General features: G+C 46.1%; 1 protein-coding gene across 1 annotated transcript; it reads left to right on the top strand.

Moving 5' to 3' along the window:
* The first annotated feature begins 16,722 nt into the window (after nt 1-16,722).
* On the top strand, nt 16,723-49,035 carry LOC149305317 (uncharacterized). Its single transcript, XM_089477641.1, has 2 exons — nt 16,723-18,495; nt 47,650-49,035. The coding sequence occupies exons 1-2, from the start codon at nt 16,785-16,787 to the stop codon at nt 48,675-48,677; spliced, it is 2,739 nt and encodes a 912-aa protein (XP_089333767.1). The 5' UTR covers nt 16,723-16,784; the 3' UTR covers nt 48,678-49,035.
* The last annotated feature ends 22,178 nt before the right edge of the window (nt 49,036-71,213 follow it).

The raw sequence follows: 71,213 nt of genomic DNA, 5'->3' as shown, positions 1-71,213 counted from the left end.
GAGAGTTCTTGGTATTTTTATATTATATTATGTTGCTACGGGTTTATGTTTATTATATTTTCATATGGTATCATATTATGTGGAGATTGATAAGGTTTTATATTATAGATAGCTATATATATAGCCATGCCATAACGTTAATTAAAATTGTTGTGTCGCTGAGCTCTGTGGTCCAAGGCCACAGGTGAAGTGGTTGAGATAAGGCACAAGAGAACTACATTGTTTTGGGGAAAACTGCCAGAATCCCGCATTGGAGGACATTGCGCAGAAAAGGGCAGGAAAGGGCTATCCAACTAATTAGCTTTATTGGTAAATGGAGTGGGGTGGATTCATATGGTTATAAAAGTGATATGTTTCTACTGTCATTCATTCCTGACAAAAAAAGTCACTTCTATTACATGTATCTTCTTCAATACAAGCTGTTCCTTTTTCAAAGTAATGCCTTTTGTGTTGCAAGAGGGGCTGCAATTAGGAGCCTGACAAATATCTATCTCCCCTTGCATCCATTCCATTCACCCTGCTATTCCAAAAGAGCTGGAGAGCATACCAAACCAACCACAGAACCTTTCCCTGCTCTTATGATTGGCTGGAATCCCAGTCCCTTCCACCATCCCTGGCCCTGATTGGCTGGAATCCCCATCCCTCCCACCATCCCTGGCCCTGATTGGCTGGAATCCCTGTCCCTCCCACCATCCCTGGCCCTGATTGGCTGGAATCCCCATCCCTCCCACCATCCCTGGCCCTGATTGGTTGGAATCCCAGTCCCTTCAACCATCCCTGGCCCTGATTGGCTGGAATCCCCACCCCTCCCACCATCCCTGGCCCTGATTGGCTGGAATCCCCATCCCTCCCACCATCCCTGGCCCTGATTGGCTGGAATCCCGATCCCTCCCACCATCCCTGGCCCTAACTGGCTGGAATCCCCATCCTTCCCACCATCCCTGGCCCTGATTGGCTGGTATCCCCATCCCTCCCACCATCCCTGGCCCTGATTAGCTGGAATCCCCATCCCTCCCACCATCTCTGGCCCTGATTGGCTGGAATCCCCACCCCTCCCACCATCCCTGGCCCTGATTGGCTGGAATCCCCATCCCTCCCACCATCCCTGGCCCTGATTGGCTGGAATCCCCATCCCTCCCACCATCCCTGGCCCTAACTGGCTGGAATCCCCATCCTTCCCACCATCCCTGGCCCTGATTGGCTGCAATCCCCACCCCTCCCACCATCCCTGGCCCTGATTGGCTGGAATCCCCATCCCTCCCACCATCCCTGGCCCTGATTGGCTGGAATCCCAGTCCCTTCCACCATCCCTGGCCCTAACTGGCTGGAATCCCCATCCTTCCCACCATCCCTGGCCCTGATTGGCTGGTATCCCCATTCCTCCCACCATCCCTGGCCCTGATTAGCTGGAATCCCCAGCCCTTCCACCATCCCTGGCCCTGATTGCCTGGAATCCCCATTCCTTCCACCATCCCTGGCCCTGATTGGCTGGAATCCCCGTCCCTCCTACCATCCCTGGCCCTGATTGGCTGGAATCCCCGCCCCTTCCACCATCCCTGGCCCTGATTGGCTGGAATCCCAGTCCCTTCCACCATCCCTGGCCCTGATTGGCTGGAATCCCAGTCCCTTCCACCATCCCTGGCCCTGACTGGCTGGAATCCTAGTCCCTCCCACCATCCCTGGCCCTGATTGGCTGGAATCCCAGTCCCTTCCACCATCCCTGGCCCTGACTGGCTGGAATCCCAGTCCCTTCCACCATCCCTGGCCCTGATTGGCTGGAATCCCCGTCCCTTCCACCATCCCTGGCCCTGATTGGCTGGAATCCCCAGCCGTTCCACCATCCCTGGCCCTGATTGGCTGGAATCCCAGTCCCTTCCACCATCCCTGGCCCTGATTGGCTGGAATCCCAGTCCCTTCCACCATCCCTGGCCCTGATTGGCTGGAATCCCAGTCCCTTCCACCATCCCTGGCCCTGATTGGCTGGAATCCCCATCCCTCCCACCATCCCTGGCCCTTATTGGCTGGAATCCCCATCCCTTCCACCATCCCTGGCCCTGATTGGCTGGAATTCCCTCCCTCTCACCATCCCTGGCCCTGATTGGCTGGAATCCCCATCCCTCCCACCATCCCTGGCCCTGATTGGCTGGAATCCCCATCCCTCCCACCATCCCTGGCCCTGATTGGCTGGAATCCCAGTCCCTTCCACCATCCCTGGCCCTGATTGGCTAGAATCCCACTCCCTCCCACCATCCCTGGCCCTGATTGGCTGGAATCCCCATCCCTCCCACCATCCCTGGCCCTGATTGGCTAGAATCCCACTCCCTCCCACCATCCCTGGCCCTGATTGGCTGGAATCCCCATCCCTCCCACCATCCCTGGCCCTGATTGGCTGGAATCCCCATCCCTCCCACCATCCCTGGCCCTGATTGGCTAGAATCCCACTCCCTCCCACCATCCCTGGCCCTGATTGGCTAGAATCCCACTCCCTCCCACCATCCCTGGCCCTGATTGGCTGGAATCCCCATCCCTCCCACCATCCCTGGCCATTTTGAATTCTGGCAGCCATTTTTTCTTTTGGTGGCCATTTTGTGTTCTGGCAGCCATTTTGTGTTCTGGAGGCCATTTTGTGTTCTGGCAGACATTTTCTTCTGCTTGGGACTGTGGGGAATAATGTTCCAGAACCTTCTCTGAGCCTCAGTTGAACAGAGGCATCTCTTTCTCTCCTGAGGCTCCAGAGTCAGAAGGAGGCCAGGCTCCTTGGGCCGAAAGGAAGGAAGTGTGTCCTTTGTGTGTCTTTTGTCTATGTTTTCTGAGAGGGTTTTCTTATTACACAGCTCTGCTCCTTCTGGGGAACATGGGTTTTAAAAGGGGTCAGAAACAGGGAGGATAGTTTTAATACAAGCCTTATTCTTCTTCTTCACAAACATGGGGCTTTGGCTTCTAAGAGGAGGCTAGTCCCCCAAACAAGGCCAAAAGTGGCTCCTTTGGGAGGTTTTAAACCTCTCCCCAGTTTTCTTATTAAGAGATTTTTATGCATGAAGGAAGTTGACAAACCAGACCATCTCATATTACCAAGAATGAAAGAAACAAATATAGAAACAAACACAAAAAATAAGGATTAGACAGAAAAGCAAAGTGCTTATTTTTTGAAAAGTAAAACCATTATTAAGAGGGTAAAACCAGACTTGGGTGCTTGTACCCTTTTACACTTAGAGGAAGGGCCTGAGGAAGAGGAGGAGGAGGAAGGCTCAGAGGAAGAGCCTAAGGAGGAGGAGGAGGAGGAAGAAGAAGACTTAGAGGAAGGGCCTGAGGAAGAGGAGGAGGAGGAAGGCTCAGAGGAAGAGCCTAAGGAGGAGGAGGAGGAGGAGGAGGAGGAGGAGGAGGAGGAGGAGGAAGGCTTAGAGGAAGGGCCTGAGGAGGAGGAGGAGGAAGGCTCAGAGGAAGAGCCTAAGGAGGAGGAGGAGGAGGAAGACTTAGAGGAAGGGGCCTGAGGAAGAGGAGGAGGAGGAAGGCTCAGAGGAAGAGCCTAAGGAGGAGGAGGAGGAGGAAGGCTTAGAGGAAGGGCCTGAGGAGGAGGAGGAGAGGAGGAAGGCTTAGAGGAAGGGTCTGAGGAGGAGGAGGAGGAGGAGGGATTAGAGGAAGGGCCCTAAGGAGGAGGAGGAGGAGGAAGGCTCAGAGGAAGAGCCTAAGGAGGAGAAGGAGGAGGAAGGCTTAGAGGAAGGGCCTGAGGAGGAGCAAGAGGAGGAAAAGGGAAGGCTTAGAGGAAGGGCCTAAGGAGGAGGAGGAGGAGGAGGGATTAGAGGAAGGGCCTAAGGAGGAGGAGGAGGAGGAAGGCTCAGAGGAAGAGCCTAAGGAGGAGGAGGAGGAGGAGGAGGAGGAGGAAGGCTTAGAGGAAGGGCAGAGGAAGGGCCTAAGGAGGAGGAGGAAGAACAGGAAAGCTTAAAGGAAGGGCCTGAGGAGGGGGAGGAGGAGGAGGAGGAAGACGAAGGCTTAGAGGAAAGGCCAAAGGAGGAGGAGGAGGAGGAGGAAGGCTTAGAGGAAGGGTCTGAGGAGGAGGAGGAAGGCTTAGAGGAAGGGCCTAAGGAGGAGGAGGAGGAGAAGGCTTAGAGGAAGGGCCTGAGGAGGAGGAGGAGGAGGAGGAAGGCTTAGAGGAAGGGCCTAAGGAGGAGGAGGAGGAGGAGGAAGGCTTAGAGGAAGGGCCTAAGGAGGAGGAGGAGGAGGAAGGCTTAGAGGAAGGGTCTGAGGAGGAGGAGGAAGGCTCAGAGGAAGAGCCTAAGGAGGAGGAGGAGGAGGAAGGCTTAGAGGAAGGGCCTGAGGAGGAGGAGGAGGAGGAGGAGGAAGGCTTAGAGGAAGGGCCTGAGGAGGAGGAGGGAAGGCTTAGAGGAAGGGCCTGAGGAAGAGGAGGAGAAGAAAGGCTCAGAGGAAGGGCCTGAGGAGGAGGAGGAGGAGGAAGGCTTAGAGGAAGGGCCTGAGGAGGAGGAGGAGGAGGAGGAAGGCTTAGAGGAAGGGCCTGAGGAGGAGGAGGAGGAGGAAGGCTTAGAGGAAGGGCCTGAGGAGGAGGAGGAGGAGGAAGGCTTAGAGGAAGGGCCTGAGGAGGAGGAGGAGGAGGAGGAGGAGGAGGGAGGAGGAGGAGGAGGAGGAAGGCTTAGAGGAAGGGCCTGAGGAGGAGGAGGAGGAGGAAGGCTTAGAGGAAGGGCCTAAGGAGGAGGAGGAGGAGGAGGAGGAGGGAAGGCTTAGAGGAAGGGCCTGAGGAGGAGGAGGAGGAGGAAGGCTTAGAGGAAGGGCCTAAGGAGGAGGAGGAGGAGGAGGAGGAGGAGGAAGGCTTAGAGGAAGGGCCCTGAGGAGGAGGAGGAGGAGGAAGGCTTAGAGGAAGGGCCTGAGGAAGAGGAGGAGGAGGAAGGCTCAGAGGAAGAACCTAAGGAGGAGGAGGAGGGAGGAGGAAGGCTTAGAGGAAGGGCCTGAGGAGGAGGAGGAAAGCTTAGAGGAAGGGCCTGAGGAGGAGGAGGAGGAGGAAGGCTTAGAGGAAGGGCCTGAGGAGGAGGAGGAGGAAGAGGAAGGCTTAGAGGAAGGGCCTAAGGAGGAGGAGGAAAGCTTAGAGGAAGGGCCCTGAGGAGGAGGAGGAGGAAGAGGAAGGCTTAGAGGAAGGGCCTGAGGAGAAGCAAGAGGAGGAAAAGGAAGGCTTAGAGGAAGGGCCTAAGGGAGGAGGAGGAGGAAAGCTTAGACGAAGGGCCTGAGGAGGAGGAGGAGCAGGAGGAAGGCTTAGATGAAAGGCCTGAGGAGGAGCAAGAGGAGGAAAAGAAAGGCTTAGAGGAAGGGCCTAAGGAGGAGGAGGAAAGCTTAGAGGAAGGGCCTGAGGAGGAGGAGGAGGAAGAGGAAGGCTTAGAGGAAGGGCCTGAGGGAGCAAGAGGAGGAAAAGGAAGGCTTAGAGGAAGGGCCTGAGGAGGAGGAGGAGGAAGAGGAAGGCTTAGAGGAAGGGCCTAAGGAGGAGGAGGAAAGCTTAGAGGAAGGGCCTGAGGATGGAGGAGGAGCAGGAGGAAGGCTGAGAGGAAGGGCCTGAGGAGGAGCAAGAGGAGGAAAAGAAAGGCTTAGAGGAAGGGCCTAAGGAGGAGGAGGAGGAGGAAGGCTTAGAGGAAGGGCAGAGGAAGGGCCTAAGGAGGAGGAGGAAGAACAGGAAAGCTTAAAGGAAGGGCCTGAGGAGGGGGAGGAGGAGGAGGAGGAAGACGAAGGCTTAGAGGAAAGGCCAAAGGAGGAGGAGGAGGAGGAGGAAGGCTTAGAGGAAGGGTCTGAGGAGGAGGAGGAAGGCTTAGAGGAAGGGCCTAAGGAGGAGGAGGAGGAGGGAAGGCTTAGAGGAAGGGCCTGAGGAGGAGGAGGAGGAGGAGGAAGGCTTAGAGGAAGGGCCTAAGGAGGAGGAGGAGGAGGAGGAAGGCTTAGAGGAAGGGCCTAAGGAGGAGGAGGAGGAGGAAGGCTTAGAGGAAGGGTCTGAGGAGGAGGAGGAAGGCTCAGAGGAAGAGCCTAAGGAGGAGGAGGAGGAGGAAGGCTTAGAGGAAGGGCCTGAGGAGGAGGAGGAGGAGGAGGAGGAAGGCTTAGAGGAAGGGCCTGAGGAGGAGGAGGAAGGCTTAGAGGAAGGGCCTGAGGAAGAGGAGGAGAAGAAAGGCTCAGAGGAAGGGCCTGAGGAGGAGGAGGAGGAGGAAGGCTTAGAGGAAGGGCCTGAGGAGGAGGAGGAGGAGGAGGAAGGCTTAGAGGAAGGGCCTGAGGAGGAGGAGGAGGAGGAAGGCTTAGAGGAAGGGCCTGAGGAGGAGGAGGAGGAGGAAGGCTTAGAGGAAGGGCCTGAGGAGGAGGAGGAGGAGGAGGAGGAGGAGGAGGAGGAGGAGGAAGGCTTAGAGGAAGGGCCTGAGGAGGAGGAGGAGGAGGAAGGCTTAGAGGAAGGGCCTAAGGAGGAGGAGGAGGAGGAGGAGGAGGAAGGCTTAGAGGAAGGGCCTGAGGAGGAGGAGGAGGAGGAAGGCTTAGAGGAAGGGCCTAAGGAGGAGGAGGAGGAGGAGGAGGAGGAGGAAGGCTTAGAGGAAGGGCCTGAGGAGGAGGAGGAGGAGGAAGGCTTAGAGGAAGGGCCTGAGGAAGAGGAGGAGGAGGAAGGCTCAGAGGAAGAACCTAAGGAGGAGGAGGAGGAGGAGGAAGGCTTAGAGGAAGGGCCTGAGGAGGAGGGAAGGAAAGCTTAGAGGAAGGGCCTGAGGAGGAGGAGGAGGAGGAAGGCTTAGAGGAAGGGCCTGAGGAGGAGGAGGAGGAAGAGGAAGGCTTAGAGGAAGGGCCTAAGGAGGAGGAGGAAAGCTTAGAGGAAGGGCCTGAGGAGGAGGGAGGAGGAAGAGGAAGGCTTAGAGGAAGGGCCTGAGGAGAAGCAAGAGGAGGAGAAAAGGAAGGCTTAGAGGAAGGGCCTAAGGAGGAGGAGGAGGAAAGCTTAGACGAAGGGCCTGAGGAGGAGGAGGAGCAGGAGGAAGGCTTAGATGAAAGGCCTGAGGAGGAGCAAGAGGAGGAAAAGAAAGGCTTAGAGGAAGGGCCTAAGGAGGAGGAGGAAAGCTTAGAGGAAGGGCCTGAGGAGGAGGAGGAGGAAGAGGAAGGCTTAGAGGAAGGGCCTGAGGAGCAAGAGGAGGAAAAGGAAGGCTTAGAGGAAGGGCCTGAGGAGGAGGAGGAGGAAGAGGAAGGCTTAGAGGAAGGGCCTAAGGAGGAGGAGGAAAGCTTAGAGGAAGGGCCTGAGGAGGAGGAGGAGCAGGAGGAAGGCTGAGAGGAAGGGCCTGAGGAGGAGCAAGAGGAGGAAAAGAAAGGCTTAGAGGAAGGGCCTAAGGAGGAGGAGGAGGAGGAAGAGGAAGGCTTAGAGGAAGGGCCTGAGGAGGAGCAAGAGGAAGAAAAGGAAGGCTTACAGGAAGGGCCTAAGGAGGAGGAGGAAAGCTTAGAGGAAGGGCCTGAGGGAGGAGGAGGAGCAGGAGGAAGGCTTAGAGGAAGGGCCTGAGGAGGAGCAAGAGGAGGAAAAGAAAGGCTTAGAGGAAGGGCCTAAGGAGGAGGAGGAGGAGGAAGAGGAAGGCTTAGAGGAAGGGCCTGAGGAGGAGCAAGAGGAAGAAAAGTAAGGTTTAGAGGAAGGGCCTAAGGAGGAGGAGGAAAGCTTAGAGGAAGGGCCTGAGGAAGAGGAGAAGGAAGAGGAAGGCAGAGGAAGGGCCTAAGGAGCAGGAGGAGGAAGAGGAAGGCTTAGAGGAAGGGCCTGAGGAGGAGGAGCAAGAGGAAGGCTTAGAGGAAGGGCCTGAGGAGGAGGAGGAAGAGGAAAGCTTAGAGGAAGGGCCTGAGGAAGAGGAAGGCTTAGAGGAAGGGCCTGAGGAAGAGGAGGAAGAGGAAGGCTTAGAGGAAGGGCCTGAGGAGGAGGAAAGCTTAGAGGAAGGGCCTGAGGAAGAGGAGGAGGATGAATAGGAAGGCTTAGAGGAAGGGCCTGAGGAGGAAGAGGAGGAAGAAGAAGAAGGCTTAGAAGAAGGGCCTGAGGAGGAGGAGGAGGAGGAGGAGGAGGAGGAGGAGGAGGAGGAGGTCTTAGAGGAAGGGCCCGAGGAGGAGAAGGAAGAGGAAAGCTTAGAGGAAGGGCCTGAGGAAGAGGAGGAAGAGGAAGGCTTAGAGGAAGGGCCTGAGGAGGAGTAGAAAGAGGAAAGCTTAGAGGAAGGGCCTGAGGAAGAGTAGGAGGAGGAAGAGGAAGGCTTAGAGGAAGGGCCTGAGGAGGAGGAGGAGGAGGAGGAGGAGGAGGAGAGGAGGAGGAGGGCGGCTTAGAGGAAGGGCCTGAGGAGGAGCAAGAGGAAGAAAAGGAAGGTTTAGAGGAAGGGCCTAAGGAGTTGGAGGAAAGCTTAGAGGAAGGGCCTGAGGAAGAGGAGAAGGAAGAGGAAGTCAGAGGAAGGGCCTAAGGAGGAGGAGGAAGAAGAGGAAAGCTTAAAGGAAGGGCCTGAGGAGGAGGAGGAGGAGGAGGAAGAAGAAGGCTTAGAGGAAAGGCCAAAGGAGGTGGAAGAGGAGGAGGAAGAGGAAGGCTTAGAGGAAAGGCCAAAGGAGGTGGAAGAGGAGGAGGAAGAGGAAGGCTTAGAGGAAGGGCCTGAGGAGGAGCAAGAGGAAGAAAAGGAAGGTTTAGAGGAAGGGCCTAAGGAGGAGGAGGAAAGCTTAGAGGAAGGGCCTGAGGAAGAGGAGAAGGAAGAGGAAGGCAGAGGAAGGGCCTAAGGAGGAGCAGGAGGAAGAGGAAGGCTTAGAGGAAAGGCCAAAGGAGGTGGAAGAGGAGGAGGAAGAGGAAGGCTTAGAGGATAGGCCAAAGGAGGTGGAAGAGGAGGAGGAAGAGGAAGGCTTAGAGGAAGGGCCTGAGGAGGAGCAAGAGGAAGAAAAGGAAGGGTTTAGAGGAAGGGCCTAAGGAGGAGGAGGAAAGCTTAGAGGAAGGGCCTGAGGAAGAGGAGAAGGAAGAGGAAGGCAGAGGAAGGGCCTAAGGAGGAGGAGGAGGAAGAGGAAGGCTTAGAGGAAGGGCCTGAGGAGGAGGAGCAAGAGGAAGGCTTAGAGGAAGGGCCTGAGGAGGAGGAGGTAGAGGAAAGCTTAGAGGAAGGGCCTGAGGAAGAGGAAGGCTTAGAGGAAGGGCCTGAGGAAGAGGAGGAAGAGGAAGGCTTAGAGGAAGGGCCTGAGGAGGAGGAGAAAGCTTAGAGGAAGGGGCCTGAGGAGGAGGATGAAGAGGAAGGCTTAGAGGAAGGGCCTGAGGAGGAAGAGGAGGAAGAAGAAGAAGGCTTAGAAGAAGGGCCTGAGGAGGAGGAGGAGGAGGAGGAGGAAGGCTTAGAGGAAGGGCCCGAGGAGGAGAAGGAAGAGGAAAGCTTAGAGGAAGGGCCTGAGGAAGAGGAGGAAGAGGAAGGCTTAGAGGAAGGGCCTGAGGAGGAGTAGAAAGAGGAAAGCTTAGAGGAAGGGCCTGAGGAAGAGGAGGAGGAGGAAGAGGAAGGCTTAGAGGAAGGGCCTGAGGAGGAGGAGTAGGAAGAAGAGGAAGGCTTAGAGGAGGAGGAGGAGGAGGAGGAGGAGGAAGGCTTAGAGGAAGGGCCTGAGGAGGAGGAGGAGGAAGAAGAGGAAGGCTTAGAGGAAGGGCCTGAGGAGGAGGAGGAGGAGGAAGAGGAAGGCTTAGAGGAAGGGCCTGAGGAGGAGGAGGAGGAAGGCTTAGAGGAAGGAGGAGAATTAGAAGAAGAAGCAACTTCTTGGCAGAATACTTTTTGGTTGTTGCTTATTATTATCATTAAATTTTATTTATTTATTTATTTATAAAGTTTTAAAAATACTTATTTATAAAGATAATCTCAGGGAGTCTCTATATCTTCAGATCAGGAAAACTTTTAGGTGTTGTTAAGGTTTGGAAATGCAGTTTGGGGTCCCTTCTGGCTTTGGGGCCCTTTCATCCCCCATTTTGGGTTCTCTGAAGGCCTCCAACTGCCAAGCGCAGAGGCAGAGGCAGCCATTTTGTGTTCCGGCTGCCATTTTGTGTTCTGGAGACCATTTTGTGTTCTGGCAGACATTTTGTTCTGCTTGTGACTGTGGGGAATAATGTTCCAGAACCTTCTCTGAGGCCTCAGTTGAACAGAGGCATCTCTTTCTCTCCTGAGGCTCCAGAGTCAGAAGGAGGCCAGGCTCCTTGGGCCAAAAGGAAGGAAGTGTGTCCTTTGTGTGTCTTTTGTGTCTCTTTTCTGAGAGGGTTTACTTATTACACAGCTCTGCTCCTTCTGGAGAACATGGGTTTTAAAAGGGATCAGAAACAGGGAGGATAGTTTTAATACAAGCCTCATTCTTCTTCTTCACAAACATGGGGCTTTGGCTTCTAAGAGGAGGCTAGTCCCCCAAACAAGGCCAAAAGTGGCTCCTTTGGGAGGTTTTAAACCTCTCCCCAGTTTTCTTATTAATAGATTTTCAGGCAAGAAGGAAGGAGACAGACTGACCATCTCATATTACCAAGAATGATGTATACAATCATACAAACAAACAACAACAAGAATAAGAATAAGGATTAGACAGAAAAACTGCTTATATTTTTGAAAAGCAAAACCATTTTTACAGGAGAAAAATTCGACTTAGGTGCTTCTAGCCTTTTACAACAGACCTAGGTTTTATCTGCATTATAGAAATGATTCGGATCGAAGCCGGTGTAAATCTGCTGGCTCCATCCTATGGAATCCTGGGATTTGTAGTTTGTTGTGGCATGAGAGCTCTCTGGCAGAGAAGGCTAAGTGTCCCAAAGGCAAAATCCCAGGATTCCATAGCACTGAGCGGTTAAAGTGGTGTCAAAGTGCCTTATTTCTACAGTGCGGATGCAGCCTTCTTGGGAAAGGGGCTGATGGTGGGGAAAAGCACTGGGGACTCTGGAGGTTTCAGCAGATTATTTGTTCATTTATTTATGATGCACTGATTTCACATCTAGCTACAGGGACATAACCAGGGCCCTCTCCAAATTCCCATCCCCTAATCCAGTGATGGTGAACCTCTTAGAGGCCGAGTGCCCAAACTGCAACACAAGACCCACTTATTTATTGCAAAGTGCCATGTCCCTCTGGCTTTCTAGTAACAAACTCTGGCAAACTCTGTGCTGGGGCGATGGAACATGTGCACACAGAGAGTGCCACCTCTGGCACGCGTGCCATAGGTTCGCCATCACTGCCCTAATCCCCCACCACTCTAAGAAGGCATGGAGTATCTCTTGTGTAGGGGAGCTAGGTCCAGGGGGTGCAGAGGGAGGAAGGGCATGCCCACCTCTGCATCGGCCCAAAGGAGGCATATGTCACCTGCGTATATAACCAGCAGGATGCCATTCTCTATGTCTTTGAGTGCTGCAGGGTTTCTCGCCAAGCAGATCCTAACCCTGGTCCCTTTTCTCAGGAACCTCATCTCGGCCTCCTTGGACACGGCTTTGGGAACTCTCTTCCTGGAAGTGACCCAAGTGCAGGACCACCAGGAACCCCTGTCCACCTGATGGCCGACACAGAGGCCAAGCGAAGGGAGTTGGGCTCCAACAGAAAGAGGCTGCCGAGGTACAATAGCTCTTTGGTGAGTCACTATCCTAATAGCTTCATCTGTGTCACTGCTGGGTCAATTTATGAAAGGAAGCAAATAAAATACTGTCCGAGTTTGGCAGAGACAGTCCTGGTTAATCCTCTGTCACCCCATTATTTCGGGGGCTTTTAAAATGTCCTGGTTTCTTTCTCCTCCTCCCACTTTCCCCTTTCTTCAGCTCATTTCAATTTCTGCATAAGGAGTGCCAAGGAGTTTGCAGCCCATCAACTCAAAAGTGGGGAGAGGAGAGGAAAGAAGGAAGATATGGCCCTTCCCAGGAGGCTGAAGCAAAAGCAAACTGCTGTGCCCTTTCTAGTTTGCGTGATCTTCCTCATGAACAACGTTGGCCATCTTCACTGCCTTCTGGGTTACTTGTCCACGTGTGTCTTGCTTTTCCATCTGTGAAATGTTGGGGGCTATGGGAGAACATCTCTGGATCTAAATATGGGGTGGGCCCAGTGTCCCTCAAGCCCAGAGTGCTCCCCAGAACTGTTATTAAAAACGACGTTTGCCTCTCAAATGTGGCAAGAAATATCTAAATGCACCATAATTCTTTGGTGACTAAATGTACTGTATGTGTTGGGATAGTCAGTCTCCTAATCCATCATCAGTATCCCAGCCATGGCCTAAATTATATTGTGTATTATATTGTATATTATATTGTAAAGATTCAAGATAAACTCAGTCTCAAAGGCAGTAGCTTTTTTCTTGCTGACAGAATTTAAAGTTTATTTCCTGGACTGAATTCTAAAGTGATCAAATAATATTTGGATGCACCATGTGCTTTCCTCCCCTTTTGCTGAGTCACTCTGTGGATGAGGGCTATTTTCTGTTGCAGGTGACCTTTGCGGATGTGGCGATATATTTCACCGAGGACGAATGGAAACTGTTGACGAAGAAGCAGAGAATTATGTACAGTTATATAATGATGGAGAATTATGAGAATGTGGCCTCTGTGGGTAAGGAACCGGAATCCACTAGCATTATAGAATCATAGACATGGAATAGACCACAAGGGCCATCCAGTTCAACCCACTTCTGCCATGCAGGAATACACATTCCAAGCACCATCCAACCTCCAGTTGTGGAGGCTCTTAACTGCCTGGTTTGTGAGCTTTGGGTGGCAGACATGCCCCCGGGGGGAGAGGCATATGTGAACAGTGGAGAATAAGGCAAGAGGTACCTTGGCAGCCAGACTGTTTAGGGGCTGAAGGGGGAGGAAAGGGTAGGAGTGTGGAGATAGTTAACGATGGAGGGGAAAGGTTTAGACACTTCAGAGACTGCTTAGACATGTTAATGGACGCTTCTACCTGAGTTTCTCAATAGACCTTTTGGTGCAAGCAAAGGACTTTTTTATTCTGAAACTTAGTTCCGCCCCCAGATATCACACCAATTCTAGGCTTTTGTGGGAAGACAGCATGGAGATTAATGCATTTCTCACTGAAATGGTACTCAGCACATCTCTGAGTATCTTTCCACCTTTTTTGGCCGTCTTCCAGCCTTTTGAGGCTCTGGAGAGGCTTCTTGGGGAAAAGACCTCCCTTGGCCCTGCAATGGCTCAGAGAAGGCCCAACAGTGTCAAAATGGCCTCCACTTCCCCAAAGGGATGCAATACTTAGGGTCAAAACATGATTTCTATTTTACGGCAATACACTGTGCAGTTGCCCCTGAGATACCCTGGGGGCCCATGTGATGCCCCCCCCCCAATGCCCAACAATAGCCCAGCCCTGTCTTAGAGATGTCTTAAGATTGTTTTAAGGCTGCTCCCTGGTGCTTGATCCTCACCAAAATTGGAGACCAGGTCCCAGCCCCCTTGCTCTGCCTTTCCCGTTGGGTTATTTCTATATTGATTATTCTACCTTTCTCAACAAATGAGCCTCAAAGTGTCTCTTTTATGCATCACATAAATGGGTGTGTATCTGTGATAGAGAGAAGGAGCAAATGTGAACAATAGAAAGGCAGGAAAGAGATGGTGAAGGTGAAATGCTGAAGCAGTGCAGATGAGCAAGAGGGAAGCTTGGAGAGTGGAGGGAGAAAGGGAAGGGGATTAGGCTGGGAGGGGGATGAAATGAACAGATATAGGATGGGGGACACCTGGCTGAATGAAACTACGTGCGAAAGGGATCTAGGAGTCCAAGTAAACCACAAGTTAAAGATGAGTCAACAGTGCGATGCGGCAGCTAACAAGGCAATGCGATTTTAGGCTGCATCAATAGAAGTATACTATCTAGATCAAGGGAAGTAATAGTGCCACTCTATTCTGCTTTGGTCAGGCCCCACCTGGAATACTGTGTCCAGTTCAGGGCACCACAATTCAAAAAGGATATGGAGAAACTGGAGTGTGTCCAAAGGAGGGCAACTAAAATGGGGAACGGTCTGGAAACCATGCCGTATGAGGAACGGGGCTTAGAGAGCTGGGAATGTTTAGACTGGAAAAGAGAAGGTTAAGAGGTGATATGATAGACCTGTTTAAATATTTGAAGGGATTTCATATTGAAGAGTGAGCAAGCTTGTTTTCTGCTGCTCCAGAGACTAGAACGCGGAGGAATGGCTGCAAACTGCAGGTAAAGAGATTCCACCTCAACATTAGGAGGAACTTCCTGACAGTAAGGGCTGTTCGACAATGGAACAAACTCCCTCGGAGATGTTGGTGGAGTCTCCTTCCTTAGAGGTCTTTAAACAGAGGCTGGATGGCCATCTGTCAGGGATGCTTTGATTCCTGGATGGTAGAATGGGGTTGGACTGGATGGCCCTTGTGGTCTCTTCCAACTCTATGACTCTAGCCCTCTGGGAGCCAGGAGGGAAAGGCAGGAGCAAAGCCAGGATCGCCTAGCTCTGTGCGGAAAGGAAGGGACCTCTGGAAAGGGCCAGGAGAGGGGCCTTGGGGATTGGAAGGAAGCCTCCAACCTGATAGATTTTAATAATAATAATAATAATAATAATAATAATAATAATAAGTTTTATTTGTATTCCCCCCCCCCCTCTTGCAACGGATCGAGGTGGTATTGCAACCATAAAATAGCCACAAAAAACGATAGCATCCAATTTACACACAGTAAAACAACCAGTTGCCAAAAACTCAATTCGGGACAAATAAAAACATCGTTTAAAATGCACAATGGTGATCAAAAGTGGGATTTTTCCTTAAGTTCTTTACAAGAGGTCGGGTGGGTAAGCTTGCTGGAAGCGAACTGTCTTAAGTGCTTTCTTGAAAGCATCCAAGATGGTGATAAGAGGGATCTCCTCCAGCATGTTGTTCCATAACTTGGGGGCCATGGCTGTGTACGCTGTGTGAGAAGTTGTCCTTAGACTGCTCTTTGTTCTGAGAGGGCGGGACGGATTGTGTAGGGAGAGGCGTTCCCTCACGTAGCTCAGGCCCAAGCCATGTAGGGCTTTAAAGGTAATAACCAACACTTTGTATTGCGCCCGGAAGCTAATTGGCAGCCAAAGTAGAGATGTTAGAACTGGTGTTATATGGCCTGACCTAGATGTTCCGGTGACCAATCTGGCTGCTGCGTTTTGAACTAAATGAAGCTTCCGAACTTGTTACAACGGTATCCCCATTTAGAGCACTGAACCTCAGAACTGAACTTGAAATCAGGCCCTTGTTTTCTTACATATTAAGGGTTCCATTTAGGAATTATGAGCAATGTCTATGAAGAGAGGAAAGGGTAACACAATAATCCCTTTTTCTCTCATGTTTCTTTTCCAACCTGAGCTTGCTTAGTTCCGTGGTTGATTCCAGAGGCCCTTTGTCACTCGAAATGCTGGAGTCTGGGTAGGACACCCACAAGTGCTATGCTTTTAGGGGAATTTCATACTTAGCTCAAAGGAGAGAGTGAGGCTACAGTGACCCCGGGATTCATCCCAACTATACCAGACCCAGAGGCACATAGAACTCCAGAGGCATTTCCAATAGGTTTTTGTGTTTTATTTAGGGGGAAAGCAAAATACACGCATACACACACATATACACATATAGGTGTTCACGCACACACACAAGAACTGGGTAACAAAGGTGGGAGTGGTGAATAGTGTAAGGCTTTGCTAATGGTAATATCTAGATTCCAATTGCTGAGGGTCCAGAAAGGAGAGAGAAGTCAGTAACTCCAATGGCAAGTGGGGCTGGCGAGTGTAGTGAGGTGTTTAGCAGTGTAAACCAACGGAGCGTCTGTCTGCAACTGGACTGACGCTGAAGAAGAGCCAGTTGGGGCTGATATTTATACTGAAATTGTTGCTTAGGGGCAGAAACCGAGCTTTCGAAAAGGTTTAAATTGCTTTAGGATGTTTCCTGGGTGGGGAAAGAATTGTATGAAACTGAAATAAATGCAATGGGTGCTTGGCAAAAATACCTCAGACAAACAGGATAGTCACACTGGCTCTTAGGTCCTTCTTGGCTTTGAATTCTGGTCCCATTCAGAAGACAATGTATAGCACAGTCTGAAGGCAACATTCCCAGAGCTCAACAATAACATAGCAGAGTACAGAAGCAAATCTCCAGATATAGGCATTGGCAATGCACTGACCACTTTCCACACTTAAAAATAACTGACACACAGTTGATTTCCTCCAAGTCCTTGGAGGTTCTTTAGCTTGCGTTGCAATATAAAACAAATATTTGCAAGCTCTCCTCTCTGACTTCCATCAACTTCACAATCTCTTCTACACCCAACACCAACCCACATCAATCCGCATGTGTGCTGTATACTGTATTGGTTGTGAGTCATCTGGTGCCACACAGCATGAAGCATCCTCTGCAGATAGCTTGCATCATGTCTTGGGCTCTGACTCAGGACTCTATGGCAGTCTCACAGGAAATGATGCCACTTTTCAATTAAAATAGTTTTACATATATTTAATGAAATATTTTTCAATGGCCTGACTATCTGCTTCTACTCATTTCCTCATGGCAGTTCCCCTTCAATCTCTTCTTTGGTAGCTCTTATGAGTAAGAATACAATCATTATATGGATTTGGGGGCATCCAGAACAGGTTCATGCTCAGGTCACTCACACCAACTTAATTAATTTAATCTCAAATAGGGAGGGGTGAACGTGGGGCTAAATCTTGGGGTAACACTTTCCTGTCTTTACACTGTGATTCACTCATTGTCCTCTTCTACAGAAGAATTTGTCGGTCACAAGAGAGTCCACACAAGAAAGAAGTCACATAAATGCCAGCATTGTGGGAAATATTTTGCTTACAAGTCAGTCCTAGTCATGCATCGAAGAGTCCACACAGGAGAGAAGCCATACAAATGCCAGCATTGTGGGAAATGTTTTGCTTACAAGTCAGTCCTAGTCATGCATCGGAGAGTCCACACAGGAGAGAAGCCATACAAATGCCAGCATTGTGGGAAATGTTTTTCTTCAAAGGCACACCTAGTGAAACATCAGAGAGTCCACACAGGAGAGAAGCCATTCAAATGCCAGCATTGTGGGAAATGTTTTTCTTGGAAGTCAAACCTAGTGACACATCAGAGAGCCCACACTGGAGAGAAGCCATACAAATGCCAGCATTGTGGGAAATGTTTTTCTTCAAAGGCACACCTAGTGATACATCAGAGAGTCCACACAGGAGAGAAGCCATCCAAATGCCAGCATTGTGGGAAATGTTTTTATTCGAAGTCACACCTAGTGATACATCAGAGACTCCACACAGGAGAGAAGCCATACAAATGCCAGCATTGTGGGAAATCTTTTACTTCTAAGTCAGACCTAGTGAGACACCAGAGAACCCACACAGGAGAGAAGCCATTCAAATGCCAGCAATGTGGGAAATGTTTTACTTCAAAGGCACACCTAGTGATACATCAGAGAATCCACACAGAAGAGAAGCCATACAAATGCCAGCATTGTGGGAAAAGTTTTACTTCAAAGGCACACCTAGTGATACATCAGAGAATCCACACAGGAGAGAAGCCATACAAATGCCAGCATTGTGGGAAATATTTTCCTCAGAAGTCACACCTAGTGAGACATCAGAGAGTCCACACAGGAGAGAAACCATACAAATGCCAGCATTGTGAGAAATGTTTTACTTCAAAGTCAGACCTAGTGAGACATCAGAGAACCCACACTGGAGAGAAGCCATACAAATGCCAGCATTGTGGGAAATCTTTTACTTCAAAGTCAGAGCTAGTGAGACATCAGAGAACCCACACTGGAGAGAAGCCATACAAATGCCAGCATTGTGGGAAATGTTTTTCTTCAAAGGCACACCTACTGATACATCAGAGAGTCCACACAGGAGAGAAGCCATACAAATGCCAGCATTGTGGGAAAGGTTTTTATTCGAAGTCACACCTAGTGATACATCAGAGACTCCACACAGGAGAGAAGCCATACAAATGCCAGCATTGTGGGAAATATTTTGCTTACAAGTCAGTCCTAGTCATGCATCAGAGAACCCACACAGGAGAGAAGCCATACAAATGCCAGCATTGTGGGAAATGTTTTTCTCGGAAGTCACACCTAGTGAGACATCAGAGGCTCGACACAGGAGAGAAGCCATACAAATGCCAGTATTGTGGGAAATGTTTTTCTTCAAAGGCACAACTACTGATACATCAGAGAGTCCACACAGGAGAGAAGCCATACAAATGCCAGCATTGTGGGAAATGTTTTTCTCGGAAGTCACACCTAGTGAGACATCAGAGGCTCGACACAGGAGAGAAGCCATACAAATGCCAGTATTGTGGGAAATGTTTTTCTTCAAAGGCACAACTACTGATACATCAGAGAGTCCACACAGGAGAGAAGCCATACAAATGCCAGTATTGTGGGAAATGTTTTTATTCGAAGTCAGACCTAGTGAGACATCAGAGACTCCACACAGGAGAGAAGCCATACAAATGCCAGCATTGTGGGAAATCTTTTACTTCAAAGTCAGACCTAGTGAGACATCAGAGAGTCCACACAGGAGAGAAGCCACACAAATCCCAGAAATGAACTAACCCTCTTTTTGTCAGTAAGGAATGGAAAAATATATTTTCAGTCCAGCAGTGCTAAGAAAAGACTGTTGTGATTTGTTTGTAATGTTTGTCTGTCCATATGTCTATGTTAAGGTTGTATTTTGTTAAGATTGGGTTTTAATTGCTAATTGTATAGATAATGACTGGGTTGTAAATTTGGCTGCGGATTGTGGGTCATGGTATAGGTTAGGCAGATGAAGGGCTGGGATTTATAACAGCTGGTTAAAATAGTTATGGGGATGATAGCTTTTGGAATTTGTGGGATGTTGGCTAAAGAAAGTTGGAGGCAGAAAGGGTGTAATTTCAGGAATGGCAAAGGGGGGCTTGGTACCTGTGGGGCATAGACTGGGGGGGGGGGGCTAGGTTTGGAAGAGGGTGGAGTTTTAGGTTTGGGGGTTTTAATGTCTTGTTTGGATTGGAGTGGGCAGTTCTGGCTTAGACACTGAATTTCTGTGTGTTCGCAATAAAGTTCTTTGCTATTTCAACACACTGGACTCTTTGATGCACAGAAGTTCTGAATTTGCCCAAAACTGACCCTTTCTTCTCTCCTCAGTCCTCAGCTCCATTCCCAGCCATAAGAACAGCAGAGGCAAACACACAAACATCCAGGATACACAGGGACAGCTACATTTCCAAACTAGAGCCTTCCTTTCATGCCTTTCCCTCCTGAGTCCAGCTCTGCACCTTGGGCTCTACTGTGGTCTCCTCAAAGGAAGAAAGGAAGGAGGGAAAGAAGGGGAGGCCGCTGAAGCCCAGGCACAAACCTTTCTTTCCCACAAAGACCGCCAGCAGAATAAGCAGTAGCATCTCGGCCCTGGCGATCCTGCGCATGCTGAGGAGGGGCCTTTGGGGACATCTATGTATGCACAGTCTCAGCCCCTGAAGCCATTGCTGCCCTCATAGTCTATTCTGAGGAGGGATGGAAGTGGGGAGAGCCCTTGTTCATTCAGATAAATGGCTGGAGGGTCTTCTGGGAAGCCTTTGGGGGTTATAAGAAGGAAGGTTTCTTTGGGGATTCTCCCCCCAAAGAAAGGCAGGAGGCCTGCCAGGCCTCCTCTCCCATTTTCCTTCCCTGCCCCCTCCTCGGGGGATTCCTTTGGGCCCAACTACTTGGGGGTTATTATGAGAAGAGGGCAGGGGGGACCCTTGGAGAGAGACATGGCCATGGAGGGGAGGGGGATCCAAAGGTAAAAAGGGCTTTGAGGAGCCCCCTCCCTCCTGGAAAGTGGGGCAGAGGAGAGACCCTCCCTTCTGATGCCTCATTTGGGGAAGAATTTTGTGCCAAATAGCATCACTCAGGATAGCATTAGATATAACATTTTGGGGGGGAGGATAAGTTTTCTCTGGAGTCCTGGGGGAGGGGGCTCTGGGGGGGAGAGAAGAGCCAAAATCTAGGCCAAAGCCAAGAGGAGGGAGACGGAGGGACCTCAAAGCTCTGGCAATCCCCTGGCAACCTGGGAACTAGGTTTAGAGGCCCATACGATCTGGATTGGGCACCCTCCCTCACATACTTACCTTTTCCTTCACAAAACCCCCGCAGAGGAGGACCAACAGAGAGACCCACCGCCCCAGAAACATCCCCCCCCCCCGGTTCTGGGAGCATACTGAAAGGGCCTTGGACCCCCTTGAAGGATGTAATAATAATAATAATAATAATTTATATTCCATCTTTTCTCAAAGGAATCAAAGCGGATTACAGTAATAAAATGACATACAATTTCAGAAATACAATTAAATCCCCCAAACCCCCAACCCTCCTCCCAATTATAAAAACATTAATTGACCCTTAAAAAGCTATTAAACAGCAAGAAAATTTAAAACATCCAAAACACAATACATTAAAAAAGTTTTTTTGAGCAAGAATTGGATTGTTTTCTGAAGGTGAAAGGGGAGGGCAAGAACGATATACATCAATAACAATTTCCATAACAGTAACTATGGCAAGGGTCAAGGTCAGGGGGAAGGAGAGGCAAGTCAATAGACCTAATCTAGTCTGGAAAGGCCTGCCGGAAGAGATCTGTCTTAATAACCTTCCTGAAGGCTTCCAAGGTGGAAATATGACGGATCTCATCCGGAGGTTGTTCCAGAGCCTGGGAGCAGCTGATGAGAAGGACCTCTGGGTCACCGCTGAAAGTTTGGTCTTCTTGAATTGTAGCTAGTTCTTCCTAGAGGACCTGAGTCTGAAGGTGGATGGTATGGGAGGAGGCGCTCCCACAAGAAGTCAGGACCCAAGCCATGGAGGGCTTTAAAGGTTAAAAGCAACACTTTGTATCTTGCCCAGAAACTAATGGGCAGCCATTTGAGGGATTTAAGAACCGGTGCAATGTGGGCAGTTCTAGAAGTGCCCGTAACCAATCTGGCTTCCATATTCTGTACCAACTGAAGTTTCCAGACTGGGCACACGGGTAACCCCATGTAGAGTGCATTACAGAAGTCGAGCCGAGAGGTGACCAGCGCATATATGTACTACTGTATCGAGGTCTCCCTGCTCCAGGAAGCAGCGCAGTTGGCGTATCAGCCGAACCTGATAACAAGTGCTCCTGACCGTCACATCCACCTGAGCCGTCAGATGAAGCGATGAATCCAGGAGCACTCTCAAACTGAGGACAGTGTCTTTCTGGGGAAGTTTGAACCCATCCAGAACTGGCTGACATAACTCCATTCCCGGATTAGGAGTCACTATTACAAGTACCTCCATCTTACTTGTATTCAATTGTAGTTTGTTTTCCCTCATTACTGCATTAAGACAGCCATTCAGAGGAGAGACATCATCCTTAGTCATTTCATCCGTCTGAGACATAGAGAAATATGTTTGGGTGTCATCAGCATATTGATAACACCCTTCCCCATGTCTCCGGATGATCTCACCTAACAGCTTCAGGTAAATGTTGAATAGCATTGGGGACAGAATCGCGCCTTGAGGGACACTTGACTAGAGCTCCCTCTTGGACAAACAACTGTCTTCAAGCAACACCATCGGGAATCTGCCCGCGATGTAGGACCTGAACCACTGGAAAGCAGTGCCCCCAATTCCCAAGTCTTCCAGAAGGATACTGTGGTCAATGATATCGAAGGCAGCTGAGAGGTCCAAGAGCACCAGCAGGGTCACACCTCCCCATTTCAAAGAGCTATGGATGCTCAGATGGAGATCATTGACTGAGGTAACCATGGCAGTCTCAACTCCGTAACCTGCCTTAAATCCGGTTTGAAATGGATCTAGAAAATCTGTTTCTTCCAAGACTGCTTGGAGTTGAATGGTGAGTATGACCTGCACAGTGCGTGGGCTCAGAGACTATCTGGGAAAGGCCCATGTTTGTCATGCTGACCATGGACTCCCGAGCTGCACCGGATACGTTCGTTAAACGGGCCTTGAGGGGGATGTTGAGGTCGCCCAGGACTAAAAGCCTAGGCGACTTCTGCAGCAGCTCCGAGACCAGTTGTGTCTGCTCCGCTAGGGAGTCTGTTAAGCAACGGGGTGGACATTAAACCAACAGAATCCCCAGACTTTCCCTAGTCTTTAAGCTGAGGCAAATACATTCAATGTGGTCCATTTTACAGATCGGTATCCTGGCCAAAGCAAGATTGTCTTTATGGACCAAAGTGACATCCCCTTACCTGCTCACTGACGGAGAACCCGGCTGGTAAGGCCTGAGCCCAGGTGGCAGAGCTCTCATCACCCAGCCAGGTCTCTGTGAAACAAACCAGGAAAGCCTCTTCGCCCAGTAGGAGATCATGGACTATATACATTTTATTTTTGACTGAATTAGTTACCATCCTTTAGACACATGGCTCCAGTTTCTCCACATCCTTTTTGAATTGTGGTGCCCAGAACTGGACACAATATTCCAGGAGGGCTCTGACCAAAGCAGAATAGAGTGGTACTATTACTTCCCTTGATCTAGACACTATACTTTTATTGATGCAGCCTAAAATCACATTGGCCTTTTTAGCTGCCGCATCACATTGTTGACTCATGTTCAACTTGTGGTCTACTGGACTCCTAGATCCCTTTCACATGTAGTTTCATTCAGCCAGTCGTCTCCTATCTTATATCTGTGCATTTCATTTTTCTGCACTTAATGCAGTACCTTACATTTCTCCGTGTTGAATTTCATTTTGTTAGCTTTGGCCCAGCTTCCTAATCTATTCAGGTCGTTTTGAATTTTGATCCTGTCCTCTGGAGTATTAGCTACTCCTCCTAGTTTGGTGTCATCTTCTAGTATGATAACTATGCCTCCATTTCTGTCATCCAAGTCATTGATAAAGATGTTGAATAGCACTGGGCCCAGGACAGAGCCCCACTGGACATCCCACTGGTCACTTCTCTCCAGGATGAAAAGGAGCCATTGTTCTTCCCCCCAAGTTTTTCCACATAACATATTACATAACATAGTATTTCTACAATACTAGTACATTTACAATACATACCATCCCTACATATCCCTCCACCCCCCACCCGACATTTAACATACATGTCCCTCCGACACTTAATAAAATACACTTAACATAAACTGCACTTCCAGCTACTTGCAGCTTTATACATCGTTATATTTGGAGTTTCCCCTTATTTTGTTTTATCTTTCCTGATCATGTCTTCTTCACTCCTTCTTGGGAAATACCCTCTCATTAATTCTTTCACTTTTTACTATCCCACAAAGCTCAGGAAGGGCGCTATTTCCCGTTTTACCTTCTTTATAGCCTACAAATGGCATTCCTCCTGAAATGTTCTTATTTTTCACTTTTCAACATTGTCTTAACACCTGCTACTATTTCTAACTAAAGTTCTTTCCATTTCGGTTTTTATACACATAAGCATTGTATTTACACAAACATGACGTTTCCCCATTGATTTCTTAAGCGTTCGTAAAAGACATGCCACTCTTTCCCCACCTCTTCTTCTGTCTTACCTTTTGTCCAAGATGCCCGTTTGTCCACTTCCGCCACCTCCAAGACTTTCATCAACCATTGCTCTACAGAGGGAATTTCTTTTCGTTTCCAGTATCTTGCAGAGGTTATTCTGGCACATGTAAATAAGGAAAACAACACTTTTCCCCAAGTTTTGCTTAGTTCATCACTTATCATACCTGGGAGAAATGTTTCTGGATTGAAAGTTATTGGGATCTTTAATTCTATAGTTATTGCTTTATATATTTTAATCCAGTATTGTTTGGCTGTTTTACAAGTCCACCAGATGTGAAAGAAAGAGCCTACTTCTATATTGCATTTCCAAGAGAGTGGCTTGCTTTTTTTATTCTTACACATACAGTCAGCCCTTCTTATACACGGATTTTTATACACGGATTCAAGCATACACAGTTTGAAAATGTTCAAAAAAAAGCATAAATTTCACATATTAAACCTTGATTTTCCATTTTTTATAAGGGACACGGTTTTTCTATGTCATTATATTTAATAGGACTTGAGCATCCACGGATTTTGTTATCCACGGGGGAACTTGGGACCAAACCCCAGCGTATAACAAGGGCCCACTGTATATGCGATGATCTTTTGTGGAGACAGGTGCCACCTATATAACATTTTAGAGGTGTTTTCTCTTAATTCTTGATTAATCGTGAACTTAGTTCCCTTGCAAACTTTCCCCCATTTAATATAGTCAATACTGTGTCCCACGTTCTGTGCCCATTTAATCATGCTTCCTCTGATTATTTCTTCTTCAGTATCCCACTCTAGTAGCCTTTTGTAGTTTCTAGTTATCACCTTTCTCTCGCCCTTTTCTACTCTTTCTTCCCACTTGGGTTTCTTATTATTAATTCCAGTGAGTCTTTCATCCGTTTTCCATCTCTCTCTCAACTGTCTATATAAATACCAGTGGCAATTGATTCCCACTGCCTTCAACTCTTCTTGGGATTTTAGCTCTTTCTTTCACCAAATCTGAATATTTGATCCATTTAGTCCTGGGTATTCTTTCCTTGCTCAAGAAAGCTTCCTGGGGCGAGCAAGCTAGTAGTAACTCTTGAGAAATTCTTGGTCTTAGTTTTTCCCATACATACAGCATAGCCTTTCTTAATATGTGGTTTTTGCACTCTTTGTGTACTTTACACTGACTATAAAACAAATACCCAGGTAGGCCGAATCTTAAGTTATCCCCTTCTAATCCTATTAACTTGTCATCTTCCAGTAATAACCATTTCTCAATCCATACCAACACTGCAGCATAATAATGCAAAGTTAAGTTTGGTAAACCTAATCCACCGCGAGCTTTATCAGCATACACCATTTTTGCTTTTATTCTAGCTTTCTTCTTTTCCCACACAAAACTCAGGGTTTCTTTTTGCCACATGTTTAGAGGTTTAAAAGAGTGCAATATCGGTATTGTTTGGAATAAGAATAACATCTTAGGCAATGTGTTCATTTCTATCACTGAAACTCTGCCCAATATAGAAGCCTTAAACTCCCCCACCTCTCTAAGTCTTTCTTGATTTCTCTCCACACTGTTTCATAGTTATTGTGATAAAGGTCTACATTTTTACTAGTAATCCATATTCCTAGGTATTTAGTTTTCTTTTTTCACCGTAAATCCACTTATCTCTTCTCCTCTTTTCTATCCAGATTCTTCGTCACCATAGCTGCCTTATCTTTGTTTACTTTTAGGCCTGAGACCTTTTCGAAGTCCGTTAGCATTTCTATTAGTTTTTCTATACTTTCTGTAGGGTTTTCCAATATGTAGACAATATCATCCGCCAATATACGCATTTTATATTCGTGATTCCTAACTTTCATACCTCCTATTTGTTTTTCTTCTCTAATTCTGTTATTTTTTTATTTTTAAATTTTATTGAGTTAAAAAGAATAATACATACTAATGCATACACATACAAAAACATATAATACACTACACATAAAACATAAAATAACATAAATTAACATAACATACAAGCATCTAAATCGATTCTCTCCTCTCTCTCTCCTTCCATCCTATCCACTCTACCTTTAGACATCTACTTACAGGTAACATGACATCTAACATACAAGTTGACTTCATAACTACCAGACATATTCTTGTTGACCATATTTGTCTATCAATTGTTCAGTGTTCAACTTTGATTATCCTTTTCAAAAAAGAAAAAGAAAAGACTTGACTAATGACAAAAAAGAAGACCCTACTTTCCGCCTTACCACTGCCGAGAAGATGTTGAGAGTGAACTGCTCGTTCGAGCTATAGTGGTTTTACATCAGACCTATAGTAACTTCCTTACCCCACTCATTTCCAAAAAATGTTGTCACTTTCTTCCAGTATTCTAGATGTTTATCTTTACACATATTGTTTGACTTTAGTATTATAATGTCTATCCCCATCACTTCATATACTTTCAATAGCCACTCATCGCACGATGGTATTTGCTCACTCTTCCATTTTTGTGCATAGCAAATTCTTGCTAATGAAACCATATGAAAAATTGCCCTCTCATCTTCTTTTCTGGTTCCTTCATCCAACATCCCTAATAAATACAGTTCCGGCTTGGGCACTAAATCTGTTCCCATTATCTGATTAATCGATTTATTAACCATCTTCCAAAATTGTTTTGCTTTACTACACTCCCACCATGCATGAAAGAAGGTTCCCTTTTTCTTTCTGCCTTTCCAGCATTTATCTTTTTTGGTTTTATAAATTTTGGCCATCTTGTAGGGTGAAAGATACCAGAAATACATCATTTTAAAGAAATTGTCTCTAATATTTTGTGAAATAGTTAGGTGTTTTTTTTTGGTCTTTCCACACCTTTTCCCATTGATTTAGCATAATTGGGTGACCTATGCATGTAGCCCATTTTACCATCTGACTTTTAACTGTCTCTTCTTCCATTTCCAAGGATAGCAATATTGCATATACTTTCCCAATTAATTTGGCATTATCTAAATACAAAATGTTGCTCAATTCGATTTTTTTGACATCCAATTCCAACCCGATTGTCTTTGTGTCCATTTTAAATCTCTCATAAATTTGCCTATATGTGAACCAGTTAATATTTGTTTCCTCAATGAGTTCTTCTCTTGTTTTCATTCTTACCTCTTCTCTTGTTTTTACCCACAGGTCTTCATCTCTTAGCCATCCAATCCCCTCGCTCGACTCTTTGCTACAGATGGCCTCGTGTGAAGAGACCCAGCCGCAAATCCTAGCTAAGGTATGTCTTTTATGTTTGTTCCACGTTTCAAAGAGGGGTTTTCTAATGGCATGGTTTGTAAATGATTTGCTAAGTGAACTGTTTCCATAAACCAGATAGCAATGCCATCCCACATTAAGATCATCTCCCTCCAATTCCAAACAACGTTTTGTTTGACAATGTCATCCATTCTCTTACCCAAACTAAACTACATGCTTCATCATAAAGTTGCAGAGAGGGTAATCCCAGACCACCTTTTTCTCTGTTGTCTTGTAGATTCTTAAGTTTGATTCTTGGCTTTTTCCCTCTCCAGATAAAATCAGAGATGTCTTTATTCCAATGTTTGAAGATTTTTCTTGTCATAATGATAGGGAGTGTTTGGAAAAGGTATAACATTCTTGGTAAGATATTCATTTTAATCGCTGCTATCCTACCCAATAGAGAGATGTTTAATTTGTTCCATCTTATCAAATCTTTTTTTATCTCTTTCCAGATTTTTGTATAGTTGTTTTCAAACAGTTCGTTTGATTTCTTGGTAATATTTAGTCCTAAATATTTAACTTTGTTTGTCACCTTAATTTTTGTTAAATTACCCAACAATGATTCCTCTTCTTTGCCAATATTTTTTGTCAGTATATTTGATTTGTCTTTGTTTATTACACATCCTGATACTTTGCCGAATTCATCGATAATTTCCATCACTTTTACTGCATTGTTTATCGGGTCATCAATAACAATAACAACATCGTCTGCAAATGCTCTGATTTTGATTTTTGAACTTCTTAATTTAACTCCCTGGATATCTGGTTTTTCTCCGATTCTTTTAATTAATAGTTCGATTACCAGCAGAAACAACAGGGGGGAAAGAGGACAGCCCTGGCGTGTTCCTCTTTGGATTTGAATTACTTTTGTTTTTTCTCTATTAACCCTAACTTGTGCGAGTTGTTTGCTATAGATTTTTGATAGCCAATTTAAAAAATTTGAGCCTATGTCTATTCTTTTTAACAATGTCAGTAAAAAATTCCAATTGACCGAATCGAAAGCTTTTTCGAAATCAATAAAGAGTAAACCCATCTTTTTTTCGTTATGTTTCTCATAATATTCAATAATATCAATTATCGATCTTGTATTATCCCTAATTTGTCTACCAGGTAAAAATCCTCTTTGCTCCTCCCCAATTGCCTCCACTAAGCAATCTCTTAATCTTTTAGATAGGATAGCAGCGAGTAACTTATAATCATTGTTTAAAAGCGATATCGGTCTGTAGTTACTTGGACTTTCGAGATCTTTACCTTCTTTTGGTATTAAGGAGATGTCTGCTTCTTTCCATGAGTTTGGTATGTTATCTTCCAAGGCTTCGTTCATCACTTGTTGAAGAGGGGAAGCTACTTCATCAATCAACTCCTTATAAAAAGATATTGGGAGGCCGTCGTTACCTGGTGCTTTTCCAGTTTTCGCATTCGTAATTGCTTCTCTAATTTCTTTTATCGTAATTGGTCTATTTAGTTCCTCCTTCTGCTTTCCTTGGATATTTCGAGGTTTTACAATATCCAGGTACTTTTCTATTTCGTCTAATTCAACTGTTTTTTCTCTATACAGGTTTTCAAAGAAGTTTGGGAATTCTCTTTTGATGTCTTCTTGCCGGGTAAGTGTTGATTTCCCTTTTTTTATTTTGGTAATTACTTTTCTCTCTCTAATTCTTCTTAACTGGAAGGCCAGCCATTTCCCCACTTTGTTAGCATGTTCAAAATTTTTCTGTTTCACTAGTTTTAGTCTTTTTTCCAGTTCTAAAGTCATTTCAGCATCTAACTGTTTCTGCAAAATTTTTATCTCTTTCTGAATAATTTTGTTTCTTGGGTATTTCTTTAGTTCGTTTTCTTTTCCCCTCAGTGAGTTGTTTAATTTATTTCTTCTATCTTTCTTACGTTTCCACCAAATTGAATGTTGCTGAGTAAAGAAACCCCTCATAGAAGCCTTGCAAGCATCCCACACCATACTCATTTTGACCTCACCATTCGAATTTACCATGAAGAAGAATTTTAACCATTCTTTGCCTTTTCCCACAATTTCCCTATCTATCTTTGAGCAGATCTTCATTTAGTATAAGCCAATTCTTAATTTTCCTGGTTTCTCTGAACTCTATTACAAGGGGATTGTGGTCTGAAATAGTCCTATTGAGAGTCTCCATACTTGTAATTTCCTGGGTCAAGGTACTTGAAGCTAAACATAGATCAATCCTTGCTAGCGATTCATGTCTGTCTGAATAAAACGTAAAACTTTTACCCTCATCGTACAGATGTCGCCATACATCTATTAGGGAAAGATCCTCTTTTAGATGGGGAAGTTTACCCTGATCTTGTTTTATTCTTTTGTCAGATTTTCTGTCAATCATAGGATTGATTACACCGTTGAAATCTCCTATCATAATTATGTTTTCGTAATCGTAATTAGAGAGTTCCCTGTGTAATTTTGCATAAAAAGATCCTTTGCCTTCCTGGGGGCCATATATGCCAACGATCAATATTCTTTTTTCCCGCCCCCACATAGTACCCATTGGGGTCTGCAAATATAAATTTGGATTCTATATTATCATTAATATATAGGGTAACTCCTCTTTTACTCTTTCCAAATACTGAAGAGTACTCTTTACCAATGTTTGGATTTTTTAGTAATCTTACATCTTTTAATTTGATGCGTCTTTCCTGTAAGCATACAACATCTGCATTGTTTCTTTCCAAGAAGAGGAACACCTTTTTTCTTTTCTGGGGGGAATTCAAGCCTTTTTCATTGAGTGATAATATTTTCATTTTTAGTAGAATTTATTATCTAAAAGTATACACTAGAAAAGACCACAACAGCTTTTGTTGAGAATTAAAAATTTTTTAATCGAATTTATTTAAACTTAGTTATACAAAACAGTGCTCGGTTTTATTCAAATTGTTTCAACTTACTTATTTACTTGGGGGGGGGGGGGGGAAGAAAGTAGAATCAACAAAAAGATAATTTGACGTTAAGAGAACTATTTCCTAACTTCTCCATTCAAGTTGCTTCATCATTGCTTCCTCCCCCTTCGTCTTCTTCCCCCCCTCCCCTTCTTCTAGATCCCTCTTCAAGGCTTTCAAGAAAAGTTTTGCCTTCTCAACCGAGTTTAGTCTTGTTTTTTTCTGTTTCCATGTGACCACAAGACCTTCAACTTCCTCCCACCTGAAAGGGATTTTGCGTTGGTTAAGAACGTCCGTCAAACATTGATATTCTCTGCGCCTCTTCAATATTTGGCTCGGTATATCTTTCAGGATAATTATTTCTTGATCATCCACCATTAATTTAGTATCGTAGCTTTGATTTAGGACCAAGTCCCTTGTCTGCTTTCTCACAAAATATACCATTACGTCCCTGGGCAAAGTCTTTGTTTTAGCTACTCTAGAGCTTAATCTATAAGCTCGGTCAATTTCCCAGGGAAACTGTTCCTCTGGTTCATTTACAAATCCGGCCAGTATTGGGCAAAGCAAAGTGTAGAGATTTTCGTTTGTGTTCTCTTTAAGGCCTCTCAATTTCAGGCAATTTTCTCTCTCTTTGACCAAAATTTTCAAAAATGTATTTTGGTCTTCTTCTCTCGTTCTTTCGGCTCGGTCAACTTTTTCCTCTGTTGCTTGCACTTCTATCTTTAAATCTTTAATCCTTCCGTTAATTGAGTTAAATTCGTTCTCTATTTGGTCTAATCTTGCATTTAATTGCTTAATTTCCGCCTTTAATTCAGTTTTAACCTCTTCTTTTGAAGCCTGGATTTCTTTACTTGTTTCCTGTTGCAATCTCCTCATTTCCTCAATTAGTGCATCATTGTGTTCAGGGAATTTTGGTATCGAATCATTCGATGTTCTCCTTGCATTTCCTGGCTGATTTGAATTCAGCGCTGCAGTTTTCCTCGTATTCATCATCTTTAGGCAAGAAGAAAAGAGGGTGGGTTGATAAGAGAGAATTTCTTTTATAGTTAAAAATAACAGGGTTGTATTGCTAATTTAATTTGAAGATACAATAAGCCAAGAATCAAACTTATTCTACTGGTTTTTCAAGTTTTATAATGAGAAGGAAAGAGGGAAAAAATCCCAAACTACTTTCTTTTCAAATGTATCCTGGTTTGCTATTGAGGTTGGATTAGTCGCTTTACTTAAAATTCAATAGAAAAAGGTGTGTTTTAGTACTTAAGAATTGGTGATGGAATTTCACCACTGCAAGTTGGTCTAATTATGCACTTAAATTGAAAAGAAGGATCCAAGAAAAAAGAAAGAAGAAACAAGCAATTTTCTACAATGTTAATTCTAAGCTCTAGTGATTCTAATAGTTCTTTCGCTTATTTCACTTGACAAAAAAGGTCCTAACAATGTATCTCAATAACAAAGTTCTATACAATCTTCCACAATAAATGTACACTACTTTATAATTCACTTACAAAGCATTCAAGACTAAATTGCAGTTTCCAAGTTTTCAACTGGAGTGTGTTGAACACGAATCTCAAGTAGGCTTTAATACCAAGTAAGAGAAACAAGAGGAAATCAGAAGTTATGTTTCACCAAAATACTCAAGAAATATTTTATGTTAGCCAAGAGAGATAATTGAGATCGGGGAGGGGGTATAAAGAGACACAGGAAAGTACCATTTAAAAGGGTTTTGCTCTCTAATCCCCCTCTTCTTAAGCTCTAACAGTTAGATCTTTAGCCTGCTTCAGCAATATTATTATAAATGTGATAAGAATTAGTAGTGGATATTAGTATCAAGCTTCTTACACCATTACCCGCCTTTGGGGGTGTAAGTATCAATTTCCTATCCCAATTTCTCACATCGAATTAACAAATCAGTTGCAATACACTTACACAACACCTGGAGATATGCACTGTATCCTTCACCTTTACCAGTTAATGCAAGGATTACAAGTATGCTTTTTGATATATATTTTTCTTTCCCTCCAAGAGAAAGGGAAAGGAAGCAGCCAAGAGAATAGAGGAAGCAAGGGAAATGGAAAGAGAAGGGAACAGCTATAAGCCACTAAAACAATTTAGCTTTCAGAGGAAACAAATAGTTTACAAAATAGCCAGCAATTAATATATATTACTAAGTATAAGTTGGGGAGAAAGAGAGGGGGGAAAAAGAAAGAAAGAGGAAAATAGGAAGGAGAGGTAGAGATGGGAGAGTTATTCTTTCCCTGACTCAGCGTCTCTCTCTCCGCCTCTCCCACACTTCAATAGTAGCCGAGGGGGCCTTATCAGTCAGTCTTCAGATCATTTGCTGCAGCTGGGCTTGATGCTTCCAGGTTCTCTCTCTCCTCGCTCTGTTGCAGAGCTTAATTGTAGTTCTTAGTTGACTTGAAAAAATTAACCTTTTCCTTTACAATGGACTGGTCAGCTGGGGAAAAAAGAAAAACAATGGCCAGGCAAGCCGCCAGACGGTATTTGATTTATTTCACAGTCTTTCTACTCCCCTCCAAAAACCTCTTCTGACTCCAAAGGGTCCGTTCTCCACAGTTCCTCTGTCTTTTATCCAGCTCCAGCAGACTTTTCCGAAATAAACGTCAATCTTTTCAGTCAGGTTTTTCCACAATGCTAGAAATCTAAACAATGCCTGAACCCTTACAGTCCTCCATATAGCATCCAAAAATCCTCCAAATGACAGCGTCTAAAAAGTCCTCCGGGTAACAGCGTCCAAAGGGTCCTCTCAATAACAACATCCAGAAAGTCCTCCAAGTAACAACATCCAAAAAGAGACAAACAAACAAATGGGGAAACCCCTTTATCTTAGTGATTTAAAGCTTGATGTCGCTCCTGTCCTTCTCTGTCGCGAGGTTAAAGGCAGGGTTACAATTTCGTGATAGTTCCTTGCTGGTAGTTCCGCAATTCCCAACACAGATTACAACTTAAACAATTTAAAAGTGGTGGCGTTGCATTCAGCGCAAGCCGCGGGTTGTGCCTGCTCTCCGCGGCCGTGGTCGCTCCCTGTCCGTGCCGTTCCTTCGTCCCGCTCTCGCAAATGGAGGCAGATTAAAGAAAATCAAATGGAACGCCGGATCTCGGTGAGCCCCTCTGCTTCCCCTTTATCGGGGGGACACTTTCAGGTCGGTGGGACCTTACCCCACCGCCTCCGTCGCCGCGAAACCGCGATCCTCCCTCCGGAGCCTCTCTTCGGAGGTGATCGAGGCGCCGCCATGCCACCGGAAGTCTCTCTAATTCTGTTATTGAGTGCTTCTAAAACGAAAATGAACAACCGTGGAGATAGTGGGCATCCCTGCCTCGTGCTTTTAGTGATCTTAAATCCTTTTGTTTTGCTATAATTCACAATTATTCTGGCACTTTGTTCTTCGTAGATTTCTCGAATCCATGTATCAAATTGGGTTCCTACCTTCGCTTCTTCCATCACGGTATACATGATCTCCCAGCTGATGTTATCGGATGCCTTCTCCAGGTCCATCAATACAAGTGCCAGACTTTCCCCGTTATTTCTTTCATCATATTCTATGGTATTCAGAATTACTCGTATGTTCTTTTTTAATGGTCTGTTAGGTAGAAAACCAGCTTGTTCTTCTTGTATCCACTCTGCTAATATCCTTTTTAATCTTCCTGCTAAGATTTTTGCAAATAGCTTATAGTCCGTCTTAAGCAGAGAGATTGGCCTATAGCTTTTCACATCCATCGGATCTCTGCCTTCTTTGGCTATTAGGGAGATGTCCGCCTGCTTCCATGATCCTGGATATTTTTGTTTCCCAATTTCGTTCAATGTTAGTTTGTATGGTATTATTAGTTGTTCTTCAAATTTTTGATAGTATTCAACCGGGAATCCATCTGGGCCTGGAGTTTCCCCTTTTTTGCTATTCTTAATAACCTTGTTATTTCGGCTACAGAAATTGGTCTCTTCAGTATATCTCTCTGCTGGTTATCAAACTGCTTTATGTTTGATTCCTTCAGAAACTCCTGTATGCTCTGTTTTGAGATGTTCCCTCCTTTATACAGCTGTTCGTAGAAGTCTAGAAACTCTTTCTTTATTCTTTCTTGGTCCGTGGAAAGTACTTTTTCTTGGGTTTTAATTTCAGGAATGATGTTCCTTGCCCTTTGTTTTTTCAGTCTGTGTGCCAACCATCTGCCTGGTTTGTTTGCATCTTCGAACTGCATTTGTTTCCTATATTTAATTTTCCTATCTATCTCTTCATTTTCTTCTATTTGTTTTTTAATCGTTTTAATCTCTTTTGTAATTCTTTTCTTAGTTATATTTTCACTTAGTTCTATTTCTTTCTTTTTCAACATATCATACATCAGGTTCACTTTTTCTTTTCTTTTCTTTCTTTAGTATGAAATTTTGTTGCATTAAAAAGCCTCTCATGAAGGCTTTGGAGGTTCGTCTTGTCAACCAATTACAAATCCATGTAACAGTTGCCTTGTCCATATTCTATGATGTGGGGTGCACTATAAACCTTTCAATAAATGAACAGGGATTGCAATCCTACATATACATATTATCAGACATAACTCCAGAGAATGTTAGCCTTTTGGATGCCAGAAGGTTCCTCTCATTCTTCAGAGCAAGAAGCAACACCTCAGCTGCCTTCTAGAAGATAAAGCAAAAAGGCTTCCAAAAGGACTGAAGCTTTGGGCAAGTCACACTCTCTCAGCCTCAGAGGATGGCCATGGGAAACCCATTCTGAAGGAACCTGCCAAGAAAACCCCTTCAGAGATTCCCCTCCGGTCACCATAAGAGCTGGAAACAACTGGAAGGCAGACCCCAAGAACAACATTGGGAAACAGGTGCAAGTCTTGCCTTGGGCAAGTGCAATGACTGGGCTCCAGTCAATGGAGATCTTCTTCAGGCAGTAAAAGGAGGTTTATGAAAATACAGAGTGACATCACTGCTACGGAAGGCTCTCTTGACCAATCACAGACCAGGATAAAGGTTCTTCTGGAAGCTTCCGTGAGAAGGAGATATAAGGCCTGAGAGACCAAGAGACAGTTGGGGGAATTGTGTCGGTTGGAGATCGAGAGAGAGAGAGAGTTAAGGAGTGGATCTTGGAAGTTAGTATCAGAATCGGACGCTTGGGTTTATTTGTTTTTTAATAGCTTGTATGAATTGAACATTATATACTTACAAATATTGTACCTGCAAGATTCTTAATATCTTGTATAACTGATATTTTAGTTATATTTTGTTATTTATAATGAATATCTCCTTAGAGTATCTACTACTTGACACTCCTTTTACACGTCTCTTGGCTCGGTTGATGCTTGGAAGATCAGTAAAGAAGTAGAAATAAGGTCCCTTAACCGGTCCCAGTGTAGGTTAAGGGAAATCCTTTTATAATTCACTGGATGATGGCAGTGCGATTTAAGGAATTTAAGGGTCTGCTGGACTAAGAGCCATAATGTCTCAATGCCTAATTAACAATTTGTAAGCCACTCTGATAGCTTTTTGGGTGAAGAGGTGTATAAAATAATAATAATAATAATAATAATAATAATAATTATTATTATTATTATTATTATTACAGGGCCGCGGTTTGGGTGCTTGGACCACAGGAGATCCATCACAGTGAGTCAGTTGGAAAAGCCCATCTCACTCCAGAAAATAAAGGTACTTGAGGAGTTTGCACTCTATGTCTTTCTGTAATAATAGCTACAAAAATGATAATAACATTTGGGATGTTTAGTTTTTTAAAATCAAATAATGCAGATTTAAATGCTGCTTTAAAACCTCTTTCCATCTGCCAGCTTTGCACTGGTTTTGGGGGGAAATGAGAAAGTGTTGGCAGGGAGGGATTGCCAACAGAATTAGGGGATGCATTGCAGGCTATGGACAATTTGCGGCCAAGTAAGGTCCAAAACACACGGCAGTAATAGTCCAGTCTGAGAGCATATTAACTGCCCTGGCCCAGTGCTAGGGAATCCTGGGAATTGGAGTTTATTGTGGCCCCAGAGCTCTCTGACAGAGAAGACTCAATGTCTCACAAAACTACATTTCCCAGAATTCCCTAGCACTGAGTCAGGGCAGTTAAAGCGGTCTCAGATTGGATTATTGCTGCAGTGTGTTTTGGACTTAGGTGACCCTTGGAAAGTCACACTCTCTCAGCCTCAGAGAATGGCAATGGCAACCCATCTCTGAAGAAACCTGCCAAGGAAACCCCATGATAAGGTTGCCTTAGGGTTGCCATAAATTGGAAATGACTTAAAGACACACATGAAGAACAAAAAAAGTCTGCAATTATTTCACAGGTTGTACATGGGAATGGGAGGCAGTGTGGTGCAGTGGTTTGAGTGTTGGGTTAAAACTCTGTGGGCCAGGGTCCAGTACCCCACTCCACCATGAAACCAGCTGGGTCCCTTGGGCAGGAAGTCACTCTCTCAGCCTCAGGGAAGGCAATGGCAAACCTCCTCTGAACAACTCTTGCCAGGAAAACCCCAGGAGAGGCTCCCCAGAAGTCGGCAATGACTTGGAGCCACTCCACAAAAATCTACAAAGCCTCACGAAAGAGCCAGCCTGGTTTAGTGGCTGGAGCATTGGACTATGACCCTGGAGCCAAGGGTTCAAATGCCCTCTTGGTCTCGGAAACCCACTGAGTGACCTTAGGCAAGTCACACTCTCTCAGCCTCAGAGGGAGGCACTTGCAAAACCACTTCTGGACAAATCTTGCCATGAAAAGCCTGCAAAGGGCTTCCCTTTGGGTCGCCATAAGTCAGAAATATATTGGAGGCACACAATGACAACAAGAGAAGTAACATCACTAACAGGACTTAATCACACCTCACAAGCCAGCTAGGGAGAAAGGAAGGAAGGAAGGAAGGAAGGAAGGAAGGAAGGAAAGAAGGAAAGAAGGAAGGAAGGAAGGAAGGAAGTATTAACAATGTATCTGGTCAAGAAGACATGGGTGTTGTAGCCCTCAATTCAGAGGGATTGGAGGGGGCTTACTGCAGGGCAGGGCCCCCTCCTCTCTCTGGCCATGTGGATGCTGGGAGATCCAGTCCAGAAAATACACTTTAAATCCCATTGGCAAGAGAAAAGGGTACTACAGTCGGCCCTTCTGATTTTTTATACACGGATTCAAGCATACACGGTTTGAAAATGTTCCAGAAAAGTATAAATTTACCTTGATTTTCCATTTTTTATAAGGGACACCATTTTGCTACGTCATTATATTTAATGGGACTTGAGCATACACGGATTTTGTTATACACGGGGGATCTTGGAACCAAACCCCAGCGTATAACAAGGGTCCACTGTACTGCCTTTCAGATCCAGTTTGCCCCAAATCCTTTATAAGGCCAGAAGCCCCTTTGTTAGGAAGTGAACACCGAATATCTCAGGAAGGCTCTAGATCTCCCAAGGACCCCTCCCTCCAGGACCTCCTTCCACTCTTCCCCTCAGTCGCTCTATCTACCCTGATGGCCTCAAATGTCAACTGCCAAGGAAGCCATTTTGTGCTCCACTGGCTATTTTGTGTTCTGGCAGCATTTTGTGTTTCTGCTACCATTTTGTGTTCTGGTGGCCATTTTGTGTTCTGGAAGCATTTTGTGTTCTGGCAGTTATTTTGTGTTCCAGTGGCCATTTGGTATTCTGGCAGCCATTTTGTGTTCTGGCGGCCATTTTGTGTTCTGGCGGCCATTTTGTGTTCTGACGGCCATTTTTTGTTTTGTTGGACATTTTGTGTACTGGCAGCCATTTTGCTTTCTGGCAGCCATTTTGTGTTCTGGCGGCCATTTTGTGTTCTGACGGCCATTTTTTATTTTGGTGGCCATTTTGTGTTCTGGCAGCCATTTTGTTTTCTGGCAGCCATTTTGTGTTCTGGTGGCCATTTTTTGTTTTGGCAGCCATTTTTTGTTTTGGTGGCCATTTTTTGTTTTGGCAGCCATTTTGTGTTCTGGCAGCCATTTTTTGTTTTGGTGGCCATTTTGTGTTCTAGCAGTCATTTTGTGTTTGGGTTGCCATTTTGTGTTCTGGAGGCCATTTTGTGTTCCGGCTGCCATTTTGTATTCTGGTGGCCATTTTGTGTTCTGGCAGCCATTTTGTTCTGCTTGTGACTGTGGGGAATAATGTTCCAGAACCTTCTCTGAGCCTCAGTTGAACAGAGGCATCTCTTTCTCTCCTGAGGCTCCAGAGTCAGAAGGAGGCCAGGCTCCTTGGGCCAAAAGGAAGGAAGTGTGTCCTTTGTGTGTCTTTTGTGTCTCTTTTCTGAGAGGGTTTTCTTATTACACAGCTCTGCTCCTTCTGGGGAACATGGGTTTTAAAAGGGGTCAGAAAAAGGGAGGATAGTTTTAATACAAGCCTTATTCTTCTTCTTCACAAACATTGGGCTTTGGCTTCTAAGAGGAGGCTAGTCCCCCAAACAAGGCCAAAAGTGGCTCCTTTGGGAGGTTTTAAACGTCTCCCCAGTTTTCTTATTAACAGATTTTTATGCATGAAGAAAGTTGACAAACCAGACCATCTCATATTACCAAGAATGAAAGAAACAAATATAGAAACAAACAACAAAAAATAAGGATTAGACAGAAAAGCAAAGTGTTTATTTTTTGAAAAGTAAAACCATTATTAAGAGGGTAAAACCAGACTTGGGTGCTTGTACCCTTTTACACTTAGAGGAAGGGCCTGAGGAAGAGGAGGAGGAGGAAGGCTCAGAGGAAGAGCCTAAGGAGGAGGAGGAGGAGGAAGGCTTAGAGGAAGGGTCTGAGGAGGAGGAGGAGGAGGAGGAGGAGGAAGGCTTAGAGGAAGGGCTTGAGGAGGAGCAAGAGGAGGAAAAGGAAGGCTTAGAGGAAGGGCCTAAGGAGGAGGAGGAAAGCTTAGAGGAAGGGCCTGAGGAGGAGGAGGAGGAGGAGGAGGAGGAGGAGGAGGAGGAGGAGGAAGGCTCAGAGGAAGCCTAAGGAGGAGGAGGAGGAGAAAGGCTTAGAGGAAGGGCCTGAGGAGGAGGAGAAAGGCTTAGAGGAAGGGCCTGAGGAGTAGGAGGAAAGCTTAGAGGAAGGGCCTGAGGAGGAGGAGGAGGAGAAGGAGGAGGAGGAAGGCTTAGAGGAAGGGCCTGAGGAGGAGGAGGAGGAGGAGGAGGAGGAGGAAAGCTTAGAGGAAGGGCCTAAGGAGGAGGAGGAGGAGGAAGGCTTAGAGGAAGGGCCTGAGGAGGAGCAAGAGGAGGAAAAGGAAGGCTTAGAGGAAGGGTCTGAGGAGGAGTAGGAAAGCTTAGAGGAAGGGCCTAATGAGGAGGAGGAGGAGGAAGGCTTAGAGGAAGGGCCTGAGGAGGAGCAAGAGGAGGAAAAAGGAAGGCTTAGAGGAAGGGCCTGAGGAAGAGCAAGAGGAGGAGGAGGAAAGCTTAGAGGAAGGGCCTGAGGAAGAGGAGGAGGAGGAGGAAGTCTCAGAGGAAGAGCCTAAGGAGGAGGAGGAGGAGGAAGGAGTAGAGGAAGGGCCTGAGGAGGAGGAGGAGGAGGAGGAGGAGGAGGAGGAGGAGGAGGAGGAAGGCTTAGAGGAAGGGCCTGAGGAGGAGAAAGAGGAGGAAAAGGAAGGCTTAGAGGAAGGGCCTAAGGAGGAGGAGGAAAGCTTAGAGGAAGGGCCTGAGGAGGAGGAGGAGGAGGAGGAGGAGGAAGGCTCAGAGGAAGGGCCTGAGGAGGAGGAGGAGGAGGAGGAAGGCTTAGAGGAAGGGCCTGAGGAGGAGCAAGAGGAGGAAAAGAAAGGCTTAGAGATAGGGCCTAAGGAGGAGGAGGAGGAGGAAGAGGAAGGCTTAGAGGAAGGGCCTGAGCAGGAGGAAGAGGAAGAAAAGGAAGGCTTAGAGGAAGGGCCTAAGGAGGAGGAGGAAAGCTTAGAGGAAGGGCCTGAGGAAGAGGAGGAGGAAGAAGAAGGCAGAGGAAGGGCCTAAGGAGGAGGAGGAAGAAGAGGAAAGCTTAAAGGAAGGGCCTGAGGAGGAGGAGGAGGAAGAGGAAGGCTTAGAGGAAAGGCCAAAGGAGGAGGAGGAGGAGGAAGAGGAAGGCTTAGAGGAAGGGCCTGAGGAGGAGGAGGAAGAGGAACGCTTAGAGGAAGGGCCTGAGCAAGAGGAAGAAAAGGAAGGCTTAGAGGAAGGGCCTAAGGAGGAGGAGGAAAGCTTAGAGGAAGGGCCTGAGGAAGAGGAGGAGGAGGAAGAGGAAGGCTTAGAGGAAGGGCCTGAGGAGGAGGAGGAGGAAGAAGAAGAAGGCTTAAAAGAAGGGCCTGAGGAGGAGGAGGAGGAGGAGGAACGCTTAGAGGAAGGGCCTGAGGAGGAGGAGGAGGAGGAAGAGGAAGGCTTAGAGGAAGGGCCTGAGGAGGAGGAGGAAGAGGAAAGCTTAGAGGAAGGGCCTGAGGAAGAGGAGGAAGAGGAAGGCTTAGAGGAAGGGCCTGAGGAGGAGGAGGAGGAGGAGGAGGAAGGCTTAGAGGAAGGGCCTGAGGAGGAGAAAGAGGAGGAAAAGGAAGGCTTAGAGGAAGGGCCTAAGGAGGAGGAGGAAAGCTTAGAGGAAGGGCCTGAGGAGGAGGAGGAGGAGGAGGAGGAGGAAGGCTCAGAGGAAGGGCCTGAGGAGGAGGAGGAGGAGGAGGAGGAAGGCTTAGAGGAAGGGCCTGAGGAGGAGCAAGAGGAGGAAAAGAAAGGCTTAGAGATAGGGCCTAAGGAGGAGGAGGAGGAGGAAGAGGAAGGCTTAGAGGAAGGGCCTGAGCAGGAGGAAGAGGAAGAAAAGGAAGGCTTAGAGGAAGGGCCTAAGGAGGAGGAGGAAAGCTTAGAGGAAGGGCCTGAGGAAGAGGAGGAGGAAGAAGAAGGCAGAGGAAGGGCCTAAGGAGGAGGAGGAAGAAGAGGAAAGCTTAAAGGAAGGGCCTGAGGAGGAGGAGGAGGAAGAGGAAGGCTTAGAGGAAAGGCCAAAGGAGGAGGAGGAGGAGGAAGAGGAAGGCTTAGAGGAAGGGCCTGAGGAGGAGGAGGAAGAGGAACGCTTAGAGGAAGGGCCTGAGCAAGAGGAAGAAAAGGAAGGCTTAGAGGAAGGGCCTAAGGAGGAGGAGGAAAGCTTAGAGGAAGGGCCTGAGGAAGAGGAGGAGGAGGAAGAGGAAGGCTTAGAGGAAGGGCCTGAGGAGGAGGAGGAGGAAGAAGAAGAAGGCTTAAAAGAAGGGCCTGAGGAGGAGGAGGAGGAGGAGGAACGCTTAGAGGAAGGGCCTGAGGAGGAGGAGGAGGAGGAAGAGGAAGGCTTAGAGGAAGGGCCTGAGGAGGAGGAGGAAGAGGAAAGCTTAGAGGAAGGGCCTGAGGAAGAGGAGGAAGAGGAAGGCTTAGAGGAAGGGCCTGAGGAGGAGGAGGAGGAGGAAGAGGAAGGCTTAGAGGAACGGCTTGTGGAGGAGGAGGAGGAGGAAGAAGAGGAAGGCTTAGAGGAAGGGCCTGAGGAGGAGGAGGAAGAAGAGGAAGGCTTAGAGGAAGGGCCTGAGGAGGAGGAGGAGGAGGAAGGCTTAGAGGAAGAAGGAGAATTAGAAGAAGAAGCAACTTCTTGGCAGAATACTTTTTGGTTGTTGCTTATGATTATTATTAAATTTAATTTTTTATTTATAAAGTTTTAAAAATACTTATTTATAAAGATAATCTCAGGGAGTCTCTATATCTTCAGATCAGGAAAACTTTTAGGTGTTGTTAAGGTTTGGAAATGCAGTTTGGGGTCCCTTCTGGCTTTGGGGCCCTTTCATCCCCCATTTTGGGTTCCCTGAAGGCCTCCAACTGCCAAGCGCAGAGGCAGAGGCAGCCATTTTGGTTTCCGGCTGCCATTTTGTATTCTGGGGGGAATTTGGGTTCTTGTGGCCATTTTGTATTCTGATGGCCATTTTGTGTTCTGGCAGCCATTTTGTGCTGCTTGTGACTGTGGGGAATAAGGTTCCAGAACCTTCTCTGATCCTCAGTTGAACAGAGGCATCTCTTTCTCTCCTGAGGCTCCAGAGTCAGAAGGAGGCCAGGCTCCTTGGGCCAAAAGGAAGGAAGTGTGCCCTTTGTGTGTCTTTTGTGTCTCTTTTCTGAGAGGGTTTTCTTATTACACAGCTCTGCTCCTTCTGGGGAACATGGGTTTTAAAAGGGGTCAGAAACAGGGGGGGATAGTTTTAATACAAGCCTTATTCTTCTTCTTCACAAACATGGGGCTTTGGCTTCTAAGAGGAGGCTAGTCCCCCAAAGAAGGCCAAAAGTGGCTCCTTTGGGAGGTTTTAAAAGTCTCCCCAGTTTTCTTATTAATAGATTTTCAGGCAAGAAGGAAGGAGACAGACTGACCATCTCATATTACCAAGAATGATGTATACAATCATACAAACAAACAACAACAAGAAGAAGAATAAGGATTAGACAGAAAAACTGCTTATATTTTTGAAAAGCAAAACCATTTTTACAGGAGAAAAATTCGACTTGGGTGCTTCTATCCTTTTACAACAGACCTAGGTTTTATCTGCATTATAGAAATGATCCGGATCGAAGCCGGTTTAAATCTGCTGGCTCCATCCTATGGAATCCTGGGATTTGTAGTTTGTTGTGGCATGAGAGCTCTCTGGCAGAGAAGGCTAAGTGTCCCAAAGGCAAAATCCCAGGCACTGGGGACTCTGGAGGTTTCAGCAGATTATTTGTTCATTTATTTATGATGCACTGATTTCACATCTAGCTACAGGGACATAACCAGGGCCCTCTCCAAATTCCCATCCCCTAATCCAGTGATGGTGAACCTCTTAGAGGCCGAGTGCCCAAACTGCAACACAAGACCCACTTATTTATTGCAAAGTGCCATGTCCCTCTGGCTTTCTAGTAACAAACTCTGGCAAACTCTGTGCTGGGGCGATGGAACATGTGCACACAGAGAGGGCTCTGAGTGCCACCTCTGGCACGCGTGCCATAGGTTCGCCATCACACTCTAAGAAGGCATGGAGTATCTGTTGTGTAGGGGAGCTAGGTCCAGGGGGCTTTGTTTGGTGCAGAGGGAGGAAGGGCATGCCCACCTCTGCATCGGCCCAAAGGAGGCATATGTCACCTGCGTATATAACCAGCAGGATGCTGTTCTCTATGTCTTTGAGTGCTGCAGGGTTTCTCGCCAAGCAGATCCTAACCCTGGTCCCTTTTCTCAGGAACCTCATCTCGGCCTCCTTGGACACGGCTTTGGGGCCTCTCTTGTTGGAAGTGACCCAAGTGCAGGACCACCAGGAACCTCTGTCCACCTGATGGCCGACACAGAGGCCAAGCGAAGGGAGTTGGGCTCCAACAGAAAGAGACTGCCGAGTTACAATAGCTCTTCGGTGAGTCACTATCCTAATAGCTTCATCTGTGTCACTGCTGGGTCAATTTATGAAAGGAAGCAAATAAAATACTGCCCGAGTTTAGCAGAGACAGTCCTGGTTAATCCTCTGTCACCCCATTATTTCGGGGGCTTTTAAAATGTCCTGGTTTCTTTCTCCTCCTCCCACTTTCCCCTTTCTTCAGCTCATTTCAATTTCTGCATAAGGAGTGCCAAGGAGTTTGCAGCCCATCAACTCAAAAGTGGGGAGAGGAGAGGAAAGAAGGAGGATATGGCCCTTCCCAGGAGGCTGAAGCAAAAGCAAACTGCTGTGCCCTTCCTAGTTTGCGTGATCTTCCTCATAAACAACGTTGGCCATCTTCACTGCCTTCTGGGTTGCTTGTCCACGTGTGTCTTGCTTTTCCAATCTGTGAAATGTTGGGGGCTATGGGAGAACATCTCTGGATCTAAATATGGGGTGGGCCCAGTGGCCCTCAAGCCCAGAGTGCTCCCCAGAACTGTTATTAAAAATGACATTTGCCTCTCAAATGTGGCAAGAAATTTCTAAATGCACCATAATTCTTTGGTGGCTAAATGTACTGTATGTGTTGGGATAGTCAGTCTCCTAATCCATCATCAGTATCCCAGCCATGGCCTAAATTATATTGTGTATTATATTGTAAAGATTCAAGATAAACTCAGTCTCAAAGGCAGTAGCTTTTTTCTTGCTGACAGAATTTAAAGTTTATTTCCTGGACTGAATTCTAAAGTGATCAAATAATATTTGGATGCACCATGTGCTTTCCTCCCCTTTTGCTGAGTCACTCTGTGGATGAGGGCTATTTTCTGTTGCAGGTGACCTTTGCGGATGTGGCGATATATTTCACCGAGGACGAATGGAAACTGTTGACGAAGAAGCAGAGAATTATGTACAGTTATATAATGATGGAGAATTATGAGAATGTGGCCTCTGTGGGTAAGGAACCGGAATCCACTAGCATTATAGAATCATAGAGATGGAATAGACCACAAGGGCCATCCAGTTCAACCCACTTCTGCCATGCAGGAATACACATTCCAAGCACCATCCAACCTCCAGTTGTGGAGGCTCTTAACTGACTGGTTTGTGAGCTTTGGGTGGCAGACATGCCCCCGGGGGGAGAGGCATATGTGAACAGTGGAGAATAAGGCAAGAGGTACCTTGGCAGCCAGACTGTTTAGGGGCTGAAGGGGGAGGAAAGGGTAGGAGTGTGGAGATAGTTAACGATGGAGGGAAAAGGTTTAGACACTTCAGAGACTGCTTAGACATGTTAATGGGCGCTTCTACCTGAGTTTCTCAATAGACCTTTTGGTGCAAGCAAAGGACTTTTTTATTCTGAAACTTAGTCCCCCCCCCCCCCCAGATATCACACCAATTCTAGGATTTTGTGGGAAGACAGCATGGAGGTTAATGCATTTTTCACTGAAATGGTACTCAGTACATCTCTGAGTATGTTTCCACCTTTTTTGGCCCTCTTCCAGCCTTTTGAGGCTCTGGAGAGGCTTCTTGGGGAAAAACCTCCCTTGGCCCTGCAATGGCTCAGAGAAGGCCCAACAGTGTCAAAATGGCCTCCACTTCCCCAAAGGGATGCAATACTTAGGGTCAAAACATGATTCCTATTTTATGGCAATACACTGTGCAGTTGCCCCTGAGATGTCCATGTGATGCCCCCCCTCCAATGCCCAACAGTAGCCCAGCCCTGTGTTAGAGATGTCTTAAGACTGTTTTAAGGCTGCTCCCTGGTGCTTGATCCTCACCAAAATTGGAGACCAGTTCTCAGCCCCCTTGCTCTGCCTTTCCCGTTGGGTTATTTGTATATTGATTATTCTACCTTTCTCAACAAATGAGCCTCAAAGTGTCTCTTTTATGCATCACATAAATAGGTGTGTATCTGTGATAGAGAGAAGGAGCAAATGTGAAAAATAGAAAGGAAGGAAAGAGATGGTGAAGGTGAAATGCTGAAGCAGTGCAGATGAGCAAGAGGGAAGGTTGGAGAGTGGAGGGAGAAAGGGAAGGGGATTAGGCTGGGGGGGGATGAAATGAACAGATATAGGATGGGGGACACCTGGCTGAATGAAACTACGTGCGAAAGGGATCTAGGAGTCTAAGTAAACCACAAGTTAAAGATGAGTCAACAGTGCGATGCGGCAGCTAACAAGGCAATGCGATTTTAGGCTGCATCAATAGAAGAATAGTATCTAGATCAAGGGAAGTAATAGTTCCATTCTATTCTGCTTTGGTCATGCCCCACCTGGAATACTGTGTCCAGTTCAGGGCACCACAATTCAAAAAGGATATGGAGAAACTGGAGTGTGTCCAAAGGAGGGCAACTAAAATGGGGAACGGTCTGGAAACCATGCCGTATGAGGAACGGCTTAGGGAGCTGGGAATGTTTAGACTGGAAAAGAGAAGGTTAAGAGGTGATATGATAGACCTGTTTAAATATTTGAAGGGAAGCCTCCAACCTGATAGATTTTAATAATAATAATAATAATAATAATAATAATAATAAGAAGAAGAAGAAGTTTTATTTGTATTCCCCCCCCCCCCTCTCGCAACGGATTGAGGTGGTATTGCAACCATAAAATAGCCACAGAAAACGATAGCATCCAATTTACACACCGTAAAACAACCAGTTGCCAAAAACTCAGTTCGGAACAAATAAAAAAATCGTTTAAAATGCACAATTATGATCAGAAGTGGGCTTTTTCCTTAAGTTCTTTACAAGAGGTCGGGTGGGTAAGCTTGCTGGAAGCAAACCGTCTTAAGTGCTTTCTTGAAAGCATCCAAGATGGTGATAAGAGGGATCTCCTCCAGCATGTTGTTCCATAACTTGGGGGCCATGGCTGTGTACGCTGTGTGAGAAGTTGTTCTTACACTGCTCTTTGTTCTGAGAGGGCGGGGCAGATTGTGTAGAGAGAGGCGTTCCCTCAAGTAGCTCAGGCCCAAGCCATGTAGGGCTTTAAAGGTAATAACCAACGCTTTGTATTGCTCCCGGAAGCTAATTGGCAGCCAACATAGAGATGTTAGAACTGGTGTTATATGGCCTGACCTAGATGTTCCGGTGACCAATCTGGCTGCTGCGTTTTGAACTAACTGAAGCTTCCGAACTTGTTACAACAGTATCCCCATGTAGAGCACTGAACCTCAGAACTGAACTTGAAATCAGGCCCTTGTTTTCATACATATTAAGGGTTCCATTTAGGAATTATGAGCAATGTCTATGAAGAGAGGAAAAGTTAACACAACAATCCCTTTTTCTCTCATGTTTCTTTTCCAACCTGAGCTTGCTTAGGTCCGTGGTTGATTCTAGAGGCCCTTTCTCACTCAAAATGCTGGAGTCTGGGTAGGACAGCCACAAGTGCTATGCTTTTAGGGGAATTTCATACTTAGCTCAAAGGAGAGAGTGAGGCTACAGTGACCCCGGGATTCATTCCAACTATACCAGACCCAGAGGCACACAGAACCCCAGAGGCATTTCCAATAGGTTTTTGTGTTTTATTTAGGGAGAAAGCAAAATCCACACATACACACACATATACACATATAGGTGTTCATGCACACACACAAGAACTGGGTAACAAAGGTGGGGGTGGTGAATAGTGTAAGGCTTTGCTAATGGTAATATCTAGATTCCAATTGCTGAGGGTCCAGAAAGGAGAGAGAAGTCAGTAACTCCAATGGCAAGTGGGGCTGGCGAGTGTAGTGAGGTGTTTAGCAGTGTAAATCAACGGAGTGTCTGTCTGCAACTGGACTGACGCTGAAGAAGAGCCAGTTGGGGCTGATATTTATACTGAAATTGTTGCTTAGGGGCAGAAACCGAGCTTTCGAAAAGGTTTAAATTGCTTTAGGATGTTTCCTGGGTGGGGAAAGAATTGTATGAAACTGAAATAAATGCAATGGGTGCTTGGCAAAAATACCTCAGACAAACAGGATTGTCACACTGGCTCTTAGGTCCTTCTTGGCTCTGAACTCTGGTCCCATTCACAAGCCAATGTATAGCACAGTCTGAAGGCGACATTCCCAGAGCTCTACAATAACATAGCAGAGTACAGAAGCAAATCTCCAGATATAGGCATTGGCAATGCACTGACCACTTTCCACACTTAAAAATAACTGACACACAGTTGATTTCCTCCAAGTCCTTGGAGGTTCTTTAGCTTGCGTTGCAATATAAAACAAATATTTGCAAGCTCTCCTCTCTGACTTCCATCAACTTCACAATCTCTTCTACACCCAACACCAACCCACATCAATCCGCATGTGTGCTGTATACTGTATTGGTTGTGAGTCATCTGGTGCCGCACAGCACGAAGCATCCTCTGCAGTTAGCTTGCATCATGCCATGTGCTCTGACTCAACACTCTCTGGCAGTCTCACAGGAAATGATGCCACTTTTCAATTAAAATAGTTTTACATATATTTAATGAAATATTTTTCAATGGCCTGACTATCTGCTTCTACTCATTTCCTCATGGCAGTTCCCCTTCAGTATCTTCTTTGGTAGCTCCTATGAGTAAGAATACAATCATTATATGGATTTGGGGGCATCCAGAACAGGTTCATGCTCAGGTCACTCACACCAATTTTATTAATTTAATCTCAAATAGGGAGAGGTGAACGTGGGGCTAAATCTTGGGGTAACACTTTCCTGTCTTTACACTGTGATTCACTCATTGTCCTCTTTTACAGAAGAATTTGTCGGTCACAAGAGAGTCCACACAAGAAAGAAGTCACATAAATGCCAGCATTGTGGGAAATATTTTGCTTACAAGTCAGTCCTAGTCATGCATCGGAGAGTCCACACAGGAGAGAAGCCATACAAATGCCAGCATTGTGGGAAATGTTTTTCTTCAAAGGCACACCTAGTGACACATCAGAGAACCCACACTGGAGAGAAGCCATACAAATGCCAGCATTGTGGGAAATATTTTGCTTACAAGTCAGTCCTAGTCATGCATCTGAGAGTCCACACAGGAGAGAAGCCATACAAATGCCAGCATTGTGGGAAATGTTTTTCTTCAAAGGCACACCTAGTGACACATCAGAGAGTCCACACAGGAGAGAAGCCATACAAATGCCAGCATTGTGGGAAATGTTTTACTTCAAAGGCACACCTAGTGATACATCAGAGACTCCACACAGGAGAGAAGCCATACAAATGCCAGCATTGTGGGAAATGTTTTACTTCAAAGGCACACCTAGTGATACATCAGAGACTCCACACAGGAGAGAAACCATACAAATGCCAGCATTGTGGGAAATCTTTTACTTCAAAGTCAGACCTAGTGAGACATCAGAGAACCCACACAGGAGAGAAGCCATACAAATGCCAGCAATGTGGGAAATGTTTTTCTTGGAAGTCACACCTAGTGACACATCAGAGACTCCACACAGGAGAGAAGCCATACAAATGCCAGCATTGTGGGAAATCTTTTACTTCAAAGGCACACCTAGTGATACATCAGAGAACCCACACAGGAGAGAAGCCATACAAATGCCAGCATTGTGAGAAATGTTTTTATTCGAAGTCACACCTAGTGAAACATCAGAGAGTCCACACAGGAGAGAAGCCATACAAATGCCAGCATTGTGGGAAATGTTCTTCTTCAAAGTCAGTCCTACTGAGACATCAGATAACCCACACAGGAGAGAAACCATACAAATGCCAGCATTGTGGGAAATGTTCTTCTTCAAAGTCAGACCTAGTGAAACATGAGAGAGTCCACACTGGACAGAAGCCACACAAATCCCAGAAATAAACTAACATTATATTTGTCAAGTAGCAATACAAAGAATATAGTTTTAATCCTGTGGTGATAAGAAAAGGCCCTTGTGATTTTGTGTGTTAGGTTTGTCTGTCCATATGTCGGTTTATGTTTTAAAGTTTCATTTTGTTAAGTTTAGGTTTCAATTGCTATTCGTATAGACCATTGCTTTAGTTTATAAATATGAGTGGGGATTATGGATTGTGGAATAGGTTAGCTAGATAGAGGGGTGAGCTTTGTTGTAGGTGGTTAGAATAGTTATAGGAATGATAGCTTTTGCAATGTGTGGGATGCTGGCTGAAGACAGCTGGGGGCAGATATTAACAGAAAGGGCTAGTTTCTGGGAATGGCAAAGGGGGCCTTGTTTCCTGTGGGGCATAGACTGTGGGAATTGGAGGAGGGGCTAGGTTTGGAAGAGGGTGATATTTTAGGTTTGGGGGTTTTAATGTATTCCTTGGCTTGGGAAGGGCAGTTCTGACTTAAACGCTGAATTTCTCACTATGTGTTCTCAATAAAGTTATTTGTTGTTTCAACACACTGGACTCATTGGTGTACAGAAGGTTTGCATTTGCACAAAATTGACCCTTTCTTCTCTCCTCAGCCCTCAGCTCCATTCCCAGCCATAAAAACAGAGGCAAACACACACATATATAAACACTCAGAAAGATAGAGCTATATGTACAAAGCAGAGCCTTCCCAGCCTTTTCCTCCTGAGTCCAGCTCCGCAGGTTGGGCTACATTCCAGAAGGAAGGAAAAAAGGCCATAGTCCTTCCCTTCTTCCAAACAGTGGAATAAACAGCAGCAGCAGCAGCAGCAAGAGCCTTACGATCCCTGCGCATGCCCAGGAGGGGCCTTTGGGGCATCTGTGCATGCACACTCTCAGCCCCTGAAGCTGCTGCCCTTGCAGCCTGCTGTGAGGGAGGGAAGTGGGGAGAGCCCTCGTTCATCTGGGGGGATTGCTGTGGGGTCTTCGGGGGGGGGGGGTTGGGTTGTTGTAGGAAAGAAGGGAACCCAGATCTTTGGTCTTTGAGAAATCCCCTCCCTCCTGGAAAGTGTGGCAGAGGAGAGACCCTCCCTTCTGTTGCCTCATTTGGGGGAGATATTTGTGCCAAATAAAGAACATTACACAGCATAGGCTTCAATAGCATTGGAAACAACACTATTCGGGGGGGGGGGTTCTCTGGGATCCTGGGGGGAGGGGGCTCTGTCTGGGGGGAAGAGAAGGACCCAAATCTAGGACAAAGCAAGAGGAGGGAGATGGAGGGACCCCAAAGCCTCTTCTGGGGAGACTGACATCCCCCTGGCAACCTGGGAACTAAGCTTAAAGGACCACAGGATCCGGATTAGGCACCCCCCTCCTCATATACCTATCTTTCTCTTCACAACAGCCCTGCAGAGGAGGACCAGCAGATAGACCCATAGCCCCAGAAAGAATGCCCTCCTGATTCCGGGAACATGCTGAAATGGCCTTGGATGCCATTGAAGAGATGTACATTAAAAGAGGAAAAGGGAGGAATAAAGGAGTGAAAGTGCCAAGGGAAGAGAAGCATGAAGGAACTGCTGAAGTCGGGGTGGTGGTGGTGGTGGATCTGGGCCCTCACTCAGCCACCTTCACCCCAGAATCCATTATTAGAGCCTTCCACAGATCATTAAAATGCTTTAAATGACTATTTCACAGATAATATCTCTCAGATAAGACCTGACTTGGATGCCAGCATTATTGCAGAGGCCATAGGTGAGGTGTCCAGTGACTCTGTGAATAAGATCATACTGGATCAGTTTGAATCTGTGAGTACCAAGGATGTGAATAAGCTCCTTGGAAATGGGAAGAAGACAACTTGCCCTCTCGACCCTTGCCCTTCATGGCTGGTCATCCAAGGAGGAGATGCACTTATGACTCACCTGAGATGTATCATAAATGCATCTCATCCATCTTGCTGAAAAGAAGCGGTGTTACAGCCGTTTATGGTCAAGCCCTCCCTAGATCCCTTGGATATGAACAATTACAGACCGGTCTCTCATCTCCCATTTCTAAACAAGGGCAGTTGCTCTCCATCTCCAAGCAGTCTTCGATGAAACAGATTATCTGGACTCATTTCAAACCGGCCTCAGGACAGGATACAGAGTCAAGACAGCTATGGTCGCCTTAGATGATCTTTGCTTCAGCATCAACATGTGAAGTTTGTCCCTGCTGATGCTTTTGGATCTCAGCGGCCTTCGATACCATTGACCATGGCATCTTTCTGGAAAGCCTGAGGGAACTGGGGATCGGGGGCAATGCGTTGCAGTGATGCCGGTCCTATCTCTCAAGCAGATTCCAGATGGAGATGCTTGGGGACAGATGTTGCTCTAAAAGGGAGTTTAAATCTGGCATTCCTCAGGGCACCATCCTGTCACCAATGCTATTCAACATCTACCTGAAACCGCTGGGAGAGATCATCTGGAGGCATGGAGTAGGGTGCTAGTAGTACGCTGATGACACCCAACTATACTGCTTCATGCCCCAGACTTGAGCGTCAACTAAGGAAGGCATCTCCCCTCTGAATGAATGTCTTGAGGCAGTAATCGGAAAGATGAGGAAAAACAAATTGAAAGTTAATCCAGATAAGACAGAAGTATTTCTTTTTAGAGCCCCTGACCCATGTCTGGAGGTTTGTCAACCGGTCCTGGACGGGGTCACACTTCCCCTAAAGGACTATGTTCGCAGTCTTGGGGTGCTCCTGCTCCTTTGCTCCAGATGTCAGCTCAGATAGATGCGACGGCCAAGAGTGCATGTTATCAGCTTCGGTTGATACGCCAACTGCCTTCCTTCCTGGAACCTGAAGACCTAAAAACTACGGTGCATGAACTGGTAACCACACGTCTTGACTTCTGTAATGCGCTCTACATAGGGCTACCCTTGTATTAAGTCCGGAAACTTCAACTAATCCAAAATATGGCAGCCAGAGTGGTCACTGGAAGATCTAGAGGGGACCATATCACTGTTAGGAAATGACAAGTATGTGACCACAAGATAGAGCTGTAGTGGAACCTATTACAGTTCCAGTGGCAGTTGACAGTTGACCCTTGCATTATGGAATGTTGATGCAGTCAGTCCTTCTGAGAAAGAGTTTCAGTTATGACAGTTGCTGTTAGAGTAACTGCCTCTCTGTTTTATTGTTATGGCTGTTTTAGTTGGCAAAGTAACTTATTTATTAAAGTAATTTATTTATTAAAGCCCTCGTGTAGAGTGAAGGCTTGAAGTGCTCTTGTCGTTATTTCTCAAGCTGGGAGCTCAAAGCCGTTTGCAGTGGTGAAGGAATATTCTCCTTCTTGGCCTGAATACCTTTGCAGACATCTCTTCAGATTCCTTCTCCCTGGCGTCTTGTCGACGTGGTTCAACTCTGCAGGTGGTCGTGGTGGACACAGCGCGTCTTTCCACGCCCTAACAATCACACCTATACTAACGTCTCTTCGCTGGCTGCCCATTAATTTCCGGGGACAGTACAAGGTGTTGGTTATAACCTTTAAAGCCCTTTATGGCTTGGGTCCAGCTTACTTACGGTATCTCCTTCTCCCATACAATCCGCCCCACACACTGAGGTCCTCTAGTAAAAGCTTACTCAGCCAGCAATAACAAGGCTGGCTGCATTTACCCAGAGGACCTTCTCTTCTGCAGCTCCCAGTTTATGGAATAGCCTCCGGAAGAGATCTGATATATCACCGGTCTTGAAGGCTTTAAAAAGGCCATCAAGACGTATATCTTACAGCAGGCCTTTCCAGATTAACATCACAGCAATCTCCTATTCATTTAATAAATTGTTCAACAACTGTTCTAACTGCCTCTGCTCTATTTTTAATCATTGTTTTAATCACTGTTTAAGAATTTAATTGTATTTTAAGGTGGATGGGGGGAATTGGGAGGGTTTTGGAAGCAACAATGATAAGTTGCTACAGTATTTTACTGATGCTTTTACTGTTAGCTGCTTTGATCTGTTTGGAGAAGCGCAAAGTCAAAGAATACTGGAATATAGTACATTATATAATAAGACTGGGATAAAGTGATGGACTATCTCAAAATGATGGAAGATTTAAGGGGATTCATAGAATTACAGAGTTGGAAGAGACCCCAAAGGGGTCCAACCCCATTCTGCCATGCAGGAACTCTCAATCAAAGCATCCCCAACAGATGGCCATCCAGCCTCTGTTTGAAGTCCTCCAGGGAAGAAGACTCCACTATATTCTAAGGAAGGAGTGTGTTCCACTGTCAAACAGCCCTTACTGTCAGGAAGTTCTTCCTAATGTTGAGGTGGAATCTCTTTTCCTGGAGCTTGCATCGATTCTTCTGGGTCCTAGTCTCGGGAGCTGCAGAAAACAAGCTTGCCCCCTCCTCAATATGACATCCCTTCAAGTATGTAAACAGGGCTATCATGCCACCTCTTAACTTCTAACTATACTTCTATTGATGCAGCCTAAAATGGCATTGGCCTTTTTAGCTGCCGTATCGCACTGTCGACTCACGTTCAATTTGTTGTCTACTTGGACTCCTAGATCTGACCTGACTTGCCTCATAAAACTCATTGCATGGCTCTCACTAAAGACAAAGGTCTGTGTCCCATTGTATCCAACCCCCTTAGTGGCTTCCATCTTAGTGGGACAGTGAATCCATGTTGGTTTTTATCTTGACAATCCAAGACATTGAATTTATTGGGGGGAAGAGAGTTCAGTAAAAAGTTTGGGATGGATTTAATGTTCCCCTGCCCTGACCTCTGTTACTTTCAGGATAAATTCTCAGTGGGGAGGAAAAACTAACTCTCTTTCAAGACAAGGAGATGTGAACACGCTGCCCAACTCTAAAACACCATGGAAAGTGCATGAGGCTTCTTCTGTAGCTTGTCGGTTAGTTACAGGTCGTCATCTGATTCTATGAGATCCACGTTTCTGTAGCCATGCCAGTCAGATCCCAGTGGCAAATGTGAGTCATCCTCCAATCCGCATTCAACATCCAAATGGGCTGCTTTGACTCTGTAGGTCAGAGAAAACCTGCCCATTTGAACAAAGAGTAGAAAGATGAGGTGGTGCCCCTTTTCCATATTGCGGCTTTTCTCCTGAGGCCAAGAACCTATTGCATAAAAGTGTCCCAGACTCACTTGGCTCCCTCCTCTGGGTCAGCAAGAATTGTCTGGTTCACGATCACCGTCTCTTCTTCATTTCGCATGATGCCTTTCTCATTCATCTTAAGGCCAGACAATTTTGTGGAAAGACCTTTCTTCTTTCCAAGTCCTTTGTCTGGAGAAGATTTTTAAAAAAGGTATAAGAACAGTCTAACAAATGAATACAATTTTACCTCAGCAAATGAAGTGAAACTCAGAAGAAGCATCATAGGATACATCAGGCAGAACTCTCTTCATGCGTGTAAACTTTTAACAGGTTCGCTAGTGCTCAAGTTGAAGGCAGTTATTCATTTGTGGAGGTTTGTCATAGGCCACCTCCACCGTATGACTGTGGATGAAAAAGCCCACCAGCCTATATGCCTAGGAGAAGGAATTTAGGGCACCTTCCTGGTAGGATTTTTCTTGAACTGCCTCCCAAATAATATGTCTTCTGTGAAAGATTACAAGCATTGTGTTTTTTAAGGGGTAAAACTGTGACTAAGCATGGCCATGGAAGAGGTTCATACATTTCTGCCTGGGGTTGAGAAAGTGGAAGGAGACACAGTTTTCTCCTTCTCTCTTCTTGCTTGATCTTGGGGTCATTAAGTGGAGATGGGAAATTTAGGACAGACAACAGCAAAACAAACACGACATTTTTCACAGTTCATGTAAACTTTGTCAGACTGTGACTTCCATACTATTGGGGCATTGAATTTCCTCCAGGTTTTCATCCATGGGGCTGGAGCCCAGTCAGGGCTGGCTCTAGATATTTGGCCATCCTAGGCGAGAAATATTTTGGCGCCTCCCCCGGTACCCCCTCAGAATGTAGGAAAAAAGTAGGATATGATGTACAACAAAATGTAGGACAAATTGTAGGACATTTCAAAAATGGAGAACACAACCAACTAAAACAGCGGTTCCCAACCTTTGTTGGGCTGCGACCCCCATTGGGGACGAAAGTCCCCACCCACGGCCTCCCTTATTGGTTGGGAAGCCAGGAAGGGGCGGGACTTTTGCCCGCCTACAATCCCTAGCGGGCTTTCTGGTCGGAATTCCCACCCCTTCCCAGCATCCCAACCAATTAGGGAGGCTGCCGAGGGAAAAGGTGCGGGACTTCTGGCCGCAAAGCCCGCTGGGGCTTGTAGTCCCGTCCCCTTCTCCCCGCGGTTGCCTGGCAGCCCCAGGGAGAAGAGGAGGAGGCGCCCCTCCTGTCCATTCCTCCTCTCAGGTGGCTGCACCCGCGAGAAGGAAAGGAGAAGGAGGAGAAGCCCCCCTTCCTCCCTGGAAGTGGCTGCACCCGCAGAAAGGAAGGGAGAGGAGGAGGCGCCCCCTGTCCCTTCCTCCTCTCGGGTGGCTGCATCCGTGAGAAGGAAAGGAGAAGGAGGAGAAGCCCCCCTTCCTCCCTGGAAGTGGCTGCACCCGCGGAAAGGAAGGGAGAGGAGGAGGCGCCCCCTGTCCCTTTCTCCTCTCGGGTGGCTGAGCCAGAGCGGGTACTCGCAGGGGGAAGGCAAAGGAGGGAACCCCACCCATTCCCCTTTCTGCTCCAGCGCCGGCACCCGCGGGGAGAAGGGGAGGGGGAGGTGGGGGATTCCCAACCTGGCAACCCCCAAAGGGGTTGCAATCCCCAGGTTGGGAACTCCTGCTCTAGCCCCAGCAGCAGAGCAGCAGGAGGCGCGACTTTGCGTCCTGGGGCCGGAGGTGCGCTCATACACGCTCCATCCAAGTGCCCTCTGCCCTTGCCTGCTGCCGCTGCCTTGGCTGCCCCAGCCCCCAGCCCAGCCAGAAAGGAAAGGGAGAGGGCCCTTGGGAGAGTGCACCCCAGAGCGCCAAAGTCGCGCCTGCTGCTGCTCTGCTGGTGGCGGGGCTAGATCTGCGGTCCAGCCAAGCACCGGCCCCTGCTTCCCCTGAGTCAGGCCCTGGGCAGCAGGAGAAGAGCGGGCAAATTGCACCCCTGGTCTTTTTGTGCCCCAGGCAACCGCCTAGGTCACCTATATGGTAGGGCCAGCCCTGAGCCCAGTTCCAAGATAGAATCAGCACCACAAAGAGCTCAGACTAAGAGACAGAGCACATGGAAGTCTCCATTCACTACTGTCTATGTGATATAATTGCAAGCCACTCTCCTCCAATGTCCTCTTTCCCTCCCAGTTAACATTTGTAGATCATCCCTTACAGATCTTGGAGAACTAACTTGCAACCGAAAGAACAACAGTATCCTTATTTGAGTCGCATGTGTTCTTTGTAAAAAATGCTTTTGTTCATTCTACATTTTGTATTCTAAGCCACCTTGAGACCCACCCATGGGAGAAAGGTGGGATGAAGTTTAATAAATAACACAACTATACAGTTCAATGGATGTACAATAGCAATGAATGAATAAGAAGGATGCTTTCAGGTGAGATCAACCAGTCCAACTTGTGATGCCTTCAGGAGCACCTTCGACTGTAAGAAAGACAGTACTCAAAATACTAACATAAAATAGGAAATAGGCAAACGAACCAAGAGAAATGCTCTTGTCCTGAGGTCTCTCCACCTTCTCTCAGCCTCAACTGACTCAACTCCCACCGTGGAGAAGATTCTCAGTTGTTTCCAGGGAAACCAACCAAAGAAACACATTCTCCTTGGTTCCATCTGACCACTTCTCCATGGGGTCCAATGACATGGGTTACATTTCTCTTAATAGGATGATTTCAACTGCTTTTTAAAATTTCACAGTCAGCTTTCAGTATCAACAGATTCTGCATCTCAATATATCCCCAAAAAGCCAACCTTGATTTTGCCATTTTATGTAAGCCACATCATATGACGACCCCATTGTTTGTAATAGGACTTGAACATCCACAGACTTTGGTTACTTTGTGGGGTCCTGAAACCAAACCTCAGCAGATACTGAGGTCAAACTGTAAATAATGTTCAAGTTCCTTTTATTTTCAGAATAAACCACCATACAATCAATACAATTATAATTCAAACATACATCACATTTGTTCTTTTTTTGTTCTTCTTAATACCATCTACTTCTTCCATCTTCATCTTTCTCCTTCCTACCTCCGCTATTCTTTAAACCGCATGTCATCCTACCTTCCTACTACCTTCTTCTCATTCTTTCCACCTCTCTCCTTTCTCTCTCTCCTTCACAACTGTACCACTCTCTTACTCATCATTCCACTCTACCCAACTGTAACCTCTACCTTCTACACTTACACATACCTTCAACTACATACCTAAGTCTTTTTACCACATCTATCTTCTTTCTCCCTTTCTTTCTCACTTCTAGAAGAATAGGAAAGAAGATCTTATTTCAGCTTCCTCACTTCTAATTTATTCTATACTTTACCATGTATCATAACTTTCCTTTCTTTCTCTATTTCATATTTACTTCTATCTTGTTACTCAGTTTACATTCTTCTACTCTATCCAAAGCACAGTTAATACACAGAAAAGAATCTACAATGTCATCTCCTTCTATCTCCTTTGAAGGCCGACTGATGCATTTTTGCATCATTATATACAACAGTGATTACTCCACTGCACTCTTATGCCCTCTAACTGTGGATGAATTAATAATAATAATAATAATAATAATAATAATAATAATTTATTTGGATCCCATCTTTTCCCGAAGGAATCAAGGTGGGTTAGAAGAAAAAATAATAACATAAAATATGTGTAAAATATACATTTAAAATAATAGCCAAACCCTACTCTGCCTCAGCGCTTGGCACTTGTCAGTTTGAAGCCTTCAGGGGAGAGAGAGAGAGAGACTGAGGGGGAAGAGTGGAAGGAGTGAGGAGGAATGGCCACTCTTGAGTCCGAAGCAGAAATGTTTATATAACGAAGTGATATCTCCGTCTGGGCATCGACAGGGGAAGCGTGACCTTGTTGGTGCTTTTGGACATCTCAGCGGCTTTCGATACCATTGACCACGGTATCCTTCTGGAATGTCTCAGAGAGTTGGGTATCGGGGGCACTGATGACACCCAAATATGTTTCTCTGTGTCTCCGACTGATGCGGTGTCTAAGGATGGTGTCTCTCCTCTGAATGCCTGCCTGGAGTCGGTAATGGGCTGGATGAGGGAAAACAAACTCAGTTTGAATCCAGAGAAAACGGAAGTACTGGTGATAGGTTCCCCAGGCCCGGGGAAGGAAGTTTATCCACCTGTCCTGATTGGGGTCACACTTCCCCTGAAGGAGGAAGTTCGCAGTTTAATTTTTCCTTCTTTCGTTATAATCTTATCATTTTGCCTAATTTTGGTATTATGTCCAGCTATTGTTTCTTTTAAATATTTTTCCCATAAAGGGGGCTCAATTTGTTTTTCAAATAAGCGTTCAAAATAGTTAACAAATACATTTTTAATTTTTCCTTCTTTCATTATAATCTTATCATTTTGCCTAATTTTGGTTATAATTCTTCCCCTCTCTTTCTTCAATCTATTTGCCATTCAGCGACTTATTTTGTTAGCGTTTTCAAATTGATTTTGTTTAAGTTTCTTTAAGTTGTCCACTATCTCCTCTGTTACCTTTTTTTCTATTTTATTAGGCGTTTTATCTCATTTATTATTTTCTTATCCTCCATTGCTTGTTTCAAATTTTCTTCTTTAACTTTAAGTTCATTCCTTATTTTATCTTCTTTTTGTTTCTCTAACCTTTTTATTTCTCTCATCCTCTGGGTTAATAATCCTCTTGCATGTGCTTTACTGGCATCCCATCTTGCTATCTCAGAGGCAAGATTTGGGAGGGAAGGGCTCTTGAGTGCAAGCACCAAGGAGCCATTGCTATCAAGCGGCCAATCTAGCTTGGAGGGGATGCTCCTCTCACTTGAGTATTATTAGGCTCTAATTTAGATTCAGTGTCTTTGTCAGCAGAGTCTTGTCTACTCTTGGTATAGTATTGGGTAATCTTTGTTTGCACAGTTTTTTCTTTGGGAGATTGGGCCAAAAAAGGAGACGCTTCCAGAAGTTTACAATCTCTTCTAGCTGTATCCATTCTGTGACAAAGGAGTACCTAGTATCAGTTAGATATCAAGAGATTTGCAACAGCAACTCAACCAATAGACAATATCCCAACTAGATGCAACATATACAGACTACAACAAATCTATTTATGCCCACATAGACAAAAGATGCAGGTAAGAGTTAAAAAGTTAAAATAAGCAAGCATACGCTATCAACAAATATTCCTGCCCAGGACAGGACTGGACAAAAAGGGGAAGGAGAGAGGGAAAAGGCTCAGGTGCTCCAAGAGATGTGAGAAGGCCTCCTGCCCTTCCTCTTTATCCCTCCTGTTGAAACAGCGGCAGGAGTAGAGGGGGCAGGTCTTTATAGGGCTTTTGCCCACAACGAGGGAAGGAGCCACGGGAGTCTAGGAGTCTCGGAGTGAGGACTGGGCCGAGTGCCACCCCCAGCAGCTCTCCCTCCTCCACCAGCCAAGGGAGCTGCAGCCTCGCTGCTGGCCCTGGAGCTGTTAAAGGGCCTCCTGCTCTTCCTCCTTTTCCTCCTGTCTGGGACCCTGAAAAACGAAATGAGCAGATGTAGGATGGGGGGCACCTGGCTGAATGAAACTACGTGTGAAAGGGATCTAGGAGTCCAAGTAGACCACAAGTTCAACATGAGTTAACAGTGCGATGTGGCAGCTAACAAGTCCAAGCGATTTTAGGCTGCATCAATAGAAGTATAGTGTCTAGATCAAGGGAAGTAATAATGCCACTCTATTCTGCTTTGGTCAGGCCCCACCTGGAATACTGTGTCCAGTTCTGGGCACCACAATTCAAAAAGGACATTGAGAAACTGGAGCCATGTGTCCAAAAGGAGGGCAACTAAAATGGTGCAGGATTTGGAAACCATGCCCTATCAGCAAAGACTCGGGGAGCTGGGAATGTTTAGCCTGGAGAAGGTTAAGAAGTGATATGATAGCCCTGTTTAAACATTTGAAGGAATGTCACATTGAGAAGGCAGCTAGCTTGTTTTCTGCTGCTCCAGAGATTAGGACCCGGAGCAATAGATGCAAGCCCCAGAAAAAGAGATTTGACCTCACCATTAGGAGGAACTTTCTGGCAGAAAGGGCTGTTTGACAGTGAAACACACTCCCTCAATGGAGAATTATGGAGTGTCCTTCTTTGGAGGCCTTTAAACAGAGTCTGGATTGCCATCTGTCAGGGATGCTTTGATTGAGATTTCCTGCATGGCAGAAGAGGGTTGAACTGGATGGTCCTTGATGTCTCTTCCAACTCTAGGATTCTATGATTCTATGATTCTGAGATCGCAATTGGAAAGTCTCAATGCCTGAGGTAAGGAGCATCAGCCTGAGGTTACAATGAGTCAGACGCAATCCTTCAGGCAAGGATCATAACCCTGAGGTCACTATGGGCCAGGGTCAATCCTTCAGGTAAGGAACACCTGCCTGAAGACAATAAGCCCATCTTAATCCTTCAGGGAAGGAACATCAGCCCGAACTCACAATGAGTTAGTGTCAATCCTTCAGATAAAGAGCATCAGTCTGAGATTGCAATGGGCCAATCTCATTCGTTCAGGTAAGGAGGACCATCCTGAAGTCACAATGGGACAGTCTCAATCTCTCAGGCAACAAGGATCAGCCTGAGGTCACAATGAGCCATTCCCAGTCTTTCAGGAAAGAAGCATCAGCCTGAAGTCACAGTAGTCCTTTCTCAATCCATCAGGAAAGGAGCATCAGCCTGAAGTCACACTGCGCCAGTCCTAATCTCTCAGGCAATGAGCGTCAGCCTGAGATTGCAATGGTCCAATATCAATCCTCCAGGTCTGAAGTGACAATAGTCCCATTTTATTCCTGCAGATAAGGAGTATCAGACTGAGATCACAATGGGCCAGCCTCAATCCCTCAGGTAAAGAGCACGAGCCTGAAGTCATAATAGTCCCATCTCAGTCTTTAAGGCAAGGAACCTCAGGGTGAGATCACAACAGTCCTGTCTCAATCCTTCAGGTAAGGAGCAGCAGACTGAGGTCACAATGGGACAGTCTCAATCTCTCAGGCAAGGGGCATCAGCCTGAAGTTGCAATGTGAGATCTAGAGTCAGTCCTGTGCTCAAAAGATCAAACTCATTTGAAACAAAAGAAGCTTTATTGATGAATCCAGGCAGAAACATCCATTAACACCTTTTTGCAAAGTCTGAGGTCCAACCCCTCCCTAAGCCAGCCCCCAATTCCAAAGCTAAAGCAACACAAGCGGAGGTTGCATAGATACCAAGGTTGTCTATACTTTAAATTAGAGTTAAGATAGTTGGGATTTATGGTGGGTTAAAGTAATATGTTTTAATATGTGCTTTAATAGAAGATACTAGAAAGAGGTAGGGAGATCATGGCTAAAGAATGTGATTGTTTGCTAGGATTGGAATGTGTGGGAATCATCCTTCTAACAGAGGCTTGAGTTTAAAAGACTGGTCTCTGTAAAAGGAGGGGGAACCTAGAGAGTTCTTGGTATTTTTATATTATATTATGTTGCTACGGGTTTATGTTTATTATATTTTCATATGGTATCATATTATGTGGAGATTGATAAGGTTTTATATTAAAGATAGCTATATATATAGCCATGCCATAATGTTAATTAAAACTGTTGTGTCGCTGAGCTCTGTGGTCCAAGGCCACAGGTGAAGTGGTTGAGATAAGGCACAAGAGAGCTACATTGTTTTTGGGGAAACTGCCAGAATCCCACACTGGAGGACATTGCGCAGAAAAGGGCGGCAAAGGGCTATCCAACTAATTAGCTTTATTGGTAAATGGAGTGGGGTGGATTCATATGGTTATAAAAGTGATATGTTTCTACTTTCATTCATTCCTGACAAAAAAGTCACTTCTATTACATGTATCTTCTTCAATACAAGCTGTTCCTTTTTCAAAGTAATGCCTTTTGTGTTGCAAGAGGAGCTGCAATTAGGAGCCTGACAAATATCTATCTCCCCTTGCATCCATTCCATTCACTCTGCTATTCCAAAAGAGCTGGAGAGCATACCAAACCAACCACAGAACCTTTCCCTGCTCTTATGATTGGCTGGAATCCCAGTCCCTTCCAACATCCCTGGCCCTGATTGGCTGGAATCCCCGTCCCTCCCACCATCCCTGGCCCTGATTGGCTGGAATCCCAGTCCCTTCCACCATCCCTGGCCCTGATTGGCTGGAATCCCAGTCCCTTCCACCATCCCTGGCCCTGATTAGCTGGAATCCCCATCCCTCCCACCATCCCTGGCCCTGATTGGCTGGAATCCCTGTCCCTCCCACCATCCCTGGCCCTGATTGGCTGGAATCCCCATCCCTCCCACCATCCCTGGCCCTGATTGGCTGGAATCCCAGTCCCTTCCACCATCCCTGGCCCTGATTGGCTGGAATCCCAGTCCCTCCCACCATCCCTGGCCCTGATTGGCTGGAATCCCCACCCCTCCCACCATCCCTGGCCCGGATTGGCTGGAATCCCCATCCTTCTCACCATCCCTGGACCTGATTGGCTGGAATCCCCATCCCTCCAACCGTCCCTGGCCCTGATTGGCTGGAATCCCCATCCCTCCAACCGTCCCTGGCCCTGATTGGCTGGAATCCCCAGCCCTTCCACCATCCCTGGCCCTGATTGGCTGGAATCCCCGTCCCTTCCACCATCCCTGGCCCTGATTGGCGGGAATCCCCGTCCCTCCCACCATCCCTGGCCCTGACTGGCTGGAATCCCTGTCCCTTCCACCATCCCTGGCCCTGATTGGCTGGAATCCCCAGCCCTTCCACCATCCCTGGCCCTGATTGGCTGGAATCCCAGTCCCTTCCACCATCCCTGGCCCTGATTGGCTGGAATCCCCGTCCCTTCCACCATCCCTGGCCCTGATTGGCTGGAATCCCCAGCCCTTCCACCATCCCTGGCCCTGATTGGCTGGAATCCCAGTCCCTTCCACCATCCCTGGCCCTGATTGGCTGGAATCCCCGTCCCTCCCACCATCCCTGGCCCTGATTGGCTGGAATCCCAGTCCCTCCCACCATCCCTGGCCCTGATTGGCTGGAATCCCAGTCCCTCCCACCATCCCTTGCTCTGATTGGCTGTAATCCCCATCCCTCCCACCATCCCTGGCCCTGATTGGCTGGAATCCCCGTCCTTTCCACCATCCCTGGCCCTGATTGGCTGGAATCCCAGTCCCTCCCACCATCCCTGGCCCTTATTGGCTGGAATCCCCATCCCTCCCACCACCCCTGGCCCTTATTGGCTGGAATCCCCATTCCTTCCACCATCTCTGACCCTGATTGGCTGGAATCCCCAGCCTTTCCACCATCCCTGGCCCTGATTGGCTGGAATCCCAGTCCCTCCCACCATCCCTGGCCCTGATTGGCTGGAATCCCCAGCCCTTCCACCATCCCTGGCCCTGATTGGCTGGAATCCCCATCCTTCCCACCATCCCTGGCCCTGATTGGCTGGAATCCCCATCCCTCCCACCATCCCTGGCCCTGATTGGCTGGAATCCCAGTCCCTTCCACCATCCCTGGCCCTGATTGGCTGGAATCCCAGTCCCTCCCACCATCCCTGGCCCTGATTGGCTGGAATCCCCACCCCTCCCACCATCCCTGGCCCGGATTGGCTGGAATCCTCTCCCTCTCACCATCCCTGGACCTGATTGGCTGGAATCCCCATCCCTCCAACCATCCCTGGCCCTGATTGGCTGGAATCCCCATCCCTCCAACCATCCCTGGCCCTGATTGGCTGGAATCCCCTCCCTCTCACCATCCCTGGACCTGATTGGCTGGAATCCCCATCCCTCCAACCATCCCTGGCCCTGATTGGCTGGAATCCCCATCCCTCCAACCATCCCTGGCCCTGATTGGCTGGAATCCCCAGCCCTTCCACCATCCCTGGCCCTGATTGGCTGGAATTCCAGTCCCTTCCACCATCCCTGGCCCTGAATGGCTGGAATCCCCGTCCCTTCCACCATCCCTGGCCCTGATTGGCTGGAATCTCCGTCCCTCCCACCATCCCTGGCCCTCATTGGCTGGAATCCCCGTCCCTCCCACCATCCCTGGCCCTGATTGGCTGGAATCCCAGTCCCTTCCACCATCCCTGGCCCTGATTGGCTGGAATCCCCAGCCCTCCCACCATCCCTGGCCCTGATTGGCTGGAATCCCCATCCCTCCAACCATCCCTGGCCCTGATTGGCTGGAATCCCGAGCCCTTCCACCATCCCTGGCCCTGATTGGCTGGAATCCCAGTCCCTCCCACCATCCCTGGCCCTGACTGGCTGGAATCCCAGTCCCTTCCAACATCCCTGGCCCTGATTGGCTGGAATCCCCGTCCCTTCCACCATCCCTGGCCCTGATTGGGTGGAATCCCCGTCCCTCCCACCATCCCTGGCCCTGATTGGGTGGAATCCCCATCCCTCCCATCATCCCTGGCCCTGATTGGCTGGAATCCCCGTCCCTTCCACCATCCCTGGCCCTGATTGGCTGGAATCCCGTCCCTTCCACCATCCCTGGCCCTGATTGGGTGGAATCCCCATCCCTCCCATCATCCCTGGCCCTGATTGGCTGGAATCCCCGTCCCTTCCACCATCCCTGGACCTGATTGGGTGGAATCCCCAGCCCTCCCACCATCCCTGGCCATTTTGTGTTCTGGTGGCCATTTTGTGTTCTGGCAGACATTTTGTGCTGCTTGTGACTGTGGGGAATAATGTTCCAGAACCTTCTCTGAGCCTCAGTTGAACAGAGGCATCTCTTGTCAGGGATGATTGGAGGTGTAGCTCTTCACCTCTGGCTCGAACTCACCACCTTGTTACGCACCGGCGCTGACCAGTTTTGGCCAGTGGTTAAAGCTTTGCTTCAAAAGCAGCAGAGTTACAGAGAATAGGCTGAAGACCCTGACAAACTCTCCAAGCCTTCTCACTCTTGCTTCCACAGAAGTCTTCACACTTCTTCAGGATCCAGCTGGCTCTTGTATCTTTACTCAAGACGCCAGACAACTCAGTAGTCTTATATAAAAGATCTACTTTATTCTACTATATACAGCTCCAAAACTATCCAACACAACTCCAATAATACTCCTCACTACTACCCACTGCTACTACCCACAAAATACATTGGGATTCATAGTCATTATTATAGTCCTTGGATCATACCACCCACTCTTGTCAGTATCCACCCAGTGGGCGTGTACATCCATTCTCATTGGTTCTCTTGTTTCTACCCAGAATTAATGATTTCATCATCTCAGCCTTGACCACTTAACAATTTTGAGGTGTGTTCAATTATCCACTTTACATTTCTGTCCTTGGCATTTAGGACTTGCTAATTGCATTACCTTATACACCTGTGTGGCTCTTAATTGCTTCTGCTGAGTCACCCTGACTCTCACATACAAGTTTTATTTCATTCACTGTATATCCCATGTTGCTTTTTCCTTAACAATCCCCTCCGAAATAAAATATTGTATGTGGCTTACAATGTCATTCCAACCATTTGTGTCAACGTTTCATGTTTTTCTACTGTTAAAGCTTTTGTAAACAAATCTGCAATGTTATTTTGTGTTTCTATGTACCTCAACTCTATTTCTCCTTTTTGAACCATATCTCTTACATTTTGGTACCTTACACCCACATATTTGGTTCTGTTCTTCAAACTTTCTGTTTCAGCCATCGCTATGCACGATTGTGAATCTTCCTGAATTTCTACAGGTACTCTGAAATTTTCGTTTAAGTCATTTAACAATTGTTCAAGCCATTGTACCTCGTTCACAATTTCGTTCAAAGCTGCAAATTCTGCTTCAGATGTGCTCAATGCTACGTTTGTTTGTTTTCTGCTTCTCCATACTATGGGACTTTCACTATACTTGATTATCATTCCTGTAACTGATTTCTTGTCTCCTAATTCTGACGCAAATGAACTGTCTACAAAACAATCTAAATCTGCATTACTGCTTCTGATGATTAACTTTTTGTCTATAGTCCCTTTCAAATATCTTAGTAAGTGTTTTACAGCTGTCCAATCCTCAACTTTAGGATCACAAAGTCTTCTGGATAAAACGTTAATGGCATACGAAATGTCTGGTCTAGTGTGACAAGAAATGAATTGTAGAGATCCTATGATGCTCCTGAAAAGTGTCTTGTCCTCAAAATCTCTGGTTGTTGGCTCAGAAACGAAACCAGTTGTCATTGGAGCTCTAACTATCTTAGCATTCTGTAGTCCACACTTTTCAATCAAGTTTTCTATCTTCTTTCTCTGGCTTAACAAACAATGTCCTTCTTGTGTCCATTCAACATTAATGCCTAAATAAGACTTCAACAAACCTAGGTCCTTTAAAACAAACTTTTCAGACAATTCTCTCTTAACTGTTTCAATTTCCTGTTTTGATTTTGCTGCTACACACAAGTCATCTACATAAATCACTAACACTATATCTCCTTTTGTATAAACACAAGCATCTGCTACGCTTCTCTTGTATCCTAGCTTAACCAACTCGTCATTAATGCACAAATTCCATGCTCTAGCACTCTGTTTTAAACCATATAACGCCTTCTTCAATCTATAAACTTTCTGACTTCCATTCTCCTCAAAACCTTGTGGCTGTTCCATAAAAAATTCTTCATCCAAATTTGCATTTAAATAAGCTGTTTCAAAATCAAAATGTTCCACCACTAAATTCCTTCTTGCTGCTACGGCTAACACCATTCTCAAACTTTCTGGCTTTGCTGTTGGAGAATAAGTCTTATCAAAATTCTCATACTGCTGTTGTGCAAAACCCTTAGCTACTAATCTTGCCTTGTACTTAATGCTTCCATCAGGCATTTCTTTTCTCTTATATACCCATTTACAACCAATCACTGTCTTATCTCTGGGTCTATCCACAACTTCAAAAACATCTTTGTTCACCAAGCAACTAAATTCACTATCCATTGCTTCACACCATCTTTCTTGTTCTTCCCTAGAAAAAGTTTCCAACTCTTCAAAGCTCTCAGGCTCTTCTACCACTGTACAAGCTCTTGCCTGTGTCACAACAAACCTATCTGGTGACTTTCTAACTCTGTGACTACGCCTGGGTATGAATTCTGTCGATCTGCCTCTCTCCTCATCACTGTCTGCACTAGAAGTTGTTGTCTTGCGGCTAAATCTCTTTTCTTCTGTCATTCTAGTGGTTACTGGTCTTGTTTGTATCTCCCTATCAGAGGTACTACCACTACTGCTAGTAGAGGCTTCTGGCTTGACTGAAACCCCTCCGTTTCCTGAAGTTGGTTCAGTCTGGGCTTCTTGCTCACTTGAGCTACCTAACCTTAAGAACACTTCCTTATTGGCATGCAGCTTGTCCCAGCCAGCATGTCTTTCAAAATTTGCAGACCTGGAGTACTGCACTTCTCTTCCTCCCAAAAGAAATTTGTAACTGTTCCCTGAGTATCCCAAGAACATAAGCCTTTTGCTTTTTGGTTCTCCTTTTCTCCTAAAACAAGCAGGTATGTATACATGTGCATACTGTCCAAAAACTCTTAAATATTTAAAATTTGGCACTCTCCCATACAAGACCCTGTAGGGAATGTCTTCAATCTCTGAATGAAACAACCTGTTGCTTATGTGTATAGCAGTCAGAGTAGCTTCACCCCAAAAGCTGTCCTTTACTCCGGCATCTGCCATCAGGCAAGCAGAAATCCTTTTAATGTCTTGGATTTTTCTTTCTGCTAAACCATCCTCACTTGGACAAGCAGGATTGGTGGTTTCATGTCGTATCCCCACCTTCTGAAACCAATTATATAGCTGGTTGTTTAAAAATTCGCCACCTCTATCTGTAACAATAGTCCCAACTCTGCTATCAAATTGTCTTTCTACCATTCTTACCCATGCTTTCAAACTTTGCCCAGCATCAGACTTATTTTTCAATATTCTTACAAAAGCATACCTTGAAAATCTGTCCACAATTACTAGGAAATATTTGCTTCCTCCTAATGACAAACAATTTGCTTGGGCTACATCAGCATGTACAAATTGAAATGGTCTTTGAGCAATTCTCTTGGATTTCTTAGCTACTGGAAAAGCTCTGACCTTGACTTGATTACAAACAGTACAGTCTAAATGATTTTTACATTCTGCCACTTTTAGATCTGGACACATGCTTATTAAACTCTTTAAACACTTAAAACTTGCATGGCCAAATTTTCTATGCAGCTCATGTATGCAGTCTTTGTGCAATGGAACATTATCAATACTATTAGCATTCTCAACCTTGTAATTATCAACATTTTCTTCCAGAAAATAAAGCTTATCCTTTTTCAAACCTATGCCACGCAGTTCCCCATTCAAGGTTATTTTACACAAGTTCTTTTCAAATGTGACTATGTAGTCTCTGTCTGTTAATCTGCTCACTGATAACAAGTTGTTTTCTAATTCTTTTACATGCAAAACATCATTAAAGTTTTCTTTCAGCCCTGGAATGTAAACTGTTCCCATTCGATTTACAGTACTGAGCTCATTCCCATCAGCCAAAACTACAGCATTTACATTGGCTGGCTTCTTATCACTAATTAAATTAATATTGTTACACATGGAGGACGAAGCTCCTGAATCTACAAGCCATCTAGAGTTTGCTTTTTGTTTTTCCTTGATCATTGTTGCAAACTCATTATTATTATTTCTAGTGTCCTTCAAAAATGGCGGCTTGGACTGCTTCTGCCTCTGGTCGTGCCGTGGTTGCCATCTGCTCTCTTGCTTGCTTCTATCAGCAGCCAAAAGATTACAGTGCTTCTGCAGATGTCCTATCTTTTTGCAGTAAAAACATCTCCGTTGCTCCCTCGAAGAAGCTGCCTGGTCCAGCCCACGCACATCAGGCTTGGCTTGCTCACTTGGCACACTCTTGGAAGTTGCTGCGTCATTTCTCTCAGACAACCTCCTCTGGTTCTCTTCCAGAATTCTGGCCACAATTAAGTCTCTAGTCAACTCTGCTTCAGGTAAGTTTTGCAAACTGTTGGTAATGTTTCCCCAAGAAGGGTCTAGGGATTCAATCAATATATAGCATTGCTGTTCTCTGCTTATTTCAACTCCTCTTATTATTGGTGGCTGGCGTTATTGTAATGTGGCTGGCGTTATTTCAACGCCAGCCACATTACACCGGTGCTAAAAGATCTGCATTGGCTGCCGATTCGCTTCCGGGCGCAATATAAGGTGTTGGTGATGACCTATAAAGCCCTAAATGGCTTGGGCCCAGGATACCTGAAGGACCGCCTCTCCCCGTATATTCCGTCCCGCACCCTCAGAACATCTGGGCAGCAACTACTTAGGGTTCCCGGGGCTAGGCTTGTCTCCACTTCCAGGAAGACATTCTCCATCGCCGCCCCGGCCCTTTGGAATACGCTGCCCATAGAGCTCCGCTCGGCCGCCTCCCTGGCCCAATTCAAAAAGGATCTGAAGACCTTCCTTTTTGGCAACGCATTCCCCGACTAAGAGTCCTATGGACCTCCTTCCTCCTCACTGGCAAAAGGACTGGCTAACTCGGGGCTTTTTTGTTTTTATGGTAATTGTTTTTAATGGTGTGATATGTTCTTAATGTGTATTGTATTGTGGTTTTGGAAAGATGTAAACCGCCCTGATCTGAGGAAGGGCGGTATATAAATAAAATTTTTATTATTTTATTATTATTTAACTCAGCCTGCACAAACAAGTCTTGCATCGTTTTTAAATGCTCTACCACACACTGTCCTTTTGCCATCTTCTGCCTATAAATTCTCTTAGACCATAACATTTTTGCAAAGGCAGTCGAAGGAGTGTGTAGTCTCTGCAGAGTGTCCCACACATCTTTGGCGGTTTCCTTATCTCTGACAGCATTAATCAAGTCTTCTTCCAACATTAGAAAAAGACAAGCCTTGGCTTTATTATCTTTCTCTTTCGTAGCTGCGTTTGCTGCGGCTGGCAGCCCGGCTTCAACAGTTGCCCACAAACTTTCTTTTACTAGTAGAGATTGGGCATAAATCTTCCAGGTGGAGTAGTTGCTTCTATTCAATTTACTAAACTTCAAAATCGCCATCTTAATTTGTGCAGTGACTCAATTGACACAGTCCTTCTGAGTATGCACAGCTGACCCCTTTCGGGCTTAATCAAAACACAGGAGGAGTTACTCACGGAGCTTATCAGTGCAGCGCAAACAGCTTGCTCTGATCTGTCGTCCATTCTCTGGAACTTTCAGCTTCTGTGGATGCTGGGTGCTGCAGTAACTGGGCCCATAACCCTTGTCAGGGATGATGGGAGTTGTAGCTCTTCACCTCTGGCTCGAACTCACCACCTTGTTACGCACCGGCGCTGACCAGTTTTGGCCAGTGGTTAAAGCTTTGCTTCAAAAGCAGCAGAGTTACAGAGAATAGGCTGAAGACCCTGACAAACTCTCCAAGCCTTCTCACTCTTGCTTCCACAGAAGTCTTCACACTTCTTCAGGATCCAGCTGGCTCTTGTATCTTTACTCAAGACGCCAGACAACTCAGTAGTCTTATATAAAAGATCTACTTTATTCTACTATATACAGCTCCAAAACTATCCAACACAACTCCAATAATACTCCTCACTACTACCCACTGCTACTACCCACAAAATACATTGGGATTCATAGTCATTATTATAGTCCTTGGATCATACCACCCACTCTTGTCAGTATCCACCCAGTGGGCGTGTACATCCATTCTCATTGGTTCTCTTGTTTCTACCCAGAATTAATGATTTCATCATCTCAGCCTTGACCACTTAACAATTTTCAGGTGTGTTCAATTATCCACTTTACATTTCTGTCCTTGGCATTTAGGACTTGCTAATTGCATTACCTTATACACCTGTGTGGCTCTTAATTGCTTCTGCTGAGTCACCCTGACTCTCACATACAAGTTTTATTTCATTCACTGTATATCCCATGTTGCTTTTTCCTTAACATCTCTTTCTCTCCTGAGGCTCCAGAGTCAGAAGGAGGCCAGGCTCCTTGGGCCAAAAGGAAGGAAGTGTGTCACTTTGTGTGTCTTTTGTGTCTCTTTTCTGAAAGGGTTTTCTTATTACACAGCTCTGCTCCTTCTGGGGAAGATGGGTTTTAAAAGGGATCAGAAACAGGGAGAATAGTTTTAATACAAGCCTTATTCTTCTTCTTCACAAACATAGGGCTTTGGCTTCTAAGAGGAGGCTAGTCCCCCAAACAAGGCCAAAAGTGGCTCCTTTGGGAGGTTTTAAACCTCTCCCCAGTTTCCTTATTAATAGATTTTCAGGCAAGAAGGAAGGAGACAGACTGACCATCTCATATTACCAAGAATGATGTATACAATCATACAAACAAACAACAACAACAAGAAGAATAAGGATTAGACAGAAAAACTGCTTATATTTTTGAAAAGCAAAACCATTTTTACAGGAGAAAAATTCGACTTGGGTGCTTCTATCCTTTTACAACAGACCTAGGTTT

The sequence above is a fragment of the Sceloporus occidentalis genome, unplaced genomic scaffold, assembly GCF_023333645.1.
Source record: "Sceloporus occidentalis isolate IW3139 unplaced genomic scaffold, rSceOcc1.0.p SCAF_12, whole genome shotgun sequence".
Classification (NCBI taxonomy): domain Eukaryota; kingdom Metazoa; phylum Chordata; class Lepidosauria; order Squamata; family Phrynosomatidae; genus Sceloporus; species Sceloporus occidentalis.
The sequence above is the reverse complement of the archived record's forward strand: the minus strand, read 5'-3'. Positions and strand labels throughout refer to the sequence as shown.

Coding starts and splice junctions, on each gene's coding strand:
- LOC149305317 (XM_089477641.1), top strand. CDS start 16,785: ATGCATCGAAGAGTCCACACAGGAGAGAAGCCATACAAATGCCAGCAT. Junction 18,496..47,649: donor AGTCCACACAGGAGAGAAGC/CACACAAATCCC, acceptor CAAGAAAGAAGT/CACATAAATGCCAGCATTGT.